The sequence below is a fragment of the Acomys russatus genome, chromosome 18, assembly GCF_903995435.1.
Source record: "Acomys russatus chromosome 18, mAcoRus1.1, whole genome shotgun sequence".
Classification (NCBI taxonomy): domain Eukaryota; kingdom Metazoa; phylum Chordata; class Mammalia; order Rodentia; family Muridae; genus Acomys; species Acomys russatus.
Window position 1 is genome coordinate 33,981,612 of NC_067154.1, and position 72,089 is coordinate 34,053,700.

A 72,089-nucleotide genomic window follows, 5' to 3' on the forward strand; every position below is an offset into this window, starting at 1 on the left:
ACACACAAGAAGCCTGAGCTGTCCATCAGCTATAACTGTGGAGGGGCCTAGGTGCAGTCCATGCATAGTCTTTGGTTGATGCTTCAGTCTCCACAGGCTACTCTGGGCCCTGGTTACTTTGTTTTCTTGGTCTTCTTGTGGAGCTCCAGTAAACTGACCTGAAGAGTGAAAAGAAACCTTGGTTGGGGCATCTTTGTGACAAGCTGGAAATTTAAGATAGGGTAGGCTCCTGGGAGGATATGGAGGGGGGGGGTGACTCTAGCTGAGACTCCTAGTAGTGAGGGTCTACCTTCTAATCAGCAGGACTCTTAGTTGAGGGAGGGGAGCACCACCCACCCATAATAATTCAACTCAAAAATCATCCTGCCTATAAACTGTGCAGGGGTAAATATAGAGCAGGGATGGAGGAATTGTCCAACCAATGCCTGGTCCAACCTGAGACGTAGCCCAGGAAGAGAGCCAATAAGAGTCTACTATGCTTATAATCAGGAACCTTGGTTAGCTGTCTTCTGAGAGGCTCCATACAGCAGCAGATTGAAGCAGATGTGGAGACTGACAGCAAAATATTGGGCAAAGAATAGGGAGTCTTGTGGAACTGAGGGAAGAAGGAGCGCTAGAAGAAGACCAACACAGCCAACTAACCAAAGTCCAGAATGGCTAATGGAGACCCAAGCATCAACAAAGGACCATGCATAGACTAGACCTAGGACCCTTAAACTGATGTAGAAGATGGGCAGCTCAGGCTTCATGTTGGTCTCCCAATAATGGAAGCAGAGGCTATCACCAACATGGACTCTGTTGCGTGCTTATTGATCACTCCTTCATGGTGGGGCTACCTCACCAGGCCAAAGGGTAAGAGGATGAACTCAGTCCTGATTCCTCTTGATTATCTGAGGGAGGGAAGATAAAGGGAACTCCCATTTTCTGAAGAATAGGGGAGAAGGCATGGGAAAGAGGGAGGGAAAGTGGAACTTGGAAGAGAGGAGAGAGGGGGCTACAATTGGGAAGTAAAGTGAAGTAATTAATAGGAAAAAAGAAAAATTCAAATCTAGAATTAAATTTTCCAACTGCTAAATGTGTCCAAAGCAAAATTTAAGTAGAAGTACAAAGACTCTAATTTATTTTTAAGAGTCAAATCCTGGGCTTTAACCACAATTCCATATATCCTATGGTGGTAGAGAGTGAGAATCAATAATAATAAAGTTTCCTAATCTAGGCATGGTCTTTTTTGTTTATTTTTTGTTTGCTGTAAGTAATCAAATTAGAATCCATACCTTCCATTCTGGGTGCTACTCTTTGAACACTTTGAGAATGTTTTTAATTAAAAGGATATATGTCTTATTAGTATTACTATATTGTATCTTATTTAATTTATAATAAAGATGAATTATAATGCAATATATAATTTTGTTTCCCTGGCATTTACTCATTCCCAATATCAAAATTTATCTGAGCACCAAATTTTACATCATCAAAAATATTTGTTCATAAAGTTACGCATATATGATTTGGTCTTTCCACGGTTCAACAACTATCACCCCAAACAGTGAGGAAAATAAAGTTTCTGATCATTTGAAATAAGACACTTGAGGTTTAAGATGAACTGACATTTTGCTACTGTACCTATTACTAATGGAATGGAAGATATCGTTAGGAACACATTACTTTTTTCTTAACTGATTAAGAATATTTAGAAATATAAGTAATATAAATATAACATAGCAAAATTGTTCATCAGATATGTACACTCATTGTCCTACCAGTTAGATTTTTTTAAAGTAAGAAGCCCCTATCTGATATTTTATATTGTTTTGTTAGAATAGTCGGAATCAGATTAAATGGCACTGATTCTTTTGGATAAAATATATTTACATTTCAATAGGTCTCACAAGGTAATTTGGTATTCTGCAAAAGTAAAAAAGAAAAAAAAATCCAATAGAGAAGAATATTAACATCAAATGTCCCTTATTTGAGAAAATACTATATATATTTTTTAATTTGCATATTTTTAGAAACTTCTTATTTACTTATATTTCTGAAAGTAGATTTGAAGTGACAAAAAGATTTCTCTTTATAAATGACAGGATATGTCATCTCTATCACTACATACCTACTGAGAAGGAAAAAAATTATATAGAAAAAACTAGGATATGTACTTTTTAAAACAATGTCTAAAGTATGGTTTCATTTTCCACATAATTTAAAAAATAACTTTTGAATTAAAAATATATTTGATGTTTAAATTATACTACATGAAAGAACACAGCATAACTAATATTATTTTAGTGTGTCACTTAAAGACAAACTTCAGGACAAAATAAACTCAATATTAATTTGTGTAATTACTATTCTACCTACCAAGCAAATAAAGCAACCAGAAAGAGAAAGAGGAAAAGCCACATAAACTGTACATTTCTGTATAAATTACATGGTAGGCAGCTTTTGTTAGACACTTAGTGTTTGTAGAGCAGAATCTTGCTCATGCATCTGTCGTCTTGCCTACTCTTTAGAATAAGGGCAGCAGATGGGGACAGTGAAATGATATCAAGACAATTATTCTTCCTTGATGTGAATTGACTAAATATTTAGGGTCTTGGCAGTGGCAACATGCAGCAGTCATATGCCATACAGAGAATAGTGGCTTGACAAACTCACTATACATAAAAGGCAGCTGTTTCTTATATTGATGTATTTTATTTATTTTAATTTGAATACATCAATTGCACAGTAGAAGGCTAAATATAAATGTATATATGTATATATTTATGTGTACATTTAAATTTTATATATTTGCTTGTATCCCAGTTTTCTCAATTAACACGTTATCACTGCTATACATAGATAATATTACATAGTGTCAATATTATATTTTACCAGCAAGTGACTATGAGGTACCTGGCTCCAAAAGGGATACCTGCCTCTCAACCCATATAGCTAAAGCTCAAGATCATACCAGAAGTAAGGTTTGAAAGATTTTAGGAACCTGATTACTGAAATAATTCATTAATATTGTTTTTATTTCCTCAGAAAAGGAATTAAGATAAGAGCCATAACCAAGCTTTATGACTACATTGGTTGGACTGAGCCCATAGACTTTCTAACTATCCCTAGGACTAGGCCTGGAAGCTTCTAGCCTCTGAAAAATAATCTAATCTTCTGCAATCCCAGACCTTGAAGGCTTCAGTTTGTAGCCTCTATCTCCTAAAGTAGGCCTAAAATATTTTCAGCCTCTGAGACTCACTGCTGAATAAGCTCACTCTTTCTAGTTCTTTTGAATTCTGGCTGGCTGGTTCTACTCAGCTGGTCTGGCTCAAAACTCTTCTCTAAGCTATTTGATTCAAACTAGCTTCTCTTCAGTTCTCACTGAGTTTGTCCTGCTTGGAAGAACTCTAACCTCCATGAACTGAATGGCATGAACTCAACTGCACTAAACTGAACTGCACAGAACTTCACCAAACTGCACTGTACTCTAGAACTCTACTGTACGGCATTCATCTGCACTGTACTGTACTCTCTTGGTGTGCTGAATTTAAATAGCCTCTCTCTTGTGAGAAATAAGCATATCCTATCTCTGACTTTCTGTCAAATCTTACTACGATGTGTCACTTTGCGCTTCAATTAGATGTCATTGTTTGGGATTAAAGTTGTTTACTAATTCCCACCAGAGAGATTATAGGTATGTCATGTCTATATTCCAGATAGAGATTAAAGACCTGTATTCCAGTCAGAAGGATTAAAGGTGTGTTGACATGTCTGTATTCCAGCCAAATCAAACAGACCTAGATCTTGGATGTGATCCCTTGCCATAATAGCCATGTTGCTGGATTAAAATTCCACTATAGCGAATGGTGAATGGTAGTTTCTTCTGAATAGGATAGAGATTTTGCTTACACAGTTAGGGTTTCTAATGCTACAAAGAGACCATAGAATCAACAGTGACACTTATAAAGGGAAACATTTAATTAGGGCTGGCTTACCATGCAATAGTATAGTGCGTTACAATCATGGCAGGAAGTATGGTAGCACACAGACAGACATGGTACTGGAGAGACCAGACCTGAAGGCAGCAGGGACAGAGAGAGGAACTAGAACTTGCATGTGTATTGGAAACCTCAAGGCAACCCCTGGTGGCATTCATCCCCCAATGAGGTCACATCTGCTAAAACAAGGCCATACCTCCTACTATTGCCAATCCAAATGAGCTTATAAGGGCCATTTTCTTTAAAACCACCACAAATAGTAATGCAAAAGACCTTTAAAGACCAAAATAACTGACGTACCAAAATGAATATAAAAATTTTTTTTACAAAGCCCCACCCCTAGACAAAGCACTATAGTAATCTTCAAACTGGCTTTTCAAGTAGTAGTTTAAGCTGAAAGAATGACAACCAAACTGACTAACTTCCTTTCATTCTTTCCTTCTTTCCTTTTTTGAAGGAGATGTTATTCATAAAGGGTCAGCTATCATGCATGCAAATAAGAACAATGTTAATGGAACTTGGCATGTTTTACACACACACACACACACACACACACACACACACGGACATGCCTGTTCATACACACAAACACACTCACACAACTATAAAATATAGAAGAGGTCATGAGTTATGGAGAGGGTGGTTCAGGACACACAAGGAATTGAGGGAGGTGTGGAAATGGTACAAATATAGTGTATTAGATATTAAAGGCTGAAGTAATAAAAGTAAATAAATATATAAATAAATTAAGTGTACTCTTCAGTTATAAATTATTTGACAGAATTAAATCATTTGTATACATGTGTTGAAACACTGTTTTGGAACATAGACATATCAAAGAAATGTACCTTAAAATATCTGTACCTCATGTCAAGGCAAGCCTAACATATCACCCACATACCCACCCACATACACACACAGACACCCCTTTACACTTAGAAAAATGCTAAATATATTACCTAAATGACTTCATAGTAACATCTGCTATGCCTGTACTTACTTAAACCAGTAATATCAATATTTGTCTATAATTGTAGTGTATTGAAAAATATAGATTTAATATTTATAAATAATTATTCTACATAAGCTCCTTGTCAGTATTGTCTTATATCTTTCACCAAGATTGAATACTATGGCAGTACCCTGTAGTTGGCCTGGAGCTTGCAGTGTGAAGCCAGATAACAAGATAAGGTAAAGATATTCACCTATAGCTAGATGTAATACAGAACAATATTCATGGCTAGAATTCTGAATGACGTATATTCCTGTCTCAGGATTGGGATTCAGAAGGCTGTTGAAAACATGCTTTATCTTTGTAAGAACTGTCAACTCATCTTTCCAACCCTGTGTATCACCCTGTTATCAAAGTGCAGAGACCCATGCTAAGATACAACATCAGATTGCTGAGTGTCTAAGGAATATTGAACATTATCCTAGAACCACCATCACAAATTTTTTCAAATTCTAATGATGAGAGTTTTAATACCCTTATGAATCAGATATGTATTTCATTTTGAAAGTCACACTATACTATTCTACGGTAATTAAATATCAGTAATCCCCTTCAATGAGTACAAAAATTAATAAACCGTTGCCTTTTCCTTTAATGAACTAAGTACAGAGGTGGGTTAGAGAAGTAGTACATAATTATTGAGAATATGAGCAGCATCAGTTAACAACCAAGGAAAAAAGAAACAGATGTAGTCCATCCAAATAAAGTCTGTTTAATTAACATATCAGAAAGATATTTATGATAAGCTCTCACAGAGTAATGTGCTCACACTGCCTTTGCTAATCCTCTCAGTTTAGAAACATCTGCATATAAATGCTACGCCAGGAGATGTGTTTTATTCTTGTCTCTCACTTTCAAGTATTCATTCACGGTTCATATAACTACTCTAGAGTTCAAGTTCTCTTATGTGAAAATGAGAATGTAAACCATTTCACAGATCTCAAGTCAGGCATCAATGTTACTTTTAAAACTCTCATGATTCATTAAAACCCTTCATTGTCACCGCATACCAAATCTCTATTAAGTGCTTAAGTGCCACCAAAGTACTTAACAACAAGTACTCAAACACCATTCACTGGAAGCACTCATAGCGTGAAGTGTATGCACTTGCGTAATAAAAGCCAAATGTACTGTGTTTTCAATAATTACAATATGCACACTTAACACAGATCCCTGTTGTCAGATTTAGTTAAGCACTACCAATTTTTGAATAAGCACTTAACATCTATACTCATATTTAGATCCAAAGCTGGCAGAATTTTTAGGTCAGCATTCATTTAAGAGGAACAAAAAAAGGAAACAACAGAATGCAGTAACAGTTAAATAGCAATGGAAGTAACTATTCACTTAAATATTGGAAGTAATACTATATGGTTAAGAATATATTTTAGCTCTTGTATAATATTGTTTTAACTACTCTGTGGAATGCTTGAACTAAAAAAAGGACTTTAAGAAAACCACAGTGACACAAAATCACCACTGGGAGAAAAAATAAATGAACTGCAACTAAATGTATTACAAGTGATATGTAAAAAGAGTCAACAAATTTTGTCAAAACCTTAAAATATTATTAGAAAACCAGAAATATTCATGAATTAAACTCACACATTCTCCTAATCCCATATTCACTTCTGCAGCTTTTCCAGCTCCGGCATTTACTATTTTTGATTTTAAAATTTTTTCACTATCAAACTATAATGAACTCTAATAGGAGAAATATTTAAATGATAAACTGATACAGTTCTACAGTCAGTACAGAAGCTTCAGTGGACGTCAAAAAATTCATCATGTGCTAAGGAAGTGTAAAACTTTGCTTTTTGTTTTACTTTATTTTGTGTATGAAGGCCTTTAATGAACCTCAGTCATCTACCATTAGGTGACAGCACCTCTCCATTAAAATAACTGCTATTTTTAATGGATATAGTTCTTCTAATGTCTACGATCATGATGATTTTTAATGTAATTCAGGGTTATTAATGACTTATTCATTTACTGTTTGTTTGAATTATCACATGACCACAGGTGTCTATTCCACTATGAGGACCCTGGAATTTTTCTTTAACTAAGAAGTCCATGAGAATTATGATGCTGTGTTAAAGTCACTACCTATATATTGTTCCACAACATGGTGAATGTGTGATGATGTATGACAGCATTCTCCACAGTCTGTTACTTCATCATTCATATTTGAATTTTAAATTTAGTTTGAACTGGATGGAATTTGTATGCATGCATCTTTGCTCCATGATTAGTCCTGCAAGTTGTATTCTGCCTGTCATATGAACCCCATACTGGAGCCTGCTTCTTTATTTAGATCGCCAAACTCCCATAGTCTAAACAGATGTGACAAGTATTTCACAACTTGTTGAGACAAAGTAGACCAAAGTGTTCCAAGTAAAAGCACTGGCAGTTAGAGCAAGGAGTTTTAACACAGTCAGAAAGAATCTCAGAGTACTGCTAATCCTTCTTACAAACAACAAATGGCTTTCAAATGTGACAGAATGTAATAAACAGCTCACATTTGTCTCAATGCAGACACAAGGAAGAATTCATAGGACCATAGATTTTACTAGAGATGTTTTGAAATGCTAAATATTAATAATAAAATATGTTGAAGAAAGCACTGTTTTCAGAAAGCATTTTAAGCTATAATAATTGCTTAATTATTCAAGTAAGAAATGTTTTTTAAAGATTGCTGAAAGTCTCTTTGGATTGAAATAATTGTCTTTAATTGATTACTGAACATGTCAAATATGATGATGCCAAAGCTAATCAGTTTGAAGGGCAAAATCAAAAGCTGTCAAACATTACATGCTTTTTTTTTTCAACCATTTTTATTCAATGTCTATTCTTCTCTTATAGTAAAAGGAATCCTAGGTGTTTATTATTTGCACAATTATTCACTTGTGTATTTTTTCTCTGAAGTCAATCTATTTGAGGAGATGAATGAGTTATTTTGGCAACTACAAAGAAGATACCAAAATGAACAGCACAGTCTACACCCTTCACAACAAAAGTTACCTCTCCTACCATTTCACTTTCCTTGGCTAGTTCACTTAGCATTTGCCCCTATTTGGCTGTACCAGATCCTTTCAATTCATGTTATTTTGTCCATACTGAATCTACCTGCCTAGAAAACCTTACTCCTCAGCTCAGCATTCTCATTCACAAGTTTACAGATCTTAGCATCGTGAATCATACAAACTTTTGTATTTTTTCTCATAAGTGAAGGCCAGGGTTTTTTGTATTGCTATGCAGAGATTTTATTGTGTGCTGCTATTATAAATTCATTGAGGTACATTATAGTAACATATGCTTTGCCAGCTTCATTCATTGGTCCAGGCATTTTTCCAGCATAGAGACAAAGCATTATGTATCCTTGCACTCCATTAGTGCTACGCATGATACACACACCATGCTCTCAACAATGCATGCTGAATGCAGGAATGAATTTTTCATTGCTTAGACATTAAGATAAATTTATACAAATAAAATCTCCCTTTTATTATTATTTTTATTGTATGTCTTGCACCAACCACAACAGATACAAAACTATAGACATTTACTGAAGCCTTATCTGGGTTTGGGTGATGCACTAATAGCTTCATATTCATTATTCATCTCATTTAATGCATGCAGCTATCTTCTGAGGTAGGCAAAAGTTATTATCCTCATTTTAAGATAAGAAAAATGAATAAAGAGAGATCACACATGTAGTGAATGTTAGTGTCAAGATAAAACTCAACTTGGACTCTAGCACATGTACAAAACCTTCTTGCATGCTTGATATGCAGGATAATAAAATGTGCTTATCCAGTGGCAAAGCATCTCAATATGTTCTCCCCTGGTCCTTTCATAATCCTACTTTATGTTATATTTATTAATGTATAGTGTCTATTTCTTAAAGAGAAAATTCATTGTTTATTTTGGTACTCTTTTATATAAAAATAGTTCACCACTCCGTAATCCACCTTAATGAATACCCTAGTCTTAACCATTTCTCATATTTAACTTGTAACTCTTTTAGCTTAATTTTTTCAACTTATTTTCTCATATCACTGGTTTGAAGTGCTTGAAATTTTTGATTGAATTGTTGAATAATATGACTGTTAGTTGTCTTTTTTTACCAAGAAGAGGCTTGATACCCTATGAGCATATACAGGGGGAGGTAATCCCCCTCAGGAACAGTCATAGGGGAGGGGAATAAGGGGAAAATGGGAGGGAGGGAAGAATGAGAGGATACAAGGGATGGGATAACCATTGAGATGTAACAAGAATAAATTAATAAGAAAAAATAAAAAAAATAAAGACTAACATTATGGTTAACTATTCTAAAATTTCCTTTTAAAATTACAAAAAGAATTAACCTTCAATCTCCTTTATTTTTTTTAATATCAGGTATTACTTTGTAGACATCTGCCTGTGCTGAGAGTAAAGGTGTTTACACCATCTGTGGCTCTTTCTTTTTTGATTGCTTACTTGTTTTTTTGTAAATAAACAAATCTTGTGTTGCAGTATCTAAACTAGAGCTCACTAAGTAGAGAAGGATAGCTTAGACCTCAGAGCTATCTTCCTGCCTCTGCTTCTAAGTTGTGAGATTAAAGGCGTAGGAAATGCAAAGCTCTATACTATTCCTAATATAGACACTCTCAAAACATTACCATGTCCTAAAATTCTATTACATTCTTACGAGTAGAGATTTAAGTGATTCATTATGAGGTACAGTAAACATCCTTGTAGTTTTTTCTAGAATTTTAATCTAATTTGTTGGTATTATATTAAATTGTAGTGAATTTTGCTTTGATTTTAGATATTTTTTATTGCTATTCTGATTCTTCTATTTATATCTTATATTGTAACAGATGAAACCATAGTATATAATTTTGGCAAAAAGTTTTTAAATGTCAGTGATATTCTCCAATAAAATGTCCCATTTTATCAGATTCCAAGCTACAAGCAGAAAAACATATAGTTTGAAATACATATGGAAATGTACAAAAGAGATTGATGACATTTTGAAGAAAATTGCTTAATGTACCTTCTCTTATATTTTTGGTTGTGAGCCTATACTGTAGTAGCTGAGCCATCTCTCCAGCCCAGGGACCTTCTCTTTATGACTGGTACCTTAATTCCCTTTGCTTAGGGAAAGGTTATTATCAGACAGCTATGAGCTGATAATCCTCCTCAAAAGTATTTTTACATGATTATCATTCTATTACTTCAAAATCAGAGCACTGGGCAGGATGCTAAGATTCAATGGCTGACTCATGGCAGATAGACCTGTGGCCAACCTTAGATCTCCCTTGAGACTAATAATTCCTAATCTTATTCTGCCAAACCTTACAATCGTCCACTCTATTCTTTTGGTACAAATTTCCAAGATAAGTTCTCAAGCTCTTTACTACAAGAGTCTGTTTCTTGGTGAACACCAACAAAGATAATCAAGCCCAGAAAATTCCAAGAGTACAAATATTTCAAAATGCCTAGTGAACCTGGGAGTGAGGGAGGAACGGGGGGATATAAGTGATGGGATAACAATTGAGTTGCAATATGAATAAATTAATAAAAAAAATAAAACTGCCAAAAATGCCTCAAACTTGAGAAGAGAAAAATGTAATATGACCTACTGAAATAGTGACAACATGAACTACTTTATATGACAAATATGCTTGACTTTGGGGAGCTACATCTGTTCTCATCAGCTACTGGATGAAGCCTTTCTGATGATGATTGGACCATGCACCCATCCATGAATATAGCACAATAACATTAATATCATTTTATTGACTTTCTTTTCTTTTTGCCTTTTTTTTTCTTTCCTTACTGGTATTCTTTTGTTTTCTGGTCTATCGTGGCCACTCACATAGTGTCTGACATGGCTTCTTTCTCATGGAACTGGTGGGCTGTTTTTACAAGTTCTTTCTGTGCCACTATTACCCTGATGCTTCTTCCAGGCAGGAGAAATTACAGGTCATAGTTACTGTGGCTGGGTTGGTGTCCTAGTACCACAAGTGAAATCCTTGCCTGGGTATAGAAGATAGCAGGTTCAGGATAACTATCCTCCATAACTAGAAGTCCTGCCTAGGGTCAACTTCATAGATTCCTGGGAATTTTCATAGAATTAGGTTTCCACTTTCCCTGAAATGCCTCCCCTCCAATTTCACTTGTCTTTCTCTGTACCTTCTCCTTTATTCCCTCCATCTCTCCTGTTCTCATACCCACTCACACACAGTCCACCCACAAAGTCTATTCTGTTTTCCCTTCCATGTGAGATGCACACATCCCTGAGCATCCTGTGGATTTTAGAATAATTATTCTTTACTGATCAGCTAATATCCACTTACAAGTGAATACATACCATGTTTGTATTCCTGAATCTAGGTAACCCTCTCAGGATGAGTTTTTCTAGTTTTATCAATTTGCTTGCAAATGTCACAATTCTTTTAAAACAGCTAATACATCATTGTATAAATGTACCACATTTTCTTATCCATTCTTTGCCTGATGGACATCTAGGTTGTTTACTCTGTCTGGTTATTATGAATAAAGCTTCAAAGAACATAGTTGAGCAAGTATCCTTGTGATAGAAAGGTACGTCCTTTAGGTGTATGCCCATGAATGGTTTAGCTTGGTATTGTGGTAGATCAATTCCCAATTTTCTGAGTAACTGTCATATTTATATCCATGATTTCTGTAAAGTTTGTACTCCCACATAGAGTGAAGAAATGTTGCCTTGTTCCACATCCTCACCAGCATGAGCTGTCATTTATGTTATTAATCTTAGCCATTTTGATAGGTGCAAGATGGAATCTTAAAATAGTTTTGTAAATTGATTCTTAGTAACAAAGACAAAAACTTACGTTGGAAATAATTATGGTCTCTCTATTTAAGTGGTTCTGAAAAGAGTAAGTATCATGCCCAAAACTGATATTTGAATACTACCTTTCATCTTTCATAAATCCCAATTAAAAACATATCATGGTATTAATTTTAGGTCCAAAGCTTCACATATAGAAATAGAAATACTCTCAAAAATTTAAAAGTATGGGAAACAAATGGATACACTGAATTAAATCAAACAAAATGTCTAAGGGGTAAAAACAAAACAAACATAAGACAAAAGACATCCAGATACAACTTAAACAATGGGAAAAATAGTTTCCTTTCAATTATTTTTATTACTTCTCTTATATTTTGAAAACTTAATATTATTATTTCATTATCTTTCATTTTACTCCCTTCAAACACCACTGAGGTGATTTCCATGAAAATGTCCCCATGGGTTCAAAGGGAATGACATTATTAGGATGACATTATTAGGACATTGTTAGTATTACTTTGGTGAAGGAAGTATGCCACTAGGTGTGAATTAAGGTGTCAGAAACTCAAGCCAGGCTCTGTGTCTTCTCCATGATACCTGTGGCTCTGGATGTAGAACTCTCAGCTAATTCTCCAGCATGATTTTTGTCTGTGTGTTGCCTGTTTCTTTCCATGACACGAATGTACTAAACCCCAGAACTGTAAGCTTGCTTCAGTTAAATATTTTTCTTTATAAGAGATGCTGTGGTTATGCTGTTTATTCACAGCATTATAAACCAAAAAAAGTACCTTCTATATATCCACCTTTGTTCATTTTTTATTAATTGTTGTTACATGCATATATACATATGTACACACATACATTGAAAAAAAGCATGGACCACATAAATCAAAAACCAACAGAATTATTTAAACAGGGTTAATATCAGTTATAAATACTATTTTAAAAATCTGAAAAGCATTCATTTGTGGTTGTATTCACTTAAAATCATTAATTGTATGTTGAATACTCACATTGACTCTATGACAGAAATAGCTTAAAACACTCATACACAGGTCAGATCATATCTCCATAATTAGACCTCCTTGCTATTAGAACATATACAATTTATATCATATATTATAGTTATTTCATTATTATATAAATATATATATTTATTTGTATAAAAATGAGCAATCAAGACATAGTCTTCTAAAGTGAAGAACACACAAATTTGTTATTTATTACCAAATAGTTAGTCCTTAAAACATGTGTTCAAGTAGCATTATACAGTTTGATTGGGTTATATTTGGATATCTAAATATTTATTAGGTTATATTTAGGAATATATACTCCTTTTTTATATATTGTGTTTTAATATACATATAAAGACATACTATAATAAGATATATTATATAACACATATTATATATAAGTATGTGATATATGTGCTATTATAGTAATTATATTATATAATAAAATAATAAATTAATGTATTTATTATATCTCAGGAATGTATATATTTATATTCCTAAATATAATCTGATCTATCTGCATAATGCAAGTTGTAGGTATGTTTTCAAGACTGACTCTCAGATATTAGATAACAAATTGGTATGTTTTTTTATGCTAGAAGACTATCTCTATTTTCAGTTTCTTGTAGGTTTTTTGTGAGGGCTAAGACCCTCAACACATTGAAGGTTATAACAATTCTGCTATTGGACATAGGGCTCTCTCAGCAAGAGAGAAAACACGTAAATTCTAAAAAGCTAGTGAAATTCCTGGGCTAGTAAAGTCATGGATATGAAGGAGAACATACAGCCAGTTTTTTATTAAAAAAAAACTTAATATCCAAAGCATAAATAAAGCAAGCCTAACTACCAACAACTAATATAATAAGTAAGCAAATGATATGAATATACTTCTTTCAAAATTAAATCAACTTGAACAATATCTATAGGAAATTATTAATATCCTGAGCCATCAAGGAGACAAAAAAACCTATGCTGATACACTTTTGTGTGCCAAATTGAAGGACTCTTGTAAAAAAAAGACAGAGATTCTTAGCATACTGAGACAAAACATCATTTATCATGCATGGGAATGTAAATTGATAAATCCATAACAGAAAACTATGAAGGATGATCCTGAAAATATTCAGAAAGAAGTTACTATATTTTCAAACTACTATTCTGCAGTAAATATGTCTGTAGAAAATAAAGTCAATGTACACAAGGGAGTCATTCATGCCTGAGTTTATTGTATCTTTATTTGCAATAGCTAGTATGAATTAAAAAACTATGATGTGTCTGTGTCTTGTCAGTCTGTTCTGATACACTTACACAATGTTTACTACTCAAGCTAAACAATTATGATATTCTATTATTTGAATCAAATACAATGCTACTGGAAGGCATCATGTTAGGAAATAAAATTGAAGCACACTAGTGCAAAATTTGAATTCGAAGTAGAAAGTGAAAAATCAATTACTAGCATCTGAAAGCAAAGGTAGAAGAAACATACATGTTCATGAGCAACACAGGCTGTCTATATACATACAAATCTCCAAGTACAGTTCATTATTAAATTAATATGGATGGATGGAAAAAAGAGATCGATAATTTGTATGGATGAATTTTAGAGAAGATACTTAGAAATTACTTTAAATTTCTCATTGTTTCACATTTCCCCATATTTTCCATGACAGCCTTGCACATTTTAATAAACAGTTTTTACATTCTGAAAATTAGAGATGTAGACACAAATATCAACATAATCACATGGCAATGTGAAAGGTTCTATTAGAGAATAAATAAGAATATGAATCTTCAGTTAGTCTGTGTCTTTTTATTGGAGAATTGAGACCATTGATGTTGAGAGATATTAATAACCAGTGACTGTTAAGAGTCTTAATTTTGATGTTGGTTCCAGTAGAGCGCTTGTGTGTTTGTGGTTTCATGATGGTGTAGTTATCTATTTCCTGTGTAGTTTTGATTGTAGCTTATCCCTTTGGGGTGGAGCTTTCCTTCCAGTACCTTCTATAAAGCTGGATTTGTGGATAGGTACCATTTGACTTTGTTTTGTCATAGAATATTTTGTTTTTTCCATCCTGCTCAAACTATAGCACCAGCCAAGGACAAGACATGCAGTAAACTTTGAATCCCTACCCACATCTAGCCAATGGACAGGACATTATCCACAGTTGAGCAGAGAGTGGGGTCTGACTTTCACACGAACTCTGGTGCCTTTTTTTGACCACATCCTCTGGATGGGGAGGCCTGGTGGCACTCAGAGGAAGGATGGCAGATGAAGAAGAAGAGACGATACCCTATGAACATATACAGGGGGAGGAGGGCCCCCTCAGTTAAAGTCATAGGGGAAGGGAGTAAGGGTAAAATGAGAAGGAGGGAGGAATGGGAGGATACAAGGGGTTGGATAAAAATTGAGATGTAATATGAATAAACTAATAAAGTATATTAAAAAAGAATATGAATCTTAGAACTGAAGCAAAATTAAAATAATTTTTGTATTTTATATGCAAATTTAATATTCTATCAGTTGTTATTTACTGGTTTAAAGTTTAGGACTTGATTTCATAATAATAACACCCTCAAGTAATGCACTTCTTTTCATTCATTTAAGGATTACATTTAATGTGGCTTCACAAGATGTCTCAGTAATAAAGGCCCTTGATGTTAAGCCTGACACCTGAATTCATTTCCGGGAACACACACTGTGGCCGAAGAGAAATGCTTTCTTAAAGCTGTCCTCTAACCCTGCACATATACACTAACACACACACACACACACACACACACACACACACACACACACACACACACACTACTAAATATATGCAGTAAAAGTATCATTTTATTGTAAAATCAAGGCATAGCAAACAATAAAGTAAGTAACAGCCTTCAGATGTAGATTGCAAGCTCCATGGAACTGCATTAATCAGAGCTATGAATTGCTTTTCCTGTTCTCTATCACTTATGTATTCCAGAGATCGCTTGAGCCACCAGCTTCTAAGTGAATCTAAATAACATATTGCCTCAGATTAATTTTCTCCTTACAAAATCAATTGCATAGATATTAATTGTGTATCTGAGAATTGAAAATGTACTTACCTCAAGAGTTCTATAACCATTTACAACTGAGACCATATTTACATTACCTGCCTTGGGTCTGCAACAAATCATGTAGCCCACACCTATTCACCGTGTGGCCCTGCTCTGTGAACATAGATTCTATAAATCGTTTAAGCCTCCAAGGCAGAATCATAGTTCATCGTCTGGGTGACTATTGTGGGGGCTTTATAATGTGTCATCGTGGCTAGACTGAACTACACATTCTCTCCAACTCTGATTAGAATGGGCCACAAGAGAGATTCTTGTTTAACACGTGGATTGCAGAAGTGAAGCAACAGCCACTTTGTGGCTCAGACACATTGATCCACTGGCTCATCTCACTGATGAGAAACAGCACTTGGCCTGCAAATGCCCAACCTTCCTCTGAATCTGCCTGTAGCTCTGCTGACTGCAGGATCAGATATGTGTTTAGCAAGATGACAAAGGGCACTAGCTTCTTTCACAGGGCAACCAAATCAGTATGGTTAAAGGGAATGAGAACTGACTGCTGTGCTTCTGAATTCCAACTTGTCCTTGTTCCCCTTGACTGCACATCCCTCTTGGCTTCAAACTCTCTTTTTAAAATGTGAACAAGTATGCAAGGACATTGACCTTACATACTTCTGCTTGTACAATTGCATAAAGCTTAATTCTTATGAAATTCAATTCTCCTCTCTCTCTCTCTCTCTCTCTCTCTCTCTCTCTCTCTCTCTCTCTCTCTCTCTCTCTCTCTCTCTCTCTCTCTCTCCACATCCCCGTTAAACACAGACACACTAATGCAGATATGCAGATATAGAGAAGAAATAAAGCAAAATAGTTTTAACATTAGGGATAAAATTAGAGAACAGTTTAAAATACCAAATTTTTGTTGGTTCCCTGATCCTACAGATAATCAAGAAATGCCCTAGATGTTGTCAAGAAGATTTTGCTCAGTGCCTGTGTATAATACAGAAGATCTTTTTTTCTTCTGAAACGGTGCTTTTCAAACATTTTTACTACATTATTTTATTGCAAATACCTATCCATACATTGAGAATACACTATAATTGCACATTCATTTGGGGATTAAATATCCGTAATGTTCTTAAATGATTCATATTTTAAAATATATCTTATTAATTTATTCCTATTACATCTAAATTTTTATTGCATCCCTTGTATCCCCCCATTCCTTTCTCTCTCCCATTTTCCCCTTACTCCCATCTCCTATGACTGTGACTGAGGGGGACCTCCTCCCCCGACTCATATTTTTAAAACTTACTTTTTACATCTTTTATTTATTTATTTAAAGTTTTTTTATTTGTTTGTTTGGTTTTTCTAGACAAAGTTTCTTTGTGCAGATCTAGCTGTCCTGGAACTTGATCTGTAGACTTACATGGCCTTGAACTCACATAGATCCACCTGCCTCTGCCTCCCAAGTGGAGAAGCTGTGACAGCAGGTCTGTGAGCCAATAGATTTGATCTGCAGTCAGGAGGCAGAGAGAGATGACTGCCCTGTTCATCTTGCTTTCTCTAACAGGTAATAATGACTCTTCTTTCTTCTCCCACCAGCAATGGAGGAGTGCTTCCCTTTCTCCACATCCTCACCAGCATGTGCTACCACTTGAGTTTTTGATCTTAACCATTATGGTAAGTAAAAAATTATATTGTAAAGCACTTTTGATTTTCATTCCCCTGATGACTAGGGACTTTCAGTATTTCTTTAATTGATACATGTTCAGTCAATATTCCTTAGTTGGAAATTTTCTGTTTAGTTCTGTACTCCATTTTTTAATTGGATTATTTGGTTTGCTAGTGTTTTATTTCTTGAGTTCTTTATATATTTTGGCTATTAGCCCCTGGTCAGATGTAAGATTGTTGAAAATTGTTTTCCAGTCTATAGGCTGCTGGGTTTTTTTTTTTTCTGTTGACAATGCCCTTAGCCTTTCCAAAGCTTTTCAGTATCATGAGGTCCCATTTATTAATTGTTGTTACTAGATACTGAGCTGTTGTTGTTCTGTTCAAGAAGTTGTTTCCTGTGTTGGTGAGCTCAAGACTCTTCCCCACTTTTTTCTGTAAGAGATTTAGTGTATCTGGTTTTACCTTGAGCTATTTAATCCACTTGGACTTTATTTTTGTGCAGGGACATAAGTAAGGTTCTATTTACATTTTTCTACAAGTAGACATCCAGTTAAACCAGCAACATTTGTTGAAGATGCTATCTTTTCTACCATTATATGGTTTTCTCTTCTTTGTAAAGATTTATGTGTCCATAGGTATATGGATTTATTTCTGAATCTTAGAGTTGTTTCTCTAGATGAAGCAGCCTATTTCTATGCAAGTGCCATGCTATTTTATTACTGTTGCTTTATAATACATCTTGAGATCAGGAATGGAGTTACTTCCAGAAGCTGTTTTGTTTTGTTTTGTTTTGTTTTGTTTTGTTTTGTTTTACACAAAAAACAAACTTTTATTTGTAGATGTTATGTTATTTTTAGATTAAATTTTTTTTTGTTGTTGTTATTTGAAACAGGGTTTTTCTGTGTAACAGCCCTGCTATCATGGAACTCTCCTTGCAGACCAGGCTGGCCCCCAACTCACAAAGATCTGCCTGCCTCTGCCTCCTGAGTGCTGGGATTAAAGCATGCACCACCATGCCTGGCTTGGCTTTAGATTTTATGTTTAGGTTATAACTCATTCTGGACTTCATTTTCTATATGATAAGCAAGCTCTCTGTGTATTTTCCTGCTGTGCTGACATCCAGAGTCAGGCTTTTTTGCAGTTAGTATACAGGGCAATGTGTTTGTTATGACATTTACACACACACACACACACACACACACACACACACACACACACACACACTACATGTTTTATGTTTTTTATTATCCCCCAATACATCCAGAAGCTGTTTTATTGTATAAGATTGTCTTCGCTATTTTGGGTTTTTTGTTTTTACAAATAAAATTAAGATTTATTCCCTTGTAGTCTGTAAAGAATTGTGTAGGTATTTTGATAGGGATTGCATTGATTCTGCTTTTTAAATTAATCTTGTATCTGGCCACTTTACTGAAGGTGTTTATCAGCTCTAGGAGATCTCTGGTGTAATTTTGGGGTTCACTTGTGTAAACTTTCATATCATCTGCAAATAGCAATAGTTTGACTTCCTCATGTTCTTTGTGGATCCCCTTGATATCCTTTTGTTGTCTTATTGTTCTAACTAGAACTTCAAGTACTATATTGAAGAAATACTGAGAGAGTGGGCAACCTTGTCCACTCCTTGGTTTTAATAGAATTTCTTTGAAATTTTTTCCATTTAATTTGATGTTTGGGTATGTGCCTTGTATACCTGATATCTCCAAGACTTTAAAAAGTAATGTGTTTTTGGATTTATTAAAATGCTTTTCAGCATCTAAGGAGATGGTCATATGGTTTCTTTCTTTCTTTTTTTCTTTCTTTTTTTTTAATATGGTGGTTTACATTGATGCATTTCCGTATATTGAACCTTTCCTACTTGCCTGGGATGAAGCCAACTTGGTCATGGTGAATGTTATCTTTAATATGTTCTTCAATTCACTTTCCCTGCATTTTATTAGGTATTTTTACATAAAAATACGTAAGTGAAATTTGTCTGAAATTCTTTCTCTGTTAGGTCTTTGCATGGTTTAGGTATCAAGGAGATTGTGGCCTCATAGAAGGAGTCTGATAAATTTCCTTTGATTTCTATTTATTTAGTGGAATAGTTTGAAGAGTATCAGTATTAGCTTTTCTCTGAAGGTCTGATATAATTCTGTGCTGAATCTATCTGGTCCTGTTCTTTTGTGAATTGAGAGACTTTTGATGACTGCCTTTATTTACACAGGAGTTATAAGACTATGTAATTTGTTTACCTGATCTTGATTCAACTTTGGTAAGTGAAATCTATCCAGAAAATTGTCCATTTCATTTTGATTTTCAAATTTGGTGGCATATTGGTTTTTGAATTAAGCCCTAATACATCGTTGGATTTCTCGGAGTCTATTGTTATGTCTCCTTTTTCATTTCTGATTTTGTTGATTTGTATACTGTCTCTCTAGCTTTTCATTAGTTTGGCTAAGGGTTTGTTTTTCTTGTTGATTCCCCTTAAAGATTCAGCTTTGCTTTTTTTGATTACCTTAACTTTGTTTCTAATTTATTGATTTCAGCCTTGAGTTTGATTATTTCCAGTCATCTACTCCTCTTGGATATGTCCGCTTATCTTTTTCTTCCCCACTAGGGCTTCCATATCTGCAGCTAACTTTCTTCTGTGAGATGTTTCCAAAATCTTTATGAAGGCGCTTAGTGCTGTGAACTTTCCTCTTACCACTGGCTTTCTTTGTGACCTATTAATTTGGGTAAATTGTCTCAACATCAGTTTCAAGGAACTGCTGGGTGGAGCCTCTCAGAGGACAAGTCTGTCTCCTCTCTGCAAGCATAGCAGAGTATCATTAATAATGATGGGTTATTTCTCTCCCATGGGGTGGGTCTTAGGTTATGCCAGGTATAAGTCAGACATTCCCTCAATCTCAGCTATATCTTTTCAGTAGTTATAACTGCACATCTTGTAGGCAGGGTGAATTTTGGTTCAAAGTTTTCTTGGATGGGTTGGTGTTCCTGTTCCTCTTCTAAGAGACTTGTCTAGCTCAAGGTTGTCCTCTTCAGTCTCTATGGCCTCTGCTACTAGGAGTTTCTGCTAGAGTCCCTCGCTTATCCCCCTGGGAACCTACCATGACCAGCTTGTCACAGAGATGTCCTTGCACACAGTTTCATTTTTCTCTACAAGCCTTTTGTCTTCCCCTGTCCCCACTTTCCCCAGGTCTACTCTCGTTTCTCACATCTCTCTATGTTTCCTCTCTTACTGTGGTCCCTCTCTTCAGCCACTACCTCTGTCTATTCAATTTTCCAATCTGAGTGAGATTTAAGTGGCCCCACTTGGATCCTCCTTGTTATTTATTTATTTATTTATTTATTTATTTTTGTATAAGCCTGCACATTCTTAATATAGCAGAGTACCTGCACATCCAGGAACCTGAATATGTTCCACAAGGTATTTCAGAAGCTAATGGGAGTATTTATCATCTGAAAATAAGGTCAATATTAGTCACAATTTTCTTTTATTTTGTCTAAAACTCATTCCTTTATCTTTAATGAAATCCATATACATATTTACCTTTGAAATAGACTAATATGTTGTTAATCTAACATATTTCACAATAGCAGTTCATAACTATGATTTAATGGAGAGGAGAATAGGCACAGATAGTCTTGTGTTTTAATATGCAGGCTAATTTAGAAGGAAAAACTCTTGTCAAATTATATAAAACCTATTTCTGCTAATATAGTCACACACCGGTGACCATGGATAAAGAAAAAAATTGTTTTCATTTCAGACTGTAAAAACAATTATAAAGCTACAAATACATTGAATTGTGTCATAATTATCAGCTCTGGGCCTCATGACATCTAGCACTATAATTGTACCTGCTGTGTCCTACAGTTTGAAAGTGTTATCCTTCCTAAATATTACCCAGTCCTCTCATTGTCTCTGAAAGGAATCCAAAGATTCATTTCTAAGGTTATAAAAGGTGGCAGGAGCTTTAGAGATGTAGTTGTGTGCCACCTAACACCACACTGTTGGCAAATAAACATTAATAGATAAGAAGCCATGCTATTCTCTTTTTTTATTATATCATCCATGACTATTCCAAGATTTGTTATATCACATCATTTTTAAAAGAAAGCCGGATTGAAAAACTACAAAATTTCTCATTAAATTGCCAATGTTATCTCCTAAAATATATTGTTATTTAAAAAAATCCATATTTCTGTTATATAACAAGGCATAAAGCTGTTTACTGGAATCTTAGGAAAACCTGATTTAATGTTACAAAGTAGAGGTCTACAGGCAGCATATTTAATATTTTGTGTAACCTCTATTTTCACTATCCTGTGAATGACACTTTACTTGTCCATCAATGTTTACTAGGTTTAAAATTTACAATTTTAATACATAAGTTTACATTCAGGGGAAAGAGTTGGCATGAAACAAAAAAAAAATAAGATTTAAGATAGCAACACTTTATTGGTTTTCCATATCCCTCAAAGATTTGTCATGAACTGAAAGAAAAGAGTCTATAAAATCACTCAGAAAAGATAGCTGATCTGTGATGTTTGTCTTGGGATCAGGGCATTTAGAAATTTTTAATAACAGCATCCCTATAAAAGCTTTATACTTCTAAAAATAATGATCCATCCATCAAAATCCATAGTAACCACATATAAAAAAAGAAGAAAATATAATATCTAATTTACTTGTTTCCAATCAAGTTACTTCATACACCCTAAAATCTCTAATATATAGAAAGTTTGATGTCACAAAACACATTCATAAGATTACTAACTGTTTAATGGCCAAGAAATGTAGAGGCCTCAGAACAATATAGATCACTTTCCTGTTTATATGTAGAAGAAACAAAATGACATCATCAAACATATCTTGTGATTTCAAATATGGTACATATTTCTCTGAGCTACTATCAGGGAGGACTAGTATGTGCAGACTTGGTCTGTCTTAGATGTGTGTGTTTCTGTGATTTTGAGACTCCAGCTGAAAGCCATTTCTGCAATCGAGCCAATGTCAGTGTTAATTATACAATTAATGATTCTAAGTGAAAAAAGTTACAAATGGATGCTTTTCAGGCCCTTAAAAATAATACTTATAACTGGCATTTTGCTTTTTGCATCCTGGGGTCTATGATTTTTGTGAAAACCTGACTTGTTTCTCCAGGATAAAAGTTAATAAGTTGGAATGTTCTATTATCTGATGACTGCACTTGATTCTTGCTACTGCTGGAGGGCTGCGACTTTGATGTTTCAATCTCATATTAAGGGAAGAGGAAGAGTTGGGCATGTACTCCTGTTCAGTTACTTTTCTGAGGGTTTCTTTTAAACCGAGTTCCGTGAAGCCATCATGTCTTTTAACAAGAATATTGATTGTAAAATACAGCTTCTTTCCATTACCTTCATAGAAGAAGCCCAGATAGAGATGCTTTAAAACTTTGAGTAACATTTCTTCTTTGCTGTTTATAAATGCACCCTTAACTCTCCGGGGCACTTAAGAAGAAAGTTTCTGCAGGGACCTGCTATATAAGCAAATATTTTCCTCTTCTGCCCTTCTAAATAGATGAAGAAATGTCAGAGAATCTAATTTCCTCTGACCTGGAGTTTGTGCATGTTTGTTTTAATTTAGAGAAACTCTCTAACCCTCTCGATTTTACTTACTAAGTTTGATAACAGCTGTGTAGAAAGAACACTATTGCTGCTACCTTGAGACCTAGAAATTGACAGGTAATGGCTCTAAAGGTAACCAGCCGTGCCAATTATCCAGCCCCAGTGTCCAGCAGAGCTGGCAGAGGAAAGCTCTCTAAGTTGAACTATTGCATACTGAGTATGCTTAGAGAAACTCAGAGGATCTCCTTATCCAGTGAATGTTATCTTTTGTTATTCATCATCACTGCAGTTGGTTATTCTCAATTTCCAAATATGCTATTAGATTTCAACAACTCTGCCCTTTTATATTACAACAAAGCAACAAGATAAAGCTTGAAATGTACTTACTTTAATGGACTGTCAAGTAACTGAAATTTTTACTGAACTATTCACACAATAAAAAGTTTCTATTAAATACTGATATATGAGAAACATTTATTTCCAAGCTTATATAAACTAGAACTAATAAAAATGTTTTGAACTTATTGCCTGAAGGTTACTATTGTGCTGACTGTATTAGGATTTGGTTACATATCCATATTAAATGAGAAAAAATTAATGACAATGACTTCTGACAACAGAAATGACAGAAACCAGAATCCTTTTTTTTTTTTTTTTACTTTTCCCTTTTTAAAAAGGGAAATTACATCTCAATTGTTATCCCATCCCTTGTATCCTCCCTCCCATTTCCCTCTTACTACTCAACCCTATGACTGTGACTGAGGAGGACCTCCTCTCCCTGTATATGCTCATAGAGTATCAAGTCTCTTCTTGGTAGCCTGCTATCCTTCTTCTGAGTGCCACCAGGTCTCCCCATCCAGGGGATGTGAGACCAGAATTCTTATTTTATTCCTCACCACAAGGCTTAATGATAACTGAGTTTATAGAGATGCTATAAAAGGCTACAGCAAGGTAATCTCTCATTAATCAAAGAATTTTGTTTTGTTTTTGTCTCTGTTGGCTCCTGATAAGAATTGCAAGCACACAAAATGTTTTTACCTCTATCATACTCAATATTTTGCAAATTGGTAATAACCATGTCAATGAAGAAAGCTGATATAAAAACAGTTGAAGTAAACCACATCATCATGTAATCCACATGCATGTCATCGGCTTCCAGATTCTGTAACATGTACAGAACTAGCCTTAGCTTTTGCAAAGCTCTTTTTACAAATCATATGCTCGTATTTAGATTTTCTTTGTAAAATATTTTAAGAAATTTATTCTAAAGCCTAAGTATGCTGTTGTCCAATTACTTTTTCTTGATTTATATACATTTTGACTTACATAATTTTATATACACATGTATGATTGTGTAATAATTCATCCCACAAAACTATGATTATGGCAGTAGTGCTAAATATGAGCCTTTGTTTGCAACTCTTCATCATTTTTTCCAGTAGGAGGGGGATTTGTACTCACTTTGGCATGCTCTTTAAAATCCTTAACACTTGATGAAGGAAAGAATGTGGTGGGCTCCTAGTAGGAAAAAAATGCATTGAGAAACTGATCAGTAGAGTGGATAAGTTAAAAGAAAGACAAGAAGAGCCAAATTGCTTTATTATGGAATCATAGTTCTATAATTTTTCTGCGGAATCAAGTTAGTCAATATCTACCAATTACATAGAACTTACCATTTGATCCTGAAAGAAAATACTTCAAATTTTATTAGCAGATGTTTTAAAATATTTTTATGTGTTTTTCTGAACACTAATAAAATAGTTACAAAAATGAATTCTGTGATATACTACAACAAAACCTTCACAAGAGGTCTACCATTTACTATGACTGGCTTGGCACATAAAAATTTGTTTGTCAAGCTTTATTCCTCAAGCTAAATCATGTATATAACATATTTTAGACAATAAAATGATCTATCTTAGGATATATTTTATAAGCAAACTAATTTTGGAAAATCAGCTATGCCACAACTATACCATGAATGCACATTAAAACTATTGTTTGATAATCCCACAACTCAAATTCAGCTTAAATGTATATTATGAAGTTTATTTAAAAGAGCAATACTGTAATAGGACATTCCCAATGGGTCTGGTAGCTCTCATTCTAATTATTGTATACGTTTAAAATGGTTACTTTGCCTCCAAGTCTCTTTTTTTCCACAAAAGGACATACATGACATAATTTATGACGACATTTCTTTCTTTTTTTTTTCATTTAGAATTTTTTTTATTAATTTATTCTTGTTACATCTCAATGGTTATCCCATCCCTTGTATCCCCCCATTCCTCAGTCCCTCCCATTTTCCCATTACTCCCCTGCCCTATGACTGTGCCTGAAGGGGACTTCCTCCCCCTGTATATGCTCAGAGGGTATCAAGTCTCCTCTTGGCAACCTACTGTCCTTCCTCTGAGTGCCACCAGGTCTCCCCATCCAGAGGACATGGTCAAATATGGGACACCAGAGTACATGTGAAAGTCATACCCCACTCTCCACTCAACTGTGGAGAATGTCCTGTCCATTGGCTAGATCTGGGTAGGGGTTTGAAGTTTACGGCCTGTATTGTCTTTGGTTGGTGCCATAGTTTGAGTGGGACCTCTGGGCCCAAATCTACCTATCATAATGATCTTCTTATAGGTTTCTAGGATCCAATGACATACACTAACACAATTTTCACTTTTCTTAGATTTTAAATTTATAGTTTTTATTTTGAGTCCTGAGTTTACATAATGCTATCAGCTATACTTGGTATATAATGAAGTATATACATTTGAGTTTATTTACATATAATATATGTTAATATGCATGTAATACATACATTAGTTTGTATTTAAATGTAAGTATATATTTAAAATTAATTTTGAATGATGAGATGTTTCAGACAGTCATGTGTTTGCTGTGAAAACATGAAGAAATGAGTTGGTAACCCCATCTCACAAACATAAATCCAACTGTGATTATTTATTTGAGTCTTTAATTCTTATGCTAAGATAGGAGACCCTGGACATTATAAGATTATTAGTCTTGCTGAATTGGTGAGCAATAGGCTCAGTAGGAGAACTGAATTCAAAACACAAGTTGGAGAGTGATAAAGGAAGATACTCAGTGTTGGCTTCTGGTCTCCATGCCTGTGCTCAAGTGTATGCACATTGTCATACATGTGCAGTCACTACGGAAGAGATATGCACATTGTACATTAATAAATTCACACACACACTATTTATGTATGTGAACATGATGATTCATTTCTATATTCCCAACACTAGAGGAACCTTTTGAGACAATAGGACATGAATTCAAAGCAAATCTGAACAATGCAGTAAGGTCCTTCAAAGCAAAAAAAAAAAAATGTGTAGAGCAGACACACACAAACACACAAACACACATATACACACACAGACATTCTTAGACAAATTATAGTTGAATATAATTATAAAAATCAAGGCAGTAACATAGATGTCCATAAATTAATTCATTTAGAGGAAAAGATGTGACCATGTTCCTATGACTGAAGATAGCTTTGAGAACTAAACATTATTTTACTTTTAAGTGAATAAAGCAAGAAGGCATTTTTAAACAGGGAGAATCTATATTTTTGCGTTTCTGTTGTGAGAAGTAAATGTTTATTCTAATGCATTTAAGCAAGAAGCATGAATGATTAATGCCATTTTTGATCCTGCAAATAGACCTACAATTTCTTAAATAATTAATGAGTTATTCAATACTCCACAGAATACGCATCTGCTAAGAAAATTCTGTGGACGTGTAAACTGTTACCATTGAAATTCTAACACAAAACATAGGGCAGAAACTTGAGAACCGAAAGATAATATGTAGTGAAAGACATGTTTTATTTCTTGGTTCTAAAGTTAAATATTATATAAAAAAAACAATTACAACATAAGAACAGAAATTGCCACTATAGTAATTTATTACAATGTCATCTGCAGCACTTATTTCATGGAGGATCTAATAAATGATATGACTGTGAATATTATGAGGCATAAACGAAGTAGGAACAATGTTAGCTTGAAAATGTACTGTAACATTTGTATTATTTGGTGTGAGAGACTGGGAAAAACCATTTTTATGGACCTTTTACTTATTTTTTTCCCTAAGCATTATCTCCATGTTCACAATAATTATCAAAATTTTGAAAAATAAAAAATAGTTTGTTTCAAATTCTTTAACAGCTCAAATGCTTAAAAATTGGTCTCTTTCTTCATATTTCATCTCATAAGCTTATTTTCAGTTATAAATTGTAATTAATAGTTTTTTATTCACTTTACTTCCTTATTATAACCCTCTTCCTTCTCTCCTCCTGGTCTCACCCTCCTTCCCTCTTCCCCCTATCTCACCTATCCTAGCATGATATACCTGTCATTCTGACAAGTGTATGATGGAATCTCAGAGTCATTTTTATTTTCATTTTCATGATAACTAAGGACATTGTACATTTCTTAAGTACTTTTCAGCTATTTGAAATATTTCTGTTTTGATTACTCTACATTCTTACCCCAGTTTTTAATGAAATTATTTTGTTTTCCCTTGTTTATTTTCTTTGGTTCTTTATATATTTTGCAAATTAGCCTTTGTTCAGATGAAGGGTTGGTTAAGATGTTTTCACAATCTGTAGGCTGCTATTTTGTTCTATCAATAATGTCTTTTTCTTTACAGAAGCTTTTCAGGTTCAAAATGTCCCCATTTATTAATTGTATCTGATCTTAGAGACTGAGCTATTGGTGTTATGTTCAGAAAGTTGTCTCCTGTGACAAATGAGTTTAAAGACTGGTCCCCATTTTTTCTTCTAATACATTTAATGTACCTGGTTTTATGTTGAGGTCTTTGATCCATGTGCGGTTGTGCTTTTTGCAGGTTGATAAATATGTATCTCTTTGCATTTTTCTGCACGTAGGCATTCATTCAGAGTTTGAAAATGCATTCTTTTTTCCATTGTAAGATTTTAGCTCTTTGGTTAATAAAAAATCAAGTGCCTGTAGGTGTCTGTGTTTATTTCTGGGTTTTCAATTAAATTCTATCAATCTACTAGTTTATTTCTATGTTGGTATCATGCTGCTTTTACTAGTGTTCCTCTGTAGTATAGAACACATAAAAAGTATCATCATCAAGTAGGATTCATCCTAGACATGCAGGGAAGGTTCAATTTACAAAAATCCATCAACGTAATCTACCATACAAAAAATTACATCGTCATTTCATTAGATGCCAAAAAAGCATTTGACAAAATCCAAGATCCACTTATGTTCAAAGTCTTAGAAGGATCAGGGATACAAAGCACATACCTAAACACAATAAAGGCAATAAACAACAAGCCTATAGCTAGCATCAAATTAAACGGAGAGAAACTTAAAAGCAATCGCATTGAAATCAGACACAAAACTAGGCTGCCCACTCTCCCCATATCTCTTCAATGTAGTGTGTGAAGACCTAGATTGCGCAATAATACACATTGGAAATGAAAAACTCCAAGTACCACTATTTGCAGATGATATGATAGTGTACATAAGTGACCCCCAAAATTCTTGCAGAGAATGCCTACAGCTAATAAACACCTTTAGCAAAGTGGCTGGATACAAAGTTAATTTAAAAATTCAATAGCTGAGAAACAAATTAGGGGAAAACATTCTTCACAATAGTCATAAATAATATGAAGCATATTGCTGTAATTCTAGCCAAACACATGAAAGAACTGTACAACAAAAACTTTAAGTCTATGAAGATTGAAGAAGATAAAAGATGATAAAAATATGTCCCATGATCATGGATCTATCGGGTTGACATAGAAAACCTGGCCATTTTTTTAGGAAGAATTCTCTTGGGTGGGTGGGTGTGTTCTTAATACTAACATAAAACTAAGGTAATAGCCAAACCATACAGATGTATGTCTTGAAATCTTGGAAAACGTTTAGTACTGTTCACTTATTTTCAAAACAAAGATAATATTTCATGTTAAGGTCTCAGAAAATTCTCTGCCTGGAATCTTTCACTCTGTGTAAAGCCTCAGTTTTGAAGTTCCTTTTGTGCACCAATTCTTCATGGTAGTCTCAGAACAATCTGGAGCTCAGGCAGTCACAGCACCCCGTGATGGCAAATCTGTGAAAGTGCATTGTCAGTATGGTGTTTGATTTAACTATAAAATCTTCTTGTCTTATCTTTAGCCAAAATGATAAAAGCATTAGAGTTAGGATCTATACTTGAGCATCCTCAACATTCAAGTGCTTAAGTCTTCCCGTGCATATTAGAAAACATATCAGAGGTGAAATGTGGCTAGAAAAATGGCTGTGGTTAAGAGCACTTGCTGATCCTAAACAGAACCGGGGTTGAGTTTCCAGCACCCACATGGTAGCTAACAACTCTCTGTAACTAGAGGCCCACTAGAATCAACACCCTCTTCTGCATACTCATGGTGTATAGCGTATGTGTTCGCAAAATCATGCACATAAAAATAAAAATAAATTGTAATTAATACAAAAATACATACATACACACATACAAACACACACACAGAGTAATGTCAAGGTGGCGTATGCCAGAAGGGCCTAATGGCTGCCTGGATCATTTGACTTGCTTTCTTTGTTTTCTTGCTGCCATGAAGAAACCAATTCATTCTGCATGACTTTCCTATTTCTGACTGCCTGAGAACAGGCCCAAAAGCAAGAGGACCAGGAAACCATAGACATCTCTGAAACTGTGCACAAAAACAAATCTTTCCTTATTTTGAGTTATTTGTTTCAGGCATTTCAACACAAGGATGAAAAGCTGGCAATGAATAATGCATAACTTACTAACAAAATAATCTTAAAATAAGAGTATCTGCATTTTGAAAGTATGACCAATAAGGATATAGTCTGCCTTGCTTATAGGAACAAAGAATCACAGTCATAAGTCATGAACTAGTTCACTAAATTATTAATATACTAAAAATGCATTCATGTAATAAAATATTCATGTAATATACATATGTTTTACAATTATGCTACATATATGAAATATACATATAAGTATAACTATATCTGTAATGCACAGTACTATAAATGTTTCACTCCTCTGGACACTAAAGACATATGAAGTTGTAGGAGAATTATGATGATCTACTTTTTTAAATAAAAAAAAATTCAACAAATCAAATACAAGTTTGTCAATAGAAATAGAGTTTTCTTAATCTAATTGCAGCTTAGAAATATTTTTAAATATTAATGGTAATATACCACAAATATGGTCTAAACATGGAGAGAATAAAGTGAAGGCCCCCAATATGGTGTTTTTCTTTAGTAAAATAAGAATAAGGATAAAAATAAAATAGTACATATGAAATTGTCATGTAAAATTAATTTGAGTATGGAGTGAATTAATCTATTCTAAATTGTGATTTTTGGATTGATTTATTGAGATATGACAGATAAACACTATATATGCATATATGTATTCACATTGCCTATTACAAAACTATGCTTAATTCAATCATAGTACTGTCTTTCTTTTTTTATCCCAAACTTGAACAGTCTAAATTCTTACCAATGGTCAGAATATTCTCCACAGTTGAGTGGAGAGTGTGATATGACTTTCTCACGTACTCTGGTGCCTCACATTTGACCATGTCCCCTGGAAGGGGAGACCTGGTGGCACTCAGAGGAAGGACAGCAGGTAGCCAAGAAGAGACTTGATACCCTATGAGAATATATAGGGGGAGGTAATCCCCCTCAGGAACAGTCATAGGGGAGGGGAATAATGGGAAAATGGGGGGGGAGGAATGGGAGGATACAAGGAATGGGATAAACATTGAGATGTAACAAGAATAAATTAATAAAAAAAAAGAAAGAAAAAGAAACAACAAAAAAACAAAACAAAAAAAAACTTATAAAAAATATAAATAAACCATCAAGCTATGTCATATGTTGAAGAATGCTATCATAAATAAGACTATGAAATTAGCTTTGCACTATAGAATATTATTAGTTCCAGTAACCAAAGATATTTTAAAACCATCTCTCTATATTATATTTCATATCACATATATGAATTTTACTTACACATTAATTTCATAGAGATAACATTAACTTTAATCTCTATATATATTTTAATCATTTTTATGTCATATTAAAATATAAACAGTTACTCTGTTTCCACTCTTAGAAGTTTACTGTATGCAAATAACTATATTTTACTTTTTGGTCTTAGTAACAAAACTCTGAAGTACTGATGAAAAAGTAGAGGATTTAAAGTGTTTACTTTTGCAATAATCTGCTTTCTAGTTACATGTTATCTTTAAACTTCTTGCATTTACTTAGTCTAAGTTTAAGTTTTCCTAATTGTATACCATATACATTGGTATGACATAAATCATTTCTTAGAACTCAGCTGAGATCTTAGATATTTTCAATTTGATCTCAACTTTTATTATAATTCTATAATACATTCTCATTTTTGCTTCAAATTTTCATCTGTGTTTGTAAAAACTTGAAAACTTGTCTTTTGGTATAGGAATTTAGCTTAGAACAATGCTCCTGAGAAAATTTAGCTAAGAGAAGTGGAGGTATTGCATATACATTCAAAAAGTTCTGCATGTGTAAGAAAAGGTACTGCTAGTGTTTGTGTGTATTACAGGGAGAAAACTGATGTCTAAACCCTATAAATGTTAGCCACAGAATGCCATTCTCTTTCCATTAGTCTAATTAGGCCAACAATTTATTGTCAGTGGTTCCATCCTTTTGTAAAGGTCATTGGAGAAAATAATCAGTGTACATCTTAAACTAGTTATTAGAAAAAGGGGACTCTAAGCAGTTCTACCAAAATAAAGCACCAATGAATAACCATTCCATACTAGTATTAAAAATATATTTGAAATAACAACCCCAACAACATGAGAAAATCTACTTCTACTAGAAATTATTGTTGAAGTTGGTCAGATACTTTGTCATTCACAATGCATGAATTACTCTAAGATTCTAATACTTATTTTTTTGTGTACAAATAATGCTAGATTACAAAGCGAGCAATCACTTTCTCTATGGTACATAAAAATACTAATAAATCTGTGAAACAAAGGAAGTCAAATATCCAGATATGAATGTTTTATAAATGTAGCTTCATACTCTTGAGACAATGGAGTCCGGGTGACATATATTCTTAGAGTAGATTCTAGGACAGATTGAGCAATATTTTCATATGTTGATAGCAGGGCAGATATCTCTGGCATGCCAGAGAAAAACCATACAATATAAGTGAAGACTGTTCATTCATCAAGATACTCTTCTTTGGAACTTTATTTTTAGAATTTCTAAATATGGAAATTAAGATAATCTGAAATTCAACTGAGCTTGTATTTGAAGATTCAATAAAGACTTTCATATTTATATAATATTGTTTCTGACCTCCTAAACAGTAAAGTTTGAAAAGCTATATAAACAAACTAACTAAATCTTTTCTAATGCAGGGTGCTTAACCCCAGAATGATGATTTCTAAACAGCCATGCCCCCAAGGGTAGCTTCCAGGTGTTAAAATTAGTATGGGCTCATACCATAGCAAATACTTGACAGGGACGTCTTCCATGCCCAGGCAGGTTTATGAAACACTGGCAGGCTTTGGCAGGCTTCACGGGTATTTTATTCCACACAGCAGTTAAACTCAGTTTTAATATGAGACAGGCACTGAAATCAGATTCTGAAAAAGGTTATACTACCTACTTCATGCAAATCACTTCATTGTTTTGTAGGTGGGAATATTCATAATAATGGAGAAATTGTATTTCACAAAACTTTAAATAATAATCACTGCTATGTTACTAAAAGTGCAAGTTACTGAAATCCTGAAGCACTATTCTATCAAGATATTTATATTAGAAGTAGTCAAAGAGATTGTGTTTTGCAGACACTTCCCATAAAATATAAAACAAACATATTAGCTGCACAGTAAAAGAGAAGGTCTCCTAGAATTCTAGCTTCTTTTTTCCCTGGAGGAAGGAAGAAATAAATACTTCTTCCCAAGATCATTATACTTGGCATATAAAGGAGAGAAGAGACAGAGATAGTTCATCTAGTGTTCTTGGTAGGGTGCCCTCAATCTGTGTCTATGTCTTCATTAATGTCAGTAGATAGATAAGAATTTCCCCATTTTAAGAAAAAGGTCCCACCTCTCTCCTAAATATTGGCCTCCTATGAATATTTCTTTTATTTTTATGTGTCAAAATAGTCTGATAACTTCTCCAGTGTCTTAGGTGTCCTTTAACTTTAGAGTCAATTAACAGAAGAGCCATTACCTAATATCATTTCTATTTCCTTGTTGACATTTGTATATTTTACCTATAATAGGTCGTCCAGGAGAATAAGTATTTTATAAATGTATAATTAAATGTTCCCTTTATTCATCTACAAAGTAAAATTCATTACTGTTTATGTAACCTTTTTGTGTTGTTAAATTCAATTGTGTAAATTCTTTAGTTTTATTATAAGAGGAAGTAATAAATACTTTATCCCTGATTCTAGAATATTCTAACCCAGTCAATAGAATAGTCTTTTCCATCTTAAATCCAATCCATCAATATTATAAAATGATTCTACTGTTTAGATATAACTGGTAAATTTAAACAACCATTCTGAAAGGAATACATGTGATAATTAATAATAAATATCATATTTTAATAATTTATTATTAGTTTCAAACCAGAATCTTGTTGTTGAGGTCCATTGATTTTTTTTTATGAAAACCTTTTACATTTATCCTCATGCTTTCATTTCACCCATCACTGCAATTTTTCTCTTGTCTGTTGACAGATAGTGCTGTAATAAATCAAGCCTATTTTATGACTCATTTACTCCATATTCAATCTTGCATCATCTGTTGCCAGAATGCCAGTCCTAACGTGAGTATGTAATTCTATTATTCACCTACTTAGAATACTTCTATGATTTTAGATCATCTACTAGAGAAAATCCTAGTGATTTCCCTTAGTATTTAAATGATTACTGCCAGCTTTCACACTTTTGTTTTGTCCTTCACCACAAAAAAAATATATTTGCATATATGCAATGGAATTGTCTAGACTCTCTACTTTAGGGTATGATAATGCTTTATTTAAAAAATATTTCATTCAACTCTAAAAGTAACTTTTATTCACCTGATTTAATTGTCATCTCTAAGGCTTTCTGGCTTTATCTGCTATACTCAGCCTAGTCCTGGAAGATCCAAACTCTGTGTAACCTAATCTAGCCTTAGGATGTTCTCAGCCTCTGAGACTTAGTGCTGAGTAAGCTCACCCTTTCTAGGTTTTTGTTTGTTTGTTTGCTTGTTTTTCTGAACTTTGGTTGGATGACTCAACTCAGTTTTCTGGCTCAAAATCCTCTCCAAGCTGACTGATTCAAACTTCTTTCTTTCATCTTCTAACTGAATTGCTTGGCTTCCAACTAACTTTAGCAATCTCTTCTAACATGGCTCCTTCTCATTCTCTAGCTCATTTTTACTACTGTCTACAGTGTTTTCTCTACAACCTTTCTCTATAAATCTTTCCCATAAAACTGTCTTCACTCTCTGTGTGTCTCTTTGTCTGTCTGTCTCTGTCCTTTAGTCTCTTGGTATGTGCCTGTTTGTCTGTCTCTCTATTTATCTCTCTATGTCTCTGTCTCTGCCTGTCTCTCTGTGTCTGTGTCTGTCTGTCTGTCTGTCTCTCTCTCTCTCTCTCTCTCACTCTTTCCTTTTATGAACTCTATGAATTGAACTGCACAAAATTGCACACCAAATTTCACAAAATTAACTGAACTCAACTGCACTAAACTGAACTTCACTGGCCACTTTACTGTACTGTACTGTACTAAACTCAAGTCTACTGTACTGTCTTCTCTACTTAACTTTCTACTGTATTAAACTCTACTCCTTTACTACTGTATTGTCTTCTCAAGTCTCTGTTCTTGTGAGAGTTGGGCATGTCCTATTCTGACAGCTTTTCTCTAGTAAATCCTTTTGTCTGCCTTTCAATCTATCAAACATTGGTGCTTCCTTCTTCAAACTAAATTTACTTTCAATGTTTGGGATTAATGATGTGTACTAAGGGTGTATCTGCATTCCATCCAGATCACGCAGACATAGAAGGTTTTTGGATATGATCAGAACAGCCATGTTGTTGAATTAAAATTTCTCTATAATCAACTGACAAAGAATTACTTAACTCCTCTTAGACTTCTTTGCTGTAGAAAAGCTTTCATTGTGTGTTTAACCTTCTAGCATTTCAAGTATGTTTTCTACATGATCTACTTGTACTCCCTTAGAAATACTTATTTTGTATGTAGTGTTTTACTTGCATGTCTGTACCTCACAGGCTGATCTGGTATACAAGAAGGTCAGAAGAGGGTAGGAGATCAACTGAATCTATTATTTCAGATAGCTTTGAGCCAAAACATGGTATATGTTCTCTAGAAGAGCAGCCTAGAGTCTAAAGTGCTGAGCTATCTATACAGTGGTCAGCTGGATAGATAAGTACTTTATCCCTGATTCCAGATTGTTCTAACACAGCTTTTAAAAGTTATTTTTGTATGATAAAATTCATTTCTTTTTTTATACTTTTAACACATAACCCATATAAATATGTAACCCATATCCACAATCACTTTATTTTCTACCTTAAACAACAGCAATTTGTATTATAAATGAGCACAGAAACTTAATGATGAATAAATTAAACAGAAAACTAAACTGTACTTGGTAATTATATGGTATTTGTTGGAAATTTTAATTGGAAAATATGGGGATAATAACACAATTTCCAATAGCTAGACAAACGTAGGGAAGGAAGCCTGAGGTGTTTTACGAGAGGAAAAAAAATTCCAAGTTCATAAAGATACATTGTGTGCAAATTATAAGTAAACAAAGTTATGGGAAGATAAAAGACACACAGCAAATGGTCTGTACAAAATGACAGGTTAAACTTGTAACAAAGGGGAGGGGTTAGACAACACATTTGGTACTTTACAGTAGAACATTCAGCCATTAATAATTTTGGTTAGCCCTCTCTAATTGTAGCATTCTGTCCTATGTTAGTGCCTCAACAAATATGCTTCTTGTTTTTTTCTTTTATTTTCAAAGTGTCCTTCTCCATAATGTCAGTTTTCTGCTCATTACCTAATTACAGAATTATTTTACTTAAGTGCATAATTATAATTAAAACAAATTATTTCTAACTTTAAATAACTTGAGTGAATATGTTCCTTTTAACCATGAAAGCAGCCAGAATATTTTTATTCCAAGTAAATATGAATTTAATATCCAATAGGATGCATTGGCTTTTTGCTCATGAAATATGTGAATCATAGTAAATGAGTTAGCTTTCTAAATTTCTGCAAACTATGATCATATCCCAGTCTGTCCCCAAAATCATCCTGCTTATCCTACAAATTACCAGCTCAATGCAATCAGGATAATTACATTTGAAGTCTCTTATGGTAATCACCATGAGGGTGTGTGGAAAGGGCAGCTGGCCAAGCTGAGTTTTATCTAAAAAGATAGGAAGAACAATCCTCTCCCAAGCACAAGAAGAACAAAGAATTTGGAATGCATTGTACCTATTAGAGATTGTATCCAAGGAATTCATGATGCCTTTTATCTATTAGTGACTATAAAAATGAATTTGAGATGTGCTGGACCTATTAGTGACCATAATCAGGAACTCTTGAGACCACTGAAATCACCGAATACTGAGAGCATCTATTATATCTGAAACAGAGCCAACCTTGAAAGGATAAAGAATATCTTTTTCTTCTATAGAACCTCACTTTAGTCTTTCCCCATGCCCAGTTGTTCTAGATTATGAGGTTTTTTTTTTCACATAACTACTATTACTTGATTCTAAAATTTTAACCAACTTCATAAAGCTTATGTCCTACAAGTCTTCCTAGTCAAGATCATTCTCACTTTAGATTCATACGACACCTAATGACTCAAGGGATGGGATTAACTATTCGTTATCACATCTGTACACTCCTTTTAGAGGTCTTTATGTCACCCTTCATCCTGGAAGAACTTCAGTCATACAAAGATGATTTGATCCTTATAGGTGACAAAGTTAACTTTTAAGTCAGTTTAGTTTCCCATGGAGAAATACTTAGAAGAACACTGTATTCCTGGTAATACATCTTCTTAGAAGAGTGTTTCTCTCATTCTAGGTAAAGGAAGGATAACCCAGTTTAAAATACTAAGAAAAATTGACCTATTCTGTTTAAAACATAGAAAATCAAATAAACATATTAGATATTAAATCACAAAATATGTATTAGGTAAATGAATCTGCACACACAAAAATAAAAATAGAAGAGAAATAAATATGTACCTAGTACTTAAATCTCTCTCTGTATGCTACTTATGAAACTGTATGCTAGACTCATGGCCACCCAGTGTTAGTATTCTCCTTTAATGCCCAGTGAACCAGTAACTTAGTTCCAGAGAAGTAGCAATTCTATGACACTAGGTATTCCTGCTATGCTCTACATTTTCTTCTATTTCTGAATAGTATTTTTATTTAACCAGGTAATTAATTTCCCCAAAATAGTCACTGATCAGTGGTTTCAAATGTTCAGTGTATAATTCTACATATACTGATCCTACTCTCTATATATCTTATAGCATTTCTGTATACACAATTGTCCTTTATGTTTCAACAATATTTATATGTATCACAAGTTTCTTATCTGAGCTATAATCATTAAAGAATAAATTAAGCAATACTCATCTCACTGTAATTCATTTGGTCTAAGTCACTGAAGCATATATGACTTAGATAATATGACAAAAGCAAGCTGGCATGAAATTTACTCTCTCCCAACTAAGGTCATTTTTCTTTTCCCTCTCCCAGATCCTTTTTTCTTAATAAATTATGTCCAGTTCTAGATTTTTTTCACTTCCCATTAAAATACACTTCAGTTCTCTATTATGAACCATAATTTGAAAATATAAATCTACATTGTTGTCAAATAAATAGCTTCACTTTCTTTCATAAAAGAAATACCACAAAATAGTAGAAGAAATTGTGTATTATAAGTTGTCTTGTCATAATTAGGATGAGAAAATGATTTATCAAGATATTGGAAACTTATTTAATAGCAATGAAACTTGGTGGAAAAGAACAGTTAAAATAATATGGAAGCCATGAAAAAGTCTGTTCTCTAAATATACTTGAAAACACTTTCTGGTTTTTTTTTTTTTGTTGTTGTTGTTGTTCTTGTAATCTTGTGTTTACGGAAGGGCGAGGAGGGAACACTCTTAGACTTAAGGAGAATTTCCTGCAAATGACTGCAACATATTAGAAATTTCAAATTTTAAGTAATTTTTGGAAAGCATAGAATTCATTAGATAGGACAACAAAGCTACTTGGTTGTGTTTTAAAATGAAAAGCTACCAGAGATTTTCTAAGTAACATTCAGTATAAGCAAAACTATAAATAAATATGTAAAGACATTGTGGCATAGGGAAAAGAAAAACATGATATATAGTATGTTGAAAGCTTTTTATTTCTTTAAACTTTTAATCTGTGACTTCAAGGAGAACAGAAAAGATAATTAAATTTGTAGCTAAGATTTTCAAACACAGAGCAGGCTAAAAATTGAGAAAAAAGCAGAAATATTATACCTATAATACAGTTGGACTTCTTTAATAATTATATAAACATGTACTTACAAGTAAAGAAGCTCAAAAGTCCCACAAATTAATAAACTATAATTTGAATTATACATTTGCTTATAAGGAGTAATTCCTGCAAGATAGCCAGCTACAATGTTTGTAACTTAATTTCTGATAACTTCACATTTCTTCACACAGTGTGACACAGTATGGCTAATTAATGATCATAAAGCATTTTGAGAATTCACTGTGCTAATATTAAGACTAAGTAGTTTAAAGACAACTATGTCAAATGGGTATTACTTTGCTGGCCCCTTCCAGATGATCAGGGAATTAAGAAACATAACATTGTGTTATCTATTGAACTATTATTTGTCCTAAGTTGGCATTGATACATATTTATATTCTACAAGACTGTAGAGAGACATTAAATTAATGATACTAATTAGTTATCCCAATTCAACCCTAGAATCATATATAAGGAACTCTTTCACAAACTGAGCATAAGAAATTGTGTTAATCTGTCTTCCATGACTATAACAAATCCTTGATCTTGTTATTGATAATAGAATCTTTTCTCATTCAAAATTTCCTGATTCCAATTTCTCCTCCTTTTATTCCTCTCAGTTCCTCCCCACCTCCCTGCCCTATTGATCCACTCTCTTTCTGTATCTCATTAGAAAATAACGGACTTCTAAGAGATACAGAAACATGACAAAATAAAATGTAGTAAAATAAAACAGAAAAACACCGCATCAAGTCTAGACATGACAACCCCCCTGAGCCACAGGTTGCAATCGCGTGTGTGCTGTCCTTCACTTTTGGTCTTGATCGCCACATGTTGTGTTGCTTGGGGAGCTTTATACAACTTGGGATACTGAACTGATGGGAAAATTCTTATGGCTCCTTTATGCCTTTTCCCAGGAGTACTCCTCCTAAGCTTCCTCAGGAAATTCCACTTTGAGGAAGATATCCTTATCTGACCTACTTGAAGATCTTCCTTGTGCCCTAGAGGTTGTGATTCAAGTAAAGGCACCAGAGATCTCCTTTTGAGCCTCTGACTCCAAGATACTCTTGGAACATGTGCCTTCGCTCTTACTCAGGGGTGTAATAAACAGAACAAAGGAAACTTAAAAACATACCAAGATTCCAAGATTCAGTGAGCTAGAGAAGTTGAAACAAAAGCATCCTCCTGCTACCGATGAACAAAGAATGCTGTGGACAGATGATAAAAGAATGAAGTATTAAGGCACCCTTCCTTAGTAAAGTTGCTCATGCAGGGCAACTGTGATGTCATATGATCAATGAACAACAACAAAAAAAAAAATACCAAGAATAGACATATAAATAAATTCTACAAATATATAAAAAGACAAACCTTGTATTATGCCAGAAATTGAATAATAGCTGTAGAAGCTTTGGCCTGAATATTTCTCTTGGGTTTAACGAAAATTAGCACCCTGACCATTAAAAGTTGGTGACACAGTGCTTGGGACATCATAAACCGGTCAGGCTGCCCTGGAGATTTCTTTCGGTCTCCTGTCATTGAAACTGCAAGAGTCATAAAATGTGGATTGTGGCGCTGATGAGGGAACATGATTATAAAAGAAAATTCTGGTCTGTCATGGTTTATCAATGGTGACTAAACGTATGACAAAGAGGATGTTAAAACACATGTCCAGGGACAAAACCAATATGATCCATGTTTTGGCAACATGAATTTATCCCCGTCTACTGAGTTGTATAAATAAAGAATCCCTCTGACTAGCAGTCAGTCAGGATGCAAGATTCTCTCTACCTCCATGTCTGACTCACTCCTCCCTTGTCTACACCTTATCTCCCCTGAGGAACCTGGCCATAGCCAGGGCTGGTCCCAGGCATCAGCTGAATTTAACAAAGCGTCTAGTCTTTGCACATCATTCTAATTTACTCAGATTCCTAAGTCAAGATATGTTTTCTCTTAATCAGTTTAGGTAGGAATGCTCTATGAATTTCTTCTTTTCACTGCTAAAATGTTTGTAATTTTCTTTTGCCACACTAACAGGATTTTGGCCTGTTCAGGGCTACTGTGGCATGAATCCATGGTTACTTATGACTTCTGAATATCCATGTACAAATTTCAAATGCATATTCATTATTTCTGGTTGCTTCCATGAGGGCCTGACTACATTTGCCTAGGTGTTGGCAAGACGACGTTGTAAATGTGGCAGCTCAGCTTATACTGTTTTGATGAATATATTAAAATATTTAAATTCAAAACATTCTTTTTACTAGTAATTAGTGATAATGTACCAAATAGAAACCTATAACTAAAATACAAGACAAGGCATGTATTACGCCTTTTGTGAAAACATTAACGTTATAAATCTCCTTTAAAAAGATATTCTTTTCTGTTCAGCTCTCAATATATCACGTATTTTATTTATTTGTAGGTTAGTATTTGCTATTATGAGCTATATATAACTCCTAAGATAGTTTCCTATATATCTTTGATAAAGAACACTTTAGTACAGAGAATCATTCCTACATTGGGTCTCCTCCATCAATGTTTTTATAGTGTTCTTTTTTTTGGCGTTGATTCTGCTGCTTCTGCAATATTACTGACTTAACAATGTTTCATAGAATTTTTTGAAAACTCACAGGCTTGTAAACTTTTCCATTTTTCTCTGGGTCACTAGAGGTCATTTGCCATTGAAGTGTATGTACCATGGAAAAGAACATTGTTTTCATATAGATGAATAGAAATATATATTACATACAAAGGTAGATTTATATATATATATATATATATATATATATATTTGTGGTTACTTATTTATACAAGTGTGTTATCATTAGATTATTTTATTGTAGATTGATGTATATGCTACTCTAATATCTACCATTGTTTAAATTATGTAAGAAACTCAATAATCATTATATGTAACTTGTGTAGTCAATTACTCCCAAAAATACACTCTGAAAAAAGGGAAAAGGAAAGAGTCACACCACAGTGGGAAAACCTGGTAATCTCTTCTTCAATGTATACTCATGTTTAACAGTGAAGCTCATTATGCATGTTCACTCAAGCACTGTTGATATGGTAAAAAAAAAAGAAGTTACTTTTGTCTTACTTCAATTTAATCACTAGAAATGTGTCAGAAAACCCAACTGGGGAGCAAATACTGACCCAGGATTTGAAAAAAAAAAAAACCTTTAAGGTCTTCAAAATCAAGAGATGACTGAAAAACTGGTATACCAAAAGGCAGAGATGATAAAACTACAAATGCAATGTGTTGTTGATTATTGTGGATATGATATAGAACAGAGATTAATAGGCACGAAAAGAAAAGTCTGATACAAAGGAATGCTACCTAGTTAATAATTTCAATGTTGGACCATCAATTAATGAAGTATACTAATGCAAGAAACACAAAATATGGGCAACTGTATATGGTGCATATAAATACTTTTTTGATGAATGAAATGATATTTTACACCCAAAGTAATGTAAATTATATATATATTTTACTTTAACCCAGAAAAGAAAGACCTAGACTTAAGTCAAATGAGTTGGCAAATTTGGACCATTTTTTCCTACACCTACACCATTAAACTCTTCCATTATTTAGTTCTTAATTCAGGCATGGAAATAGGCTACAAAAGAGGAAAGGTAAATAATAGAAATGAGATCTTGCTGCCACGGTAATGGTTTGACTTGTCCTGGCATGTTTATTATTAGAAGGAGACCTGTGCCAGTGTGAATGAAAAAAGTGTATAAAGTTTTTAAATTAATAGATCCAGAAAAATTATTGTTCATCCACTTTTGTTTCCTGATCATCCGCATTGATTTCCAACATTTTCTCCATGTGGCTTTGGGTAGATGGAAAATACTTAAATAGTTGCACAAGATATATGGTACTTAAATAAAGCAGAGAATGTAATTAAAAGTACCAGAATACTGAGTTTGTATTTGTAAAACTCTAGCAAATTTTAATTAAAGTTTTACATCACTGTAGGAGAAAATATAGGTCTCATTCATAAGGAGAATAGTTTTGATACATTTAGGGGTGAAATTGTATGATCAAGGTAGCAGTGGAATAAATAAGGGCTTGTGGGGGGAATACAGAGAGAGAGAGAGAGAGACAGAGAGAGAGAGAGAGAGATAACTAATAAAAAATAATATTGAAATCTACCACTGTACAAGTTCCATACACTCACATAACACACACACACACACACACACACACACACACAGGCAAGGTTCTGAGAATTGGAAAAACAACTATATAATACTCAGCCATAAGTGGGATATCTGCCCCATGCCTCCTCTTTCCTAGGTTCAGGGATCATTGAAGAAAGGTGGGTATGTAGTTGTCCTATAAAACTGGGTAACAATAAATTACTAGACACCACAGGATTAAAAAAAATCTGTGTCAAAAATGTTACTCCGATTTGAGTTGTTGGCTATTGGAGCCAAGAATTCCCCATACATTACAACTAATACCAGTACTCTTGATTACCCACCAGAGCATGACAGTAAGACCCTATTTCTGAAATGAAACAAAAAGCAGAGCAAAACAAGGCAAAACAAAACTTCTCTATACTTGATCCATAGAACGTGAAAAGGCCAACCTGACCCTTATCTGAGAGCTTAAATAACACTGACTACCTAATAGTGCTATGGTGTTATGCATGTTAAGGGACACCAGCACTTTCTCACTGGACCTACAGGAAAATTCTACAAGATGGAACCATTATCTAGGCTAAAATTCTCTAGTTAGATAAGCCATAAGGTTCTACAATAAAGTGTACAACTATTACTCTGTGAAACAAAGACAGTATTAAAATGGCTCCTAGTAATCTATTGCTTACACTCGTGGGTTGGCAGTTCATTGCTCTGTTTTCACCAGAGAAGCTTCTTTTCCAGTAGATAACAGTTAACACAGACCTGCAAGTCTTCAAATATAAGCTTAGATGTATATAGTTATCTGCCGCAGGTACCAGCTGTATATTGAGAGATTGAAAATACTACCCATGGCACAGATTTCTGAGCCAGGAACACCGAGGTCCAAACATCACAGCAGCAGGAGTGCTCCACGGTTCGGAGGGACCAGGGTGCGGAGGACCTGCGTGCCCCTGCACACGGGAGGAGCGTGGTTTTTCTCTGATCGGAGCGGCAGCGGCAGAGGCAGCAGCACCAGCGGCACCAGCAGCGGCGGCTGAGGTTTGCAGCTCATAGCCTTCCGGTGGAGGCGATTGGTGTGGTGGCTGGTGGGAATTTCTGCGGGAGAGGGGACTCGGGGCAGGATTTGGGTCGCATGGAGCCTTTGGACCCAGACTGGACTCGGAGGACAGTTCGGCCCCAGAGTCCCGGGTATTGGCCCGGCCCAGCAAACAATTCTGCCTGAGGCACCAACTCAGCGTGGCCATAGCTCCCCTGCTGTGGCGCAGGCTTAGTTGAGCTCGCTGCTCCACACTAGGCAGCACCTCAGCTCAGCGGCAGCTCCCCTGCGGTGACACAGTCCGGGCGGAGCACTTGTTCCACCACTGGCGCTAACGCAGAGCAGCCGCAGTTCTCCTGCTGTGGCGCAGGCTTGGTGACGTGCTCGGTTCCATCCTAGGCACCACCTCAGCTCAGCGGCAGCTCCCCTGCGGTGACACAGTCTGGGCGGAGCACTTGTTCCACCACTGGCGCTAACTCAGAGCAGCCGCAGTTCTCCTGCTGTGGCACAGGCTGGACAGAGCTCTCGGTTCCACCAGCTCTAAGATTCTGGTTGGACACAGTGTGCAGTTTGAATCCAGAATTCCTGGCTGAGATTGGTGGTCAGTTCGGGCCCTGAGTCAATAACTGACCACAGCACGCACTTTGGGCCAAAAGGCCCTAGTGGAGCTTGGTGCGTAGTCCCAGCCAAAAAATTCTGGCTGGACCCTGTGTGCATGTTGGGCCCAAAATCCCTAGCTGAGCTTGGCAGACAGTTCAGGCCCTGAGAATCTAGCTGAGTTCTGCCCGTGGTTCGGTCCCAGTGCTCCTGGCTGGACTTGGCAGGGAACACAGAAGGCTGTGGATACCTTGGCCTGACCCAACGCTCATTCAGAGACCCAGAACAATTGCAGAATCCACAGCAGAGGGGGACTGAGGATCACTGGCTGTGAGAGACCAGAACAACAGGGCTAACCTCCTAACATCCACACCAGTGAAGCTTTGAGCTCGCAGCCTAGGGAAATCGTAAGAAAACAAGTGAATCTATCGTCAGACACCCTCCATTCAACTCTGGAAGCTACCCAACAAAACCAAAGATGGCAAGATGTCTAAAGGACAACGAAAAAGCATACGCAAAAAACCACAAAACAACATGGCGTCTCCAGTTTCCAGCTATCCCAAAGAAAACCACCCAGAGAACTCAAATACAACGGAAATACAAGAAAATGACCTCAAATCCTTAGTAATGAGGATGATAATGGAGGAAACAAATAAAATTTGTAATCAAATGCAGGAAGACGCAGACAAACAGGTGAGAGACATAAAAGAAGCACATAGAGTGGAACTGGAAAAATTGCAGGAAAATGCAAACAACCAGATGAAAGAAATAACTAAAACGGTTCAAGCTCTGAAGACCTATAAAGAGGCAATGGAAGAAACTCAGGAATATACAAAAAATCAGATGAAAGAAATCAAAAAATCAGTTCAAGATCTGAAAATGAAAATGGATTCAATGATAAACACACAGACAGAAGAAAAACGAGAACGTGAAACCTCAGAGAAGAAGGCGAGCAACACAGAGGTGAGCTTTTCTAACAGAATCCAAGAGATGGAAGAACGAATCTCAGGGCTAGAAGATACAATCACAGATATTGAATCAACCATTAAAGAAAATGCCAAATCTGGAAAACTCCTGACACAAAACATCCAAGAAATTAAGGACACCATGAAAAGAAGAAATCTGAGGATAATAGGCACTGAAGAAAGAGAAGACATCAGACTCCAGGGCCCAGAAACTATTATCAACAAAATCATAGAAGAAAATTTCCCCAATCTAAAGAAAGAGATGCCTATAAACATACAAGAGGCCTACAGAACACCAAATAGAATTGACCAGAAAAGAAAAACTGCCCGCCACATAATAATCAAAACACAAAACTTGAAGAATAAAGAAAAAATATTAAAAGCTGCAAGGGAAAAGGGCCAAATAACATTTAATGGTAAACCTATCAGAATTACACCCGACTTCTCAGCAGAGACCATAAAAGCCAGAAGGGCCTGGACAGAGATCCTGCAAACCCTAAGCGAACACAGATGCCAGGCCAGACTACTTTACCCAGCAAAATTATCAATAACCATTGATGGAGAAAACAAAATATTCCATGACAAAAACAAATTCAAACAGTACCTATCCACAAACCCAGCTTTACAGAAGGTACTAGAAGGAAAACTCCATCCCAAAGGGTCAAGCTACAACCAAAACTACCCAGGAAATAGATAACTATCCCATGGCAAAAACACAACTACACAAACGCTCGACTGGAAACGACATCAAAATTAAGACTCTTAACAGTCACTGGTCATTAATATCTCTCAACATCAATGGCCTCAATTCTCCAATAAAAAGACACAGACTAACTGAATGGGTACATAAACAAGACCCAACATTCTTCTGCATCCAAGAAACACATCTCATCCATAATGAAAGGCATTACCTCAGGGTAAAAGGTTGGAAAAAAATATTCCAAGCAAATGGTCACAAGAAGCAAGCAGGTGTAGCCATTTTAGTATCGAACAAAATAGACTTTCAACCAAAATTAATCAAAAGGGATGAGGAAGGACACTTCATTCTCATCAAAGGTAAAGTCAACCAAGATGACATCACAATTCTGAACATCTATGCTCCCAATACAAGGGCACCCACATATGTAAAAGATCTCCTAAAAAAGCTTAAACCACACATCGATCCCCACACAATAATAGTGGGAGACCTCAACACCCCACTCTCACTGAAGGATAAGTCATGGAAACAGAAACTAAGCCGAGAAATAACATCATTAACCAATGCCATGGGTCAAATGGATCTAACAGATATCTATAGAACCTTTCACCCAAACAAGAAAGAATACACCTTCTTCTCTGCACCCCATGGAACCTTCTCCAAAATTGATCACATCGTAGGTCACAAAGCAAGCCTCAACAGATACAAGAGGATTGAAATAATACCTTGTATCCTATCAGATCACCATGCTCTTAGGCTGCAATTCAACAACAACAGAAATAACAAAAAGCCTACACGTTTGTGGAAACTAAACAACTCTCTGCTAAATGACACCTGGGTCAGGGAAGAAATAAAGAAAGAAATCAAGGAGTTTCTGAAATTCAATGAAAATGAAGAAACAACATACCCAAATTTGTGAGATACATTGAAAGCAGTGCTAAGAGGAAAATTCATAGCACTAAGTGCCTTTAAAAAGAAATTGGAAACATCGCACATAAGCATCTTAACAACACAACTGGAAGCCCTAGAAAAAAAAGAAGCAGAAACACCCAAGAGGAGTAGACGCCTGGAAATAATCAAACTCAGGGCTGAAATTAACAAGTTAGAAACTAAGAAAACAGTCCAAAGAATCAACAAAACCAAAAGCTGGTTCTTTGAGAAAATCAACAAGATAGACAGACCATTAGCCAAACTAACTAAAAGGCAGAGAGACAGTATTGAAATCAACAAAATCAGAAATGAAAAGGGAGACATAACAACAGACACTGAAGAAATTCAAAGAATCATAAGATCCTACTTTGAAGGCATATACGCCACAAAATTTGAAAATCTAAGGGAAATGGATGATTTTCTTGATCAAGTTCACTTGCCAAAGTTGAATGAAGAACAGATAAACAAGTTAAATAGTCCCATTTCCCCTACAGAAATAGAAGCAATCATCGATGGTCTCCCAACAAAAAAAAGCCCAGGGCCAGATGGTTTCAGTGCAGAATTCTACCAGACCTTTAAGCGCGAGCTAATACCGATACTCTTCAAGCTACTCCAAAAGATAGAAATGGATGGAAAATTACCAAATTCATTCTATGAGGCCATAGTCTCATTGATACCTAAACCTCACAAAGACTCAACAAAGAAAGAGAATTTCAGACCAATTTCTCTTATGAACATAGATGCAAAAATACTAAATAAAATACTTGCAAAACGAATACAGGAGCACATCAAAGATATCATTCATCATGACCAAGTAGGCTTCATTCCAGGCATGCAGGGATGGTTTAATATACGGAAATCCATCAATGTAATCCACCATATAAACAAACTGAAAATAAAAAACCACATGATCATCTCCTTGGATACAGAGAAAGCATTTGATAAAATTCAACACCCATTCATGTTTAAAGTTTTAGAGAGATCGGGGATACAAGGCACTTTCCTCAACATAATAAAGGCTATATACAGCAAGCCAATAGCCAAAATCAAAGTAAATGGTGAGATACTCAAGGAAATTCCTCTCAAATCGGGAACAAGGCAAGGCTTCCCACTCTCTCCATATCTCTTCAATATAGTACTCGAAGTTCTAGCCAGAGCAATAAGACAACAAAAGGAGATCAAGGGTATCCAAATGGGAAAGGAGGAAGTCAAATTATCCCTCTTTGCAGATGATATGATAGTGTACATAAGTGACCCTCAAAACTCCACCAGAGAACTCCTAAAGCTGATAAACACCTTCAGCAAATTGGCTGGATACAAAATTAACTCAAAAAAGTCTGTAGCCTTCCTATACACAAATGACAAGCTTGCAGAGGAAGAAATTAGGAAAACCACACCCTTCACATTAGCCACAAGCAATATAAAATATCTAGGAGTTACCCTAACTAAGCAAGTGAAGGACTTGTATGAAAAAAATTTCAAAACTCTGAAGAAAGAGATTGAAGATGACCTGAGAAGATGGCGTGATCTTCCTTGCTCATGGATCGGGAGAATTAACATAGTAAAAATGGCCATCCTACCAAAAGCAATCTACAGATTCAATGCAATCCCTATCAAAATAACTACACAATTTTTTTTTTTTTTTTATTAATTTATTCTTGTTACATCTCAATGTTTATCCCATCCCTTGTATCCTCCCATTCCTCCCCCCCCCATTTTCCCATTATTCCCCTCCCCTATGACTGTTCCTGAGGGGGATTACGTCCCCCTATATATTCTCATAGGGTATCAAGTCTCTTCTTGGCTACTTGCTGTCCTTCCTCTGAGTGCCACCAGGTCTCCCCCTCCAGGGGACATGGTCAAATGTGAGGCACCAGAGTACGTGAGAAAGTCGTATCACACTCTCCACTCAACTGTGGAGAATATTCTGACCTTTGGCTAGATCTGGGAAGGGGTTTAAAGTTTACCTCCTGTATTGTCCTTGGCTGGTGCCTTAGTTTGAGCGGGACCCCTGGGCCCAAATCTGCCTATCATATTGTTCTACTTGTAGATTTACACAATTTTTTAAAGACATTGAAAGTTCAATTCTGAACTTCATATGGAAAAACAAAAAACCCAGAATAGCTAAAACAATCTTGTACAATAAAAGATGCTCCGGAGGAATCTCCATACCTGATCTCAAACTGTACTATAAAGCAATAGTAATTAAAACAGCATGGTACTGGCACAGCAACAGGCTGGTTGATCAGTGGAATCGAATCGAAGACCCAGATATGAATCCACACACATATGGTCACTTGATTTTTGACAAAGAAGCCAAATCCATTCAATGGAAAAAGGATAGCATCTTCAACAAATGGTGCTGGTCTAACTGGAGGTCTATGTGTAAAAAAATGAAACTGGACCCATATTTGTCACCTTGCACAAAACTCAAATCCAAGTGGATTAAAGACCTCAACATAAAACCAGAGACACTAAGCCACTTAGAAGAAAAAGTGGGAAAGAGCCTGGAACATATTGGCACAGGAGACAACTTCCTGAACAGAACACAAACGGCCCAGGCCTTAATGTCAACCATTAATAAATGGGACCTCATGAGGCTGAGAAGCTTCTGTAAGGCAGGAGACACTGTCAAGGGAACAAAGCGACAGCCTACAGACTGGGAAAAAATATTCACCAACCCTACATCTGACAAAGGTCTAATATCCAAAATATATAAAGAACTCAAGAAATTAAACACCACCAAACCGAATAACCCAATTGAGAAATGGGGCTTGGAACTAAACAGAGAATTCTCAACAGAGGAGTATCAAATGGCTGAGAAACACTTAAAGAAATGCTCAACCTCCTTAGTCATCAGGGAAATGCAAATCAAAACAACTCTGAGATTCCATCTTACACCCATCAGAATGGCTAAGATCAAAAATTCAAGCGACACCACATGCTGGCGAGGATGTGGGGAGAGAGGAACACTCCTTCATTGCTGGTGGGAATGCAAACTAGTACAGCCACTTTGGAAATCTATCTGGTGCTATCTCAGAAAAATGGGAATAGGGCTTCCTCAAGACCCAGCTATTCCACTCCTTGGAATATACCCAGAAGATGCTCCAGCACACAACAAGAAAATTTGCTCAACCATGTTCATAGCAGCCTTATTCATAATAGCCAGAACATGGAAACAACCTAAGTGTCCCTCAGTAGAAGAGTGGATAAAGAAACTGTGGTACATATACACTATGGAATACTACTCAGCTATTAAAAACAAGGAATTCCCGAAATTTGTGGATAAATGGATTGAGCTGGAAATGATCATAATGAGTGAGTTAACCCAGAAGCAGAAAGAATCAAATGGTATATACTCACTTATATCTGCATACTAGCCCAAGGGGCATGTCCCACGAAAGCCTTCACTTACCAGGAAACTGGGACAGAGGGGAAGGCATCCTATTGGGACTCTAAATGAGAGACGCATGGGAGAACAGCAAAATAAAAGGATCCAGAGGGTCCTAGAAATCTACAAGTAGAACAATATGATAGGCAGATTTGGGCCCAGGGGTCCCGCTCAAACTAAGGCACCAGCCAAGGACAATACAGGAGGTAAACTTTAAACCCCTTCCCAGATCTAGCCAATGGTCAGAATATTCTCCACAGTTGAGTGGAGAGTGTGACACGACTTTCTCATGTACTCTGGTGCCTCACATTTGAGCATGCCCCCTGGAGGGGGAGACCTGGTGGCACTCAGAGGATATACAGCAAGTAGCCAAGAAGAGACTTGATACCCTATGAGAATATATAGGGGGAGGTAATCCCCCTCAGGAACAGTCATAGGGGAGGGGAATAATGGGAGAATGGGGGGGAGGAATGGGAGGATACAAGGGATGGGATAAACATTGAGATGTAACAAGAATAAATTAATAAAAAAAAAAAAAATACTACCCATGTAAAAGTGTTGTCTTATCTGGCAGAAAGAGCTCCAGGTTCTTTAGACTATTGATAGAATACTGTTCTCATGGATGCTCATCTGAAGGTGCACTTCCTAGTTGGCGATGAGAGCCTATCATGAACTTACAGAAGCTACTTCCTACAGAATGTAGAGGTAATTTCACAAGTAACAAAGTAGAAAACTATACTTTCACTTTTTCAACTTATTAGTGATAAGGCATAAAATAGAAACATCTAAGTGAAGGGCAAGTCAAGCTGGTGTTAAGAAGATAACAGCTATTAAACACTCTGACAGTTTAAAATACATTAAGCTTTCACATTGTTTTATGTTGGTCCACAAGAGAGCTGAAGAAAGGAAAGTGCAAATCATATGGATATGTCCAAAGAGATGTTTGTGATTAAGAATTTTTTAATGTACTCTAGGTGACAAAACCTGGTGACAAATTTACTAATACCCATAGCTTCAAAAGAATTTTGACATCTTATTAGTAATGTAAATATCCATTACAAAACAAATTATTATTTAAGATTTTTGGTTATGAGATATCAATGGAGGAATTTGAGGTCTAGTTTTAAGCCAATCTTTTTTCTTTCCATTTTTTTTCTGCTGTAACTTACAGAGTGAAACTAAAAAGGAAAAAAGCAAAGAGAATGGTGTTTATGAGCTTACAGTTTTTGAGATGAATGCTTTTTAGAGTCTTTAGAATGAAGTCATGGAACAATATTACAACCATATTTTGAAAACCTTTTAAATGAGCTGTTTGCAATACTATCACAAATGCTCTCTTCAGAGCTCAGTCATCTCTATTTTGTTTCTGCCCCTGCATTTGAATGTTGCCCTAGAGGCTAAATAAAGGATATCAGATGTAAGTACTCAAGTCAGACTGTGGTCAGAGTTGATAGAGATGCGCAATTCCATCTTTCTCCATCTGAACAGTCTGTTAAGTGCTGCAAGCAGCTTCTGATGCAGAAGGGTTTTCACTTTCCTGTAATGCACAGTCTGAAAATACTAAAGGTGCATTGCTTTTCTTCTCTGACCCCACTGTGCTTTAATTTCTCTGGTTTTCTCACTTTAGCGTTTTTAGGTTTAATGAGTCACATGCTTAGTTTAAATCATAGTAAGATGTTCTATCACAACGTATCTCTGAAATACCTTTCGTTATTCTCCAGCTATTGAAATGACATGGTGCAGTCCAGCAAGGTAGCAAAAATTATTGGTTTAATTTTAAAGTAAAATTATTAATGAAGATGAGATGGCAAAGAAGAGATAAGCAATTGCGGACAGATGTAGGGAAAGAATATATCTTTTTCAATGTATTTGGCTTACAAACAAGGAAATATGGAATGCAGTGGCTGTATTTCCTTTTTGTTCTACTTACATCCTGATGACTCTTTTCCCTTCTCATTTCTCCAAACCTCAACAGACTAACACTGCAGTTGAAAAGGAACACACATTCATTTTTAAAGAGTAAACTAAGATTGTCTGATTTTCCCACTCATGTTGACCCCCGTCCCCAATTGCTAGGTGACACATCAGGAATGTGAACATGTGAAAGTTCAATGTGGCAAGAAAGCCTTTTCTAGAAATATTTTTCCCAAAGGCAATTCAGTTCCACTGTCAAAAACTCTAGCCCACCCTGTGAAAATATGCAAAGTCCACTCTTTCTATTCAGACCATTATTAATACATGTGCTAGGAACCTCAGCCACCCTCAGAAATTTCAACAGTGATGTGTTTTTCCTACAATGAAACTCTCCCCCACTACAAATTCATTTATGTAACCGAGTTCTGGCATCTGCCATCTGCAGCACATCAGCAAACCCCCTAATCACTGACACCGCTCCACCAATGCTTGTGTTCTCTGTATGTGTGGTCCACTTCCCTTCTCATCCACTCCCTTGTGAACAAACAGTAAAACTCTTCCAGGTGAGTGTAACAGATGCCATTTCTTGCCCTCACAGGTAGAACTTCTGTCACAATGATTTTAGTCAGTTAGTTCTTGGTTGATTGTCTATTACGTGTGCTTTTCCAACTGAGCCACCAGCTTGTTGCCCATGTTCCAACTTACAATTCAAATCAAAATTAGAAATTATATTCCCAGAACACCCATGGCATAGCAATCAAAGACATACAATTTACTCCAAAAGTCTAAACAATGAAAACAGTGTGTGGTGTACAATAGTGTCAGACACTTGAATATCAGCAGGGAGCATTGGGACCTAAATTGTGCTTAAATTGAAGTGTGAGGTCTACGAGCATGATCAAGAGAGCAAAGCCTCTGAGCTTTTAAAAAGGCAAAATATTTACATAGATGCTTATTCCTGACAAGTTTTCAATATTCTAACCCGAGTCTTTATGTTTATGCCATTTTTTAAAAACGTCTAACACCTAAGGTCATTGTTTCCAAAGCTTACTGCGCCTCATCACACATTTCCAGATCTCTGACATCAGCTAGCTTTCACTGACATCTCTGTTCTTTAATACTCATTTTTTCTTTCTGTTTCTACATAACCATTGTGGTTATGATCTTTAAAAGATAAACTTTTCTAGGTCATTCCACAGATATTTATAAAACCTGCACTGGTCCGTCTTGCCCTTGACTTGAATGAACTATTTTCTCAAGTATAAATAAAATGTTGTGATTTTAAAAATTGTGGTTGATTTGATTTCCCCATATTCTTTAGTATAGGATAAAAAAGTGAGAATTTGTCAAAGAGTTTGAAATAATAAAAATAGGACACAAATAAGTGTCAATAGATAAGCACTGCAACTTAAATTGTATGTATATATATATATATATATATATATATATATATATATGTATATATATATATATATATAATTTGTTACATGTATTGAACATTTATGAGTAAATCAGCAACAAATTCCTCAAGGAAAATTGCAAATTAGATCATGAAGTGAAGCCATAGAGATTGGTGTATTCAAAAAAGGGACTTATTAATATATCATAGAAGACTATATGAACAAAAAAAACTGATCCCAAAACAAAGATAAAATGAATGAGATTTTAAGAGGTTGGTTACTAAATCTAAGCAAGAATGACTATTAGATGAAACATAAATCAAAATTTGTTCCTTTTCTTTCATCCTCATCCTCCCAAATACAGTCCACCTTAGTCCATGGCTGAGTCTGATTCCTTGAAAACATTACTACTCACAGTTATTAATTTTAATAAGTCAAGTATTTTTGTATCAGAGAGAGAGAGCGGGAGAGAGAGAAAGACAGAGAGAGAGACAGAGAGAGGGAGAGACAGAGAGAGAGAGAGAGAGAGAGAGAGAGAGAGAGAGAGAGAGACCAAAGGGCAATAATGTACCAAATTCTGCAGTGAATGTATAATATACCAAGATGGTGAAAATTAATATCTACATTAAATGCTAAAGAATGTACCCAACTGAATTGGTGGTGAGTAATCTAACAAAAAGTCTTTAACGAAATATAGTGAGATCCAAAAGTTCTTATTACATTCAAGGACATTTCTAGACCTGGACTCTCCTAATTCTCCCAAACTTCTGAAAGTAAATGAATAATCTCCTACTATATCTTTAAACATACAGTACTTTGAACAGAAATGCTTTCAGAAGATTATGATGCTTGCCTCTGAACTTGTTGATTTGAAGTAAATACTCTGGAATTCCTGTGGTAGAAAAGAACTGACTATAGCATGTTTTCTTCTGACTTACACACTTACACACACACACAGACACACACATACATGCATGCAAATAAATGTAAAAAAGTCTTCTGAGACTATATGCTAACAAAATAAAGCAGAAGTTTGATACATATTTATATTCAATACGTGCTTTATTCCATTCCAAAGTCAATCATGGAGTGGATGTAAGCATGTAAACATGTTTTTGTTTTGATCCCAAATTAGGGATGTGAAGCAGCCGTGTGTAATGGTGTGCAGTTTTTTTTCTGTTGAAAACAGACTTGTGAAAGAGGAGGTGATGTTTGTCCACTGGAAGAGGAACTGCCTCTTGCAGGGGCATGGTCTTTGCCAACTGATAAACATCCTAGTACTGATGGGGCTAGAGACATGGCTTTTTGTTCTTGGCTGTTCATCACTCCATTTCAAGACAATCCTAAAAAGAACCTCTCCAGTGAATGCTTTGAGGCTCTGGTTTCTGGCTGCTCCTCCAGGTTCTAGCAGCTGCAGTTGCACTCACCTTCACTAAATTGCTGCTTTGCTGTTTAATTGGTCTATTGGAACCCTGCCAACTGTATCAGTCGAATTGCTCCAAGGAACTGAATCTTAAAAAGGCCTATTAACCTCTTTTCTCTCCTTTCTAGGGTAGGTGGGTTGGAAGGGAGGTATAAGCATTAAAGAACCCCAAATAAAGTAGGCTTGAAAAAGTTCAAAGCCTACACAATCTTTTGCTAATTACTTTTGAGATTGTAATATAGCTACATCATTTCTTCCCTCCACTTCCTCCCCTCAGAATCTTTCGTATACCCTCCTCGCTCTCTTTATAATTTATAACCTTTTAAAAATTAATTGTTGATATATACATACAGCCTTTTCAATCTGTAGACTGTAACTCCTATGTATGCTTTCAGTCCTGATCATTGGAATTAGATGATAAAATAGTGTACTCTCCATAGTAGACGATTGTTTCTCCACCCTTACCATTCCTTGGCTACCCGTAGTTCTTTGTGTTCGTTTGAGACCTCCAGAGCTTTCTGCCATCCCATGGTACCATGCCTATTGCTGTATTATTTGTTCAGATCAAATTTGGGCAGACATGTTGGTGAGGCTTTATGAATTTCGCTTCTGACATAATTGTGAGGCAGTCTAAGCACAAACTCCCCCTTATCCTTTAACCCCTAGAACCGTTTAGCCTCCTCTTCATCACTGTTCTCTGAGCCTTTCACACTGGAGTTCCTTTGCAGATGGTCCCTTTTAGACAGGCCTCTACAACTCTGCATGTGGATTGGCTGTGGTTTTCTGTAATAGTATCCATTTCTCAAAGAGATACGTACTTGATGAGGAGGAGAAACTACACTGAGCTGTGGACATGGGGACAGATATTTACAATGTATCTAGGAATTCCACCACTTTACTTTATCTGTGTATTCTAAAAGACCCATTACTTCACATACCTTGTGTAGTTGCTAGGTTTCCAATAAAAACTTTTTCATTGTAAATTTTCCATTGTTGAGCACATCCTATATTTTAATTTTTTAAATTTTGATGTTATGTGTATGGGTGTTTTGCTGGCATGTATATCAATGCACCACATGTGGGCAGTACATGAGGAGGCCTGAAGAGGAGGCCTGATACCCTAGAACTAGAGTTACATACCCTGTGAGCTTTCATCTGGTTGCTGGGACTAGAACCTGACACTTGTGGATGAACAGCCACTGCTCTTATGAACAGAGCATTCTCTTTCTCTCCAATCCCCCCTATTCATTCCATATTGTCATGATACTTCCTAATAATTGTCTCAGTTTTATGTCTTCCATCAAAAAAAAGTTTTTTTTCATAAAGGTAGTAATGGATTTGGTATGCTCATAAGATCTATTTTTCTGAAATTTATATATACATACTCTTTTCCTTTTAAAATTTTTGATTTGAGAAAAAAATTATTGATTTAATCATTTTACATCCTAAATGCAACATCCTCTTCCTCCTCCATTCCTAGTCCCACCCTCCCACCTGCTTCCCTTTTACCTCCCTCCTCTTCTCCTCAGAAAAGGGTACCTCCCATACTAAGAGCCCCCTGCCTATCCAATTTCAGCAGGACGAAGCACATCTTCTTCCCCTGAGGCCATGCAAGGCAGCCCAGCTAGGGGCAAGTGACTTAAAATCAGGCAACAGAGTCCACGTAAGAAACAACCCACATTCTACTTGCTAGGGGACCCATGTGAGGACTAATCTTCCCATCAGGTACATCTGTTTTGGGGCTGAGTTACAGTCCATGCCAGCTCTTTGGCTGATTCTTCAGTCTCTGCGAGCCCTCATGGTGCTTGGTCAGTTGATTCTGTTTGTGTTTTTGTGGAGTTACTGTCCCGTCCAGGTCCTTCTACTCCTACCCCACTGTCCCACAAGATTCCTCCAAGTTCTGCCGAATGTTTGGCTGTGGGTCTGAGCATCTGTTTCAACCCACTGCTGGGTGGAGTCTCTCAGAGGACAACTATGCTAGTCCCTTGTCTGCAAGCAGAGCAGAGCATCATTAATTGTGTTATTAGGACATTCCCTCAGTTTTCACTCTGTCTTCATCTCTGCGCATCTTGTAGGCAGGGTGAGTTTTGGTTTGAAGATTTTGTAGGTGGATTGATGTTCCTGTACCACCACTGTAGGTCCTACCTGGCTATAAGGGGGCCTCCTCAATCTTCTGTCCCACTCTGCTCGGAGGCTCAGTAAAGACATCTCCATATCTTCCATGTAAATTATCCTGTTGCAGGACTCCAGCCAAAAAAAAAGAAAACTGAAAGAATAAAAGATTCCTGTAGGGAAAAATTAACACTCAAAGTTGTGTAAAAGCTCCTGAATCTCCCGTCAATAGTGGTATTATGCTGTTAAAGTGAACAACATGAATCAATGCCCTTGGAGATTTAAATAATCTGAGTACTTAAATAAAATTACTTTCATTTTTGCTGCTGTGCATCTGCTCTTTTTACTAATACTTTCAACAAGGAGACCATTCTTAATGATTCAAGCTGCTAAAATTCTACAGCCAATGTTAGTATTCTGCTTCAGTCTGCCTACCTGTGATATCATTGCCTACCTGCCACGGGGATGTGGCCCTGCCCAAGGCCATATAAAAGAACAAACCTCCACATACTCTCTCTCTACCCCTCTCTCCACCTCTCTCACTACTTCTACTTCTCTCTCTCTCTCTCTCTCTCTCTCTCTCTCTCTCTCTCTCTCTTCTTCCTCTCCTCTCTCTCTCTCATCTCTCCTTACTTCCTCTCTCTCTCCTTTCTGTCTTTCTGAAGTACCCCTCCCACCTTCCCCCCCCCCCCATGCTCATTTAACAAATTCTGGACAACATAATATCTTCTGCCTGATACCTTCTATTTATCATCTGCCTTAATTTTTATATATAACAGCCAATCCTTCATAAACTATGAAAAATGAAGAAACAAAATGAGCACTCACAAACTCCTATAAAAGCAGTTTAACTCTAATATCAAAACCAGGAAAAACAACAACAACAAAGAAGACAAACATGGAAGCCAGGAAACTAGAAATGGACACGTAGAATGAGGAAAGAGGGTTAAATACAAGTACAATAAAACAATATGGAGACTGGGGCAGCAAGGTCTGAACTTGAAGGAGAATGAAGAATTAAGAAATGAGGTATTGGTGGAAGGTTTAACCAAGATTAATGATGTCAGAAAAACCTATATGGAGACTTACACTCTTCCAACCCAAGAAAAATTTCATTTAGAGGAGCTAGTACAACAAACGTGGCAAATGACTTGCCTGACAAGTGTCCAAAATGTAAAATTCAAAAGATGTTTGTTAAAGAACGTCCATTTCGTTTGAATGGTCATATAGCAGAAAAACTATTAACTTGAATAATGTTAAGTCAATGACCTTCTCTAACCTGTCACAGGGTAGGATTCTATGAGGATATGAGGGGGCATCTAGCTGAGACTCCTAGAAGTGGAAGTCATGGAGACTGAAGTGGTCACCTAATAGCCAGGCAGGACTTCCAGTTGAGGGAGAGGGACAACAACCCATCCACAAAACATTTCACCCAAAATTTACCCTGCATACAAGATGTACAAGGATTAAGATGGAACAGAGTTTGGGGGAATAGCTCCCAACCTGAGACACTCCCCAAGAGAGAGATCCAACCTCTGACACCATTTAGGATACTTTGCTATGTTTACAGACAGTAGCCTAAAACAGCCTCTGAGAGGCCCCACCCAGCAGCTGATCTAATCAGATGCTGAGACTCATAAGCAAGCATTAAGGAGAGCTTGGAGAGTCATGCAAAAGAATGGGAGGGAAGAATAGAAAAGAGAGGACAAGAACAAAGCAAGAAGACCAGCAGAGTCAACTAAGCTAGACACATGGGACCTTACAGAGACAGAAGCACCAAACAAAAAGCATGCATGGACTAAAACCTAGGCCTCCTACACATATGTAATCAGTGTGCATTTTGATCATCATGTGGGTTCTCTAGTAAGTTGGGCAGGTGCTGTCTGTGACATGGACTCTATCACCTCTTTTCTATCACTTCATCATAACAGGTCTGCCTTACATGGCATCAGTGGATGGGGAGTTCAGTCCTGATGAGGCTTTATGTGCTGCGTGGGTTGAGGGGGGGAAACCCCTTGTCTGAGGACAAGGTGAGGGGGATAGAGGGAGGAAGAAGGGAGGGAGTGACTGGAAAGAGGAGGGAGAGGGTTATGATCGGGAGGTAAAGTGAATATATAAGTTAAAAAACAAAACAAATTTAAAAATAAATGTTGCATTTTTAAAGGATTTTGTTTACATGGCTATGTTTATGCATTTTGAAAGACTGTCATCCCTTTGCTACACCTGTGATTGACAGTCTTTATTTGTCACAAGAAAGTAAAGAATTATGTTTAAGTTGAACCATTGCACCTTGAATTCTTAAATTTGTGAAAGGAATCTTAAAATGGATGGAGAAGATAATCCAGTCACTGTCTCTGTTTTCAGTACGCGCTGAGCTCCTTTATTCCTAAATCTCAGAGGAAGGTGAGGCAGTGGAATCTGTGCCTGAATGCTAAATTGCATATTAACCAAAGGTAAACAGAGAGATAATTAAGAAGATTGAAATGTAAATAAGATGTCATTTTCTTTATCTCTTCTTGAAAAACTCTCCAAAGTGTAAAATCCATAGAGAAATTTCCCAAATGCATTTTTTTTTCATTCACCCGCTCCCCGACCCTATTTCTCCATGAAGTACTCTCTAATGTCCTAGCCATAGGAATTTCATTGGTGGAAAAAAAAAGACAAATGCTACAAAGAAGGTAACAATAAAGCAGAATTCTAGAACTTTCTCCTTGGCAACACCCACCTGATTCCACGCTTGTTATCCAGGCTTCTATCAATTCCTTACCAACTAAACAAGAAGGACAAAGGTTGTACCCCAGGGACCATTGATCCCACTTATCACAATGTCTTCCTGTCTTCAGCAAGAATGGGTTATCTGGTTAACAGCCCCTGCTTTGATGCCATTTGTGCAAGTAGAATCAATAAAGCTGCCAGACACAACCGTGGGAATTTGTTCCCTATGTATCTGCCTTGTGTGCAAGAATGATAGTCCTCACTTAGCTTTATTCCCTCCTAAGTTGACCATATTTAATCAAGATCCCTTCATTGGCAAATTAGTTAAGTAAATGAGAGACACCAGAACGCATTTGGAAAGTAAAAAATTTATTCTTTAGGTTGGTAATATAAATGTGTACATCAAATCTTGAGTTCTATTTAAACACCTTTTGAAAGTCAGTAAAACTCTAAAGACAACAGTTATTTTGGATAGCATTTTCTTTCAAGAATAGACTTCCTGGAGAGCTCTATGTCAAACCTTTATATGTTCATTAAATCCAAAGAATAGCTTTTATCAACTAAGAATGTATCTCCCTCTAATTTGGTTAAGTAATGATGTAATAATCTCCTGTGTTTTTTTAATAATGGATAATAAACCTCACTCCTAGTAATCGAACTTACATATCTCCAACCTTGTGAACTGTGTATGATACCTAGTCTCGTGACCTCTTTTATTGCATCATCTTTCTAAACTGGCTAAAAATCTAAATTACACTCCATTTTTTAATGTCTCAAATACTCCCTCCTAAGTTGACCATATTTAATCAAGATCCCTTCATTGGCAAATTAGTTAAGTAAATGAGAGACACCAGAACGCATTTGGAAAGTAAAAAATTTATTCTTTAGGTTGGTAATATAAATGTGTACATCAAATCTTGAGTTCTATTTAAACACCTTTTGAAAGTCAGTAAAACTCTAAAGACAACAGTTATTTTGGATAGCATTTTCCTTCAAGAATAGACTTCCTGGAGAGCTCTATGTCAAACCTTTATATGTTCATTAAATCCAAAGAATAGCTTCTATCAACTAAGAATGTATCTCCCTCTAATTTGGTTAAGTAATGATGTAATAATCTCCTGTGTTTTTTTAATAATGGATAATAAACCTCACTCCTAGTAATCGAACTTACATATCTCCAACCTTGTGAACTGTGTATGATACCTAGTCTCGTGACCTCTTTTATTGCATCATCTTTCTAAACTGGCTAAAAATCTAAATTACACTCCATTTTTTAATGTCTCAAATACTCCCTCATTTCTGCTGCTGCCATAGTGTCAATAGTCACTCTACTTCTGAGTTATGTACACATCTTGAGTACATACTTACACTGCTGTTGTTATTTTGAGTGTGAATTAGAACAGTGACTATGATTTTCAGTGCTTCTTATATTCCAGATACTGTGCTGTGTAGATGACTGTATTATCTAATGTGATTCATAAAAATAAAAATGTATGTGGGAAGTACTAATATTTGCCTATGTAGGGATGCAACTATAAAACTGGAGAATTTTTTGTACTAATTATGTAGACTAGAAAATGAGTGAAGCCTGCTTAATGTCACAATTTGTATTATTCTACCTCATTCTCAACAGCTTTGGAAATAATTTCAAGTCCAAGTGAGACCAGGGAAAGGATTACATTCTTTAGTCATACAATAACCTCTATGTAACTGTTTTCTTAGTCGATATGTAAGGAAACAAATGTGTTTGCTAAGATACTGTGCCCCTTGTACCCATTGTATCACAGCAGTTTCTGTTTTAAGTCTGTAGGAATGCTCTTTTTTCCCTGTGAAAGCCTTAAACAGTGGCTGTCTATCAGAATCATTTGTTTGTTTTCAATGAATATTGTCAATATCATTTTACTGTTATTATTTATTTATTCAGATTACAACTCATTTGTTTTCCCCTCACTTGTATCTTCCTGTTCCTCTGTCCTTCCATCTTTCCCCACTTTTTCTTCTAACTGATTTAGTGTTTCTGGTTTTATGTTGAGTCTTTAATCCACTTGGACTTGAGTTTTGTGCATGGTGATTAATATGGGTCTACTTGCATTTTTCAACATGTAGACATCCAATTAGACTTGTTGATGATGCTATCTTTTTTCCACTCATTAGATTTGTCTTCTTTTTCAAAAATCAAGTATCCATAGGTGTGTGGATTTATTTCTGGGTCTTTGATTCAATTCCATTCATCAATGAGCCTATTGCTATGCTATTACCATGCTGTTTTAATTACTCTTGCTGTATAGTACAGCTTGACATCAGGTACGGAGATTCCCCTGAGGATCTTTTATTGTACAAGATTGTTTTAGGTATTATAGCTTTTTTGTTTTTCCATATGAAGTTGAGAATTGATCTTTCATGGAGAATTAACATAGTAAAAATGTCCATCATACCAAAAGCAATGTACAGATTCAATGCAATCCCTATTAAAATACCTACACAATTTTTAAAGACATTGAAAAATCAATGTCAATATCTTTTCAAATGTTTGGCCATCACAAGCCATCACAATGGTCTAAAACGTACATAACAATATTGCCTAATGAAGAACTATCTGTCCCAAAATGTGAGTACAACCATGGTTGACAGGATTAGGGAGGAGTCCAGAACAGAGGAGAATTTTCTCTGCAAAGACCAATGCCAAGGGAGAGAAGAAGGATGGTGGTAACTACATTTGCCAAACACATGCTTAAGAAATTATTAACTTGAAAATGTACTTGTCTTATCCTGTTGAGGAAGAAGGCAAGAAAATATGCTGGCTAACTCAGTGTTACACCGACTGCTATCCCTAAAAGAAGACAAAAACAAAAACCAGAAACAAAAAAAGCAAAAACAAAACCAAAATGAGATGAAAACATGTGCTCCTTTAATGTGGTACCCATTTACATAATGTGATTTGCTCAATTATTAAAATGAATTCTCTCATTTTAGAACCATAGTATTATGAGGGTATATTAAGTTTTGATTGTATATTTATTTATCTAGTAGTTTAAACCATGATAAAGATATTATTTGCCTTTAGGTCTCTCACCCAAAAAGGAAGAGATCAATATTACTGTGTTGTTTCACCTGTGCTGTATTTTTAAGCTCCACTTGAATAGATACATAGGCTTTCTTGGAGGAGAAAAGCAAAACTAATATAGTTTGTAGAAGACATATTTGCTTTATTGATTAAACAATTTAAACAGGTTTTGCCAAGTTACTACAGTGTCTCAGATGCACTTAATTAGCTGTACTGATCAAATTAAACAGGGAAGAGATGCAGGGAAAGAGAGCAGAGGACAAATAGGTAGAGTCACTTGATTCACTATATCAATTGAAGTTCAGGTGTCTGAAAGAATAATACTAAAGATCAGTGTCAAATTTGCCCCCTGAGTTTAACACAATTTCTTTATGCTCTTGTATCTACCCTTATGCTGTGGAAAACTTAGTTTTCTCAGCCTGAGTAGAGGGTAATCACCATATATTTCAGTCTATGGACAGATGCTTAACATGTTTATATTCTCAAGTTTTTATACTTATGTAAAATAATCTAAAGCCTCAGCTAAGAGAGTACATCTCTATTTAATGGCAGGAACTTGCTTCATAGTATAGTGAGAGCCAGTAGTAGATTATATGAAATAGGTATCAAAAGGCCAAATAGAGATTTAGTTATTCAAATTATTTTGTGGTCATATCCTGAGAACCTAGATGTCACTAGCAGTTGTATGGAGGAAAATACACACACACACACACACACACACACACACACACACACACACACACACACACACACACACACACACACAAGAAAGCCTCAACTTCCATACAAAATAACAACAAAGGTAGACTCCAGTTATGTCAGTAAATGCTATTTTTAAAGGAGTGGATCTTCACATTTTTCCATTTGTAGTTGAACAGAACAGAACATAAAAAGGACAATAAAACATAAATGCTGGAAACACATACAAAAAAAAAAGCAAAACTAGACTTTCTCAATATTTGATTTGAAAGGTAAGATGCACCCACATTGCCTATACACAGCAGAACAAATTCTGAACTATCGATTGGCTGAGACTTCCACCTGAAACTTAGCTCCCCCACTTCCTACTTAGTTACCATCCTTTATCTGAAGCAATACCATATCACTTTGACTTTTTTCCAAATTATCAATTCAACTCCTCCACTTTCCTCAATGACTTCAACACCTGGCTCACTTGTATCCTAGCTCCATGCTTAATAATTTATAGAACCTTAATGGCAAAGGCAGTGATTCACTGAACACCCAATCCATTACTTTTATCCATAAATTTCATCATTTTCTAACTAACTGATTTTCAACTTTACATCACTTCACTTCACTCTAAAAATTATTATATTCATCATGGTCAGACAATTGTGCAGTTCCAGTCCCCAAACCTTAAACATATATTTTCTGTTTATAATGACTTCAAAAAATACTTTATATTTTATTGTTTCTTTCAACACTTACAATGAAATTGTTTTTATCTACTTTTTCATATTTCACTTCTTTAGTTTTCTTTTAACATAGATGAATATTTTTGGATAATAGAGAGCATAATAAATAATATTGCATTTTATCATATAATCAATTTATTTCTGTGTGCTTTTCTAACTAAACTATTTTACAAATGGCCGGTGTTCTTAATCTTGTTAGGTTACAGAGCTCTTTCCCTTATTTCTTATAGACCATCACACATTTTGTTAATCTTACTTTTTAGTATTTATTATTAGTCTTCTGGTCTGGCTATTTCATTTCTCACATGAAATCATAGTTATCCCTTATACCTTAGTTATATACAATTTTTAGGAAATTATCTCCTTCTTGAGACTCATAGCATACATCTTTGTGCTCTGGAAAATAATGAACACTGTTACATATATGTCTGTTTTTGTCCTGGTCCCATGTCATCTGTGTTACTGTGGCTGTGTGTTATATCTTAAGGTCTGTAATGGTAATCCTTTCAACATTGTTCTCTTACTGGAAACTTCCCAGTGAATTGGATGGAGACCATACAACAAATCAAAATCCCAAGTTGTGAAGCCCAGTCCCAGTGGATGTACCTACAAAACCTTCCTGCACCTAAGGCTCAAGAAACATCATGGAAGCGGGGACGGGGGGGAATGGAGAGATTGTAGGAGTCAGAGATAAGGGAGTTTACTGTGAGATTGTGTCTCTGAGTAATGTAGGAAATGCTTACCCTAAAGTTGAAACTACATAACTATTAGAACATGAGCTGAACAAGGATGACACCAATGAGCGTACCAAAGGCGGCAGAAAGAGGCCACAAGGCCGGAACCCTGTACAAAGAAGTAAAGGCACATGGGAATGGAAGAACATCTTCTCCAGGAAAAGGACAACAATTGATTATCTAATACAAAATGATCAGCCCTGGAAACATTAATATGAGTATCATTATACAGACTGAAATTGTGATATTTAGAAATATACAGGTGTATACATATGCATATAGATATACATATATACATCTAACAACAATTAACGAAAAAAGATGCCATACATTTGAAAGAGAATGAGGAGAAGTATAGCGGAGGTTAGAGGAAAAAATTATGTAATTATATATGGATTATATTGTGTGTAATTTCAAAAAAATATAAAGAACACAAAAAACTTTAGAAGAAGCCAAAAAAAAAATAAGCGAACAAAACAAAACAACAAGAAAAACTGATGCCTTATTCTGTGGCTTTTGCTACCTGATGCTCTCTATTCATTTGGATCTCATGTTACACAGAAACTCATCACCACTCTATGAAGCAACCTCTTACACTATGTACCTGGGGCTTTGGTTCTGTGAATGACTTTGTTCTACCTGAAATGCTCTGCACTCTGCACAGATCCATCAGCCAATGCCAGGTCCCCATGGGTATTTTCCTCACACCTATGCCCAAGCAGAGTTGATCTCATATCCCAGAATAGATACTTAGCTTCCATGGGCTTCTTAGATGCGTTTTTATTTATTTTACTTATATAGTTTTATTTGTAGGTTTCTGTTTTCAGTGAGTCACTAGTTTGCCATAAAGTACAACCTAATTATGAACTGAATGTTCTCCTTCCTTAAATGACCTACTACTAGGATTATGGATATGTAGTATTGAACTCTGTGATCTTTAAATTTTATATCCCTAATTTAATATTAACTTTGAATTATATATTCACCAAGTAGATAAAAATATTAATGAAAATTATTGTGAGAAGTTTTCTTTGAGCATTTTCCTACATTTTACATATGCAAATGATTAAGGAAAACTTTGGTCACAGAAACACACTTATGTGTGAATATGTAGCATGTTCTGGTTTGGGAAGCTAAAGGAATAATTTCTAACAAAACCAGAAAATGAACTAAATTGAGTCCAGAATGTACATCAGCAAATAATTTAGAAACTAGAAAGATATTGCTGCATGAATTTGCAAGATTTACATATTTTATTTCTTTTATTAATGTTGATGATTTTTGAAATATTTCATTAGTATATATTGGTAAAATATAATAGTGGGTTTCATTTTAATTTTTCTATTTATATACATAATATATTTATATTGCAGCCTTCCTCTTACATTTTGTTCGAAAACTCGCATTAATCTCCTCCTCCTGTTAACTTGCACCCTTCTGTGCTTCCATGTCCTTTTACTGGTGAAGGGAATGAAGGGAAGACAGAAGCTCATAAGTTTAATTAGGGTTGTTTATTGGAACAATTGTCAGAGTTTGTTTATCTTTCAACATCAACCACTAACTGAATATGAATCCTAAGAGTGGTATCCTGATCCATAGGTCCTTATTTCCATGATAGGCTATTGGTGGAACGAATCTTGTTCAGATCCTGTATACATAGTCATAGCTGCTGTGCGTTCTAGAGTGCACAAGAAGCCATGATCACAAGTCGGTGTCACACCGCACCTCCTGTGTTAACTGGGTTTATAGTACCAGACATGAATTGCCTCCTTTAGAACAGGTATTAAACCCAAAGATAAAGTGTTGATGCACCTAAGAGACTTCTTTTTTACTGTACCATAGGCTCATTGTTGCACAAAAATTTCTAAAAGGAGAGTGAGACCATTAACAACAATTCTGCCTAACATAGGAATTGCTGACAGTCTGAGGAGTAGTCCACATGGAGGAAGCCTCAAGAACAATGGAAGCTTGATTTTTATGTATTGGGACTTAGGTAACTGGTACCTACAACACTAGGGTCTTGACATATACTACTGATAGACAACAGATAACCAACAATTGTTATAGTGAAAGCCTCAGGAACTTCACTGAATACCAACCCAGAAAGACAAATCACTCCCCAAACTGGGACTTTGTTTAATAAAATATGGCCTCTAAGATCCATTTTCTCCCACCCACACTAGGAACCAGTCTTCAAACCTTTAAATTTAGCTTTATATTTTGATTAAATTATTAACATAAAATTCCATAAGGCTTTATTCATATTCATAGTCTTATCTCTCTGAAATAAATGGGCTGTGTGCCAACAGTGTTATATGGTACCCCATACTTAAGTACTATATTCACTGAAAAGAATTTCATTGACCATCTACTATGTTTCAGAAATTGTTCTGATTTAGGAATATAGGAATAAGGGACCAGTCATTGTAACACATTATTTTACATTCCAAGTTGTCAGGAGGCTTCTGTGGTATAATAAAAATATGCCTGAAGCCATGTAGTTGAGGAAGAGTAGAGGAGAGTATATAAAAGGAGAAAGGAAAGAAAGGGGCAAAATGTAATTATATTTAAAATTTTTCAATTAAAAATATTTTCTAAAAGTAAAATATATTAGAATACCATAGAGAAGGTCTAAGTCGTCTGGCAAATGTTGTATTGTTTTTTGTTTGTTTGTATCTGTGGTTTTTTTTTTTTTTTTTATCTCATTTGGAAAAATCAGAACTGAGTCTAAAGATATAACTAGCATCATATAAATTGTCTAAATGCATTTTAGATAGGACAACCAAAGAAGGAATGTTAGACCATTTACATGTGGCTAGGGTTATTGTAAGGGCATGGAAGAAGAGTGCTTTATGTAGGACAGAAAAACATAAGTCTGAGTAGCTAAAAGTGAAGTGAAGTTTGGGTTTTCCCAGGAAAAGAGACAAGAGCATCTTAACTCTAAAGTAAAATCTTGTAAATACCATTGGAAAAACCAGAAAGATTCTACTGGAAAAGAAAACAGGGAGATGAGTTAGTATTACTAATTCAGAAGATTTATTCAGATAGTCATCAGGTAGAAGGCACTTTATTTTATAAGAAAAGGTTAAAATATTAAGCTAAACTATTAGTAGATGTCATTAGATTACTCAGTGGGCAATCTTTGAGAAAAATGTAATAAATTTATTCCAGTATGCCACTTTCAAATAGAATAGAAATACTATTTGTTTTCAAACATTGCTATTTTACATTACTATGGTTTAGCTAAATTTTTTGCTCTTTTATTCAACCCACTATAGTTAATATAAATAGCACATGGGATTTTTGACAGATGTGCTATCATAAATATCTAGATTATAAATATAAAATTATGCTTATAAGTATAGAAAGAACTTATTTTTATTTTAACTAATTATCACCTTTTTGGAATATATTACAGATAATTTTCAACTACAAAAATGAAGCAGCATGGGTTAGCCAAACTATAAATAATCCGATGTTCTTCTTGGCAAAGAGAACTGTTTTAATTTTATGTCACAAGAAAAAAATTCAAATTGGTTTATATTTTAATTGTAGATAGTAATGGTTTATTTGATCAGAAGTATGTGAGTTAGCGAGGAACAAAGTTTGAGTCTATGGCTAATAAATATGCTATAGTGCTTTTATTGTTTGATTCTATAAGAAGCATTCATGTTTTTATAAGTTTATAAAAATATGTCACATTTTAATCACATTTTCTTTCCATAGAGACTTAAAATAATTTTTTTCTGTCTCTTTCTTTCTTCCATCCTTTCTTCCTTTCCTTCCTTTCTTCTTTCTTTCTTTCATTTCTTTCTTTTTTGTTCAAACTAGAAGTATTTAAAGTGATTAAAGACAGGGGTTTGTGAGGTGTGGCATTTATTTTTTCAGAAAAAGTCAATTCTTGTGGAAAAATTGAAGTTGTAGCTATAACTAATAAAGTTTAATTAAAAACTCATAAATTATAGTTTCTGTAAAACAATAAGCTCAAATTTTTTTTATATTCTTGACCTGATTATTTTTTTTTTGTTATGCAGAGGAGTTTTATAATTCCTTGTGATTAAATTTGTCACTTTTTGGTTTAATGTGTTACATTATTTGCATTTCTTCAGAATGTCATTTCATATACTTGCATCTTGAAGTATTTCCCCTATATTTTCCATTCTAGTATTTTTAGAATATCAGTTCTTAGGTAATCTACTTTACTCATTTTGAGTTGAACATTGTACAGGATGAAAGAAAGTGTTCTTATTTCAATTTTCTACATTTGGACATGCATTTTTTCTGCTCTGTTTGTCAAAGTGGCTATATTTTCTTCAATGTTTTTTTTTAGTATCTCTACCTGACTGTACCTGCTTGAATTTATTTCCAAAATATTACATTCTATTCATCTACATGGCTATTTTATACTAGTACCATTCTATTTCTGAGTGATGTCTTTATAATGCAATTTGAAATTAGGAACATTGATACCTTTCACTGTTCTTCTTGAGGATTGCATTGGTCATTCAACCTTCTGTGCTTGTACATTACTTGTTGTCTTTCCTGTCCTAAATATGTGGAGAATGTCATTAGAATTCTGATGAGAATTTCATTGAATCTGTAGAATATTTTATTTAAAATAAGAATTGTTCACAACCTATTTTATTTTGTGATTCTTGAGCATAGGAAGATTTTTCCATCTTCTTTGTTTATATATATATATATATATATATATATATATATAAAATTAACAGGCAGGGCTGGAGAGATGGCTCATCAGTTAGGTCAGGAGGTTAATTCCAGGCAACCACATGGTGGCTCATAAGCATCTGTAATGGACTCTGATGCCTTATTCTGGTGTGCATGAAACAGTGTAATCAGATAAATAACAAATAATCTTCAAAAATGTACTCTAATTTTTAAGAAGGTTACTGATTTTTGTATGCCAAAAAGTGTAGTGAATGTGTACACTAGAAATAAGGACTGTGTGTTTCAGTTCTAAGAGTTAACGATAGACTGTTTAAGGTCTTCCATGAACAGAATCAGATTATCTGTAAATATAGATAATATGACTACTTTTCTGTCTGGATAATACCCTTGCTCCATAGTTTGGATATCTTTTTGCAAAGGTTTATAGTGTTGCCTTGAGTATGCTTGTTCTTCTGTACTTCATTTCAGCTCAGAGTGTGTTGATGTAATGGCACAGCTCTTCCAGTGCCTGATTTCATATACTTAACATTGTGGGTTTAATTTATGTCTCTTATTTTTTTCAAACAACATAATATATTTTAAAATAGTTGTTAAAATATCAATAATCAGAAACCATTTGTTCGCTACAACAATATTGTCTATCCTTATGGTAATTAACAATAGAAGTTTTATTTTCCCATACAAAGTTTAATGGAATATTTAGCTAATTCCATTCTATTTTAGGATATGTTGGTAAATATGACTTCAAAAGAGCAAAAAAGATGAGACTTATTTTAATTTTAATTTCAATAAACTTTTCCTTACATTTTAAAATAAAGCTTGGCATATGTTACTTACCCCGATTGCTATCTGGGTTTGAAAACTTTATTCATAAAACATGTGTTGATCAGATAATATATGCCAGAATCTCTGCTAATCCCTTTAGATCTTTTTTTTCTCTCTCTCTCTACATAAAGCGCATCCATCCTCTGATTACACTCTGTGAAGCTGTGTAGTCCCTTTAGTTCCTGATGCTGGACCCAAGAGTCTGATGTTGTATTTACTGCATAAACAACAACTTAATTAAAGTGTTGCTCTAAAAACATCACTAGAGTTTTGTTTCTGGTATTGTACTCAGGCATGGATCACATTGTTTTGACACATGCACTGGGAGATTTGCTTTGTAGTTAGTCACATTTGGGGAACACCACTAATAAAAACAGAAGAAAACAATAATTCTATTGCAATATCAAAGAAAAAGCTCCCAGGCCCAAAGAAATTGCTAGATACGTATAGTATATAAGGAACAAAGTTTTCTTTGGGGAATATTTTAGTGAATGTATATTTCTGTTATCCAATCTAATGTTTCAGAAATAACTTAAAATTTTAACTACTCTAGTAAAGACTAATAGACTCAATTCTAAAACTATCTCCTTTTATATTTTTATATTTATCTTCCAATTATTGTATTTTATATATCCAGACCTAATATTTAAATTACGCTGGATTTTTTGAGAATAAACCACTGTTTTAAACAGTGTTTTTGTCGTCGTCATTGTTGTTGAATACTAAGAAGGGTTATGAGAAAGTGGAAAAAACATAAATATATTTTTACACTCCTCTGCAAAGTGATAAACACATTCTCCCTTCCTGTAATGCTCTGGAACTTTAGAGACTTTAAGCGTATTGGCCTCAAAACGTTAAAATGTTTATCACTACCAGTGTTAACATCATATTGGACACTTTAAAATTAATTAAATTGGGTGTCAAAAATTTAATAGAAGAATTGAAAAACACAGGAAAAAACTAACTGAAAAGGAAAAAGAAAGCTTTCCCAAAGGCAGCCTTTTCTGGAAACTCTATACCACAGCATCTTAAAACAGGACTTGTAATCACAGGTGGGATGTGGAAATGAATGGTGTGTGTGGTGCGGGGCGGGGGGCGGGATGGGGGAGGCTAGTATCATGAAAAAGTTGCCATCTGTAAAGTTTCTTTCTGAACATTCAACAACCAAACTTAATTTCAAAATCAAACACTATCACGCATTGGAGTATTTCTGCTAGACTTCATGT